The 70138-nt window shown below is 36.7% G+C and overlaps 6 protein-coding genes, 2 long non-coding RNA genes and 1 pseudogene across 9 annotated transcripts; 5 read left to right on the forward strand and 4 right to left on the reverse strand.

Moving 5' to 3' along the window:
• The first annotated feature begins 941 nt into the window (after nt 1-941).
• Nucleotides 942-7520, forward strand: LOC110750636 (putative methionine--tRNA ligase). The gene is made up of 18 exons (XM_021950994.2): nt 942-1102; nt 1657-1814; nt 1909-2053; nt 2153-2306; nt 2468-2623; nt 2970-3200; nt 3294-3437; nt 3517-3607; nt 3804-3910; nt 4038-4152; nt 4704-4822; nt 4942-5007; nt 5139-5267; nt 5380-5523; nt 5644-5764; nt 6067-6281; nt 6392-6493; nt 7167-7520. The coding sequence occupies exons 2-18, from the start codon at nt 1679-1681 to the stop codon at nt 7395-7397; spliced, it is 2406 nt and encodes an 801-aa protein (XP_021806686.2). The 5' UTR covers nt 942-1102; nt 1657-1678; the 3' UTR covers nt 7398-7520.
• Nucleotides 7521-7668: 148 nt separating this feature from the next.
• On the reverse strand, nt 7669-11052 carry LOC148296850 (receptor like protein 27-like). The gene has a single exon (XM_088248423.1). It carries the CDS (start codon nt 10900-10902, stop codon nt 8059-8061), a length of 2844 nt encoding a protein of 947 aa, XP_088104549.1. The 5' UTR covers nt 10903-11052; the 3' UTR covers nt 7669-8058.
• A 1781-nt stretch (nt 11053-12833) lies between these two features.
• On the reverse strand, nt 12834-15662 carry LOC110750664 (receptor-like protein 6; annotated as a pseudogene).
• A 5959-nt stretch (nt 15663-21621) lies between these two features.
• On the reverse strand, nt 21622-29496 carry LOC110750640 (putative DEAD-box ATP-dependent RNA helicase 29). 2 transcript variants are annotated; one of them, XM_088249215.1, is made up of 11 exons: nt 28926-29496; nt 27574-28735; nt 27385-27442; nt 26518-26622; nt 26103-26148; nt 25169-25236; nt 24579-24631; nt 23940-24021; nt 23798-23854; nt 22703-22829; nt 21622-22078 (listed from the first exon to the last, which is right to left on the reverse strand). In XM_088249215.1, the coding sequence occupies exons 1-11, from the start codon at nt 29284-29286 to the stop codon at nt 21834-21836; spliced, it is 2364 nt and encodes a 787-aa protein (XP_088105341.1). In that variant the 5' UTR covers nt 29287-29496; the 3' UTR covers nt 21622-21833. The 2 variants fall into 2 exon arrangements, with proteins under 2 accessions (XP_088105341.1, XP_088105340.1); XM_088249214.1 differs by having other exon boundaries at nt 25169-25242; nt 28926-29494.
• A 165-nt stretch (nt 29497-29661) lies between these two features.
• Nucleotides 29662-35761, forward strand: SBI1 (Leucine carboxyl methyltransferase). Its single transcript, XM_021951005.2, has 12 exons — nt 29662-29819; nt 30108-30196; nt 30310-30500; nt 30796-30877; nt 31165-31267; nt 31694-31814; nt 31975-32022; nt 33070-33153; nt 33548-33612; nt 34528-34579; nt 34968-35006; nt 35268-35761. The coding sequence occupies exons 1-12, from the start codon at nt 29740-29742 to the stop codon at nt 35367-35369; spliced, it is 1056 nt and encodes a 351-aa protein (XP_021806697.1). The 5' UTR covers nt 29662-29739; the 3' UTR covers nt 35370-35761.
• A 5489-nt stretch (nt 35762-41250) lies between these two features.
• LOC110750644 (bZIP domain class transcription factor (DUF630 and DUF632)) lies at nt 41251-46816 on the forward strand. The gene is made up of 4 exons (XM_021951003.2): nt 41251-42868; nt 43126-43310; nt 44398-44621; nt 45771-46816. The coding sequence occupies exons 1-4, from the start codon at nt 41443-41445 to the stop codon at nt 46558-46560; spliced, it is 2625 nt and encodes an 874-aa protein (XP_021806695.2). The 5' UTR covers nt 41251-41442; the 3' UTR covers nt 46561-46816.
• Nucleotides 46817-58433: 11617 nt separating this feature from the next.
• Nucleotides 58434-59083, forward strand: LOC148296851 (uncharacterized). Its single transcript, XR_015833570.1, has 3 exons — nt 58434-58504; nt 58627-58839; nt 58957-59083. It is a non-coding gene; the product is annotated as an uncharacterized LOC148296851 (long non-coding RNA).
• Nucleotides 59084-61837: 2754 nt separating this feature from the next.
• LOC110750663 (protein FAR-RED IMPAIRED RESPONSE 1-like) lies at nt 61838-64482 on the forward strand. The gene is made up of 3 exons (XM_088248649.1): nt 61838-63946; nt 64164-64235; nt 64357-64482. Exons 1-3 carry the CDS (start codon nt 61838-61840, stop codon nt 64480-64482), a joined length of 2307 nt encoding a protein of 768 aa, XP_088104775.1.
• Nucleotides 64483-64788: 306 nt separating this feature from the next.
• On the reverse strand, nt 64789-65974 carry LOC148296852 (uncharacterized). Its single transcript, XR_015834117.1, has 2 exons — nt 65643-65974; nt 64789-65125 (listed from the first exon to the last, which is right to left on the reverse strand). It is a non-coding gene; the product is annotated as an uncharacterized LOC148296852 (long non-coding RNA).
• Between the last annotated feature and the right edge of the window lie 4164 nt (nt 65975-70138).

Consider the following 70138-nt stretch of genomic DNA (forward strand, 5'->3'; position numbering starts at 1 on the left):
CTATTATATTACTTATCAGATCGGGTTTGGAAATTGGGATAATAAATACCATCCTCAACTTGTTCTCGACCAAGGATATTTAAAAATTGGGGAGCCCCATATTCGCCCTCGATTTTCCCCCGAAATCTTCCCCTATTAGGGTCAGGGACCAGATGATGACCCGGGCCGATGGGAATTTATGTCATCCTTACTTGGTGCTCTATTGTGGTGTAACCACAGAGAAGAGCTTTCAAATTTTTATTCTTTTTTCTTGAGATAAAATGATTGCAAGTTTCGGATTGGACTAGCAAAATGTCCAAATTTCTCTCCATTTAAAAACTCATTATCAAACACCATCGACAACCACAATTTCAAGTTTTGGTTTTAATTATCTCCCTTAATTAGAGTTGGACTTTCTTTTTTCGGAAAATATGCTTTATCTATATATATAAAGCAAAAGGCAGAGAATGATGAAATATTCAAAATACCAGAAAATGCCCTTGGTTAATTCAAACATTAAGAATTGAAATTATTAATTAAATGAGGATAATATGGTAAATTCACATTTTTTTTCATATTAAAAAAAATAACAAAATCAGATAATAGGTACTACTTTTATGGAACATAACTACCCATATTGTCTTTTCTTAATTTTTTTTAACAAAAAAAATAAATTCAATTGACACATGCGTGAGAGGCTAGTTAAAAGAATAGAAGCACATAAAGAGTATACGGCGGATTTGAAGAAATCATCCGAAAACCAACGTGAGGGCCGGGAAGAATTGACGAAACTAATTCGGTTGACTGCAGGTTTAAATATTTTTTTGAAAATCAGTTAGTAAACCTCCCGTTTAGCGGTTGGTTCCCTATTCAGAACCGGTTTTACATAATTTTATTTATATTAACACGTGTCATCTTGATAGTTGAACTTATTCTAAGCTACCGTGTAACCTACTACATGAGATCACACAAACCCGGTCGATATATTTACCTTAGTCGCGCCGCCTCACTCGTCCTTCGTTTCTGGCTCTCTCTTTCCCTTCTCAGTCGAACCCACACGACCAATCTCTCTCTTCTCTTCAGCTGATTCTTCGTGCGCCGCTGCCGCTGACCCCGTTCTCAGGTAAGCTCGTCGACCCTTTTTCAGTTTTCAGTGTTCATCTTTGTTCGGGTCTTTATCTGCCTTCTGGGTTTTCGGGGTTTCTGGATTGAAGGGGTTTGCTGGATTTATATGTTTATGTAATCTGCATACTTGTAATATAATATTTCTTGGGAAATCTGCATGCGTGAAATCTCTGTTTTTGGATTTGTGTAATCTGCATGTTTGTAAACTCTGTTTCTGTTGTGTTTTGGGCAAGTCCTAATTTGTTTCTTATCAGATTTCTTAGTGTTCAAACAGAGCATGCTGCATTTATTACACGTTTCGCTGAATAATCAAACAGAAATCACTTTTATGAATTGTGAGAGAATTTTGGCATACTGAAAAGTTATAACAATTCCAAATAAAGGCTACGAATTTGTGAGAGAATGTTGAAATAAAAGCTAAGAATTTGGGATTTTGAGTCTGCCCATGAGGTAAACACTATTTGAATACTAACGAATCTGATATGAAAATAGTAGAAAGAGATGTCTTTTTATCTTGAGTTGCAGTTTTCTAAGCTCCTGTTTCTGGTTCAGCCACTAAAGGAGAGAGCCGTACATGGGAGACCTCACAATTACCTCCAATGAGGACCAAAAGGCCGCCAAGCTACCCATCCCTGGAAAGCGAAACATCCTGATCACCAGTGCCTTGCCATACGTCAACAATGTCCCTCACCTTGGCAATATTATTGGCTGTATACATCATTCCCTTATTTTGTTTCCTTCTAATTTCTGGGAACCAAACAGATTCTTTTAATTTATTTATGTATTCTTTTGTTTTGTTGGCAGGCGTGTTGAGTGCCGATGTCTTTGCCCGCTACTGCCATCTTCGAGGCTACAATGCGGTTTACATATGTGGAACTGATGAGTACGGCACTGCGACAGAGACAAAAGCTATGGAAGAGAAGTGTAGCCCCCAAGAGATATGTGACAAGTAAGTTTTCCAGTGAAATTTATATAATTTGGTAAACTTAAGTTCTATTTGTTGTCTTTGATTTATTGAAATTTATTTCAAATTGTTGTGTTCTTGTAGATATCATGCAATTCATAGGGAGGTTTATCAGTGGTTTAACATAAGCTTTGAGAAATTTGGGCGCACATCGACACCACAACAAACAGAAGTGTGCCAAGCGATTTTCAAGAAGCTATTGGAGAATGATTGGCTTTCAGAGAACACAATGCAGCAGGTAGCATTCAATGGCTTGTAATTGTGCCCATTCTTTCCTATTTTCTTGGTTGAGTCAGTGATTATTTGCTTGCATTTTATGTTCATGCATTGCGATTTAGTTATGTTTTTTAGAATGTATTTGTATAAGTTATTTTAACTTGAATTAATACTGTAATTCAGCTTTACTGTGACACATGCAAACGGTTCTTAGCCGATAGGCTTGTGGAGGGGACATGCCCAACTCAAGGCTGTGACTACGCTTCTGCACGAGGAGATCAATGTGAGAACTGTGGAAAGCTTTTGAATCCGACGGAACTAAAAGATCCTAAATGCAAGGTGCATATGTTTTTTTTCATATCCTTTATTAGTATAAATTTCTGTATGTGTTGTATGCTATGTGCATATGTAAAATCAATTGAAAGGAAAGCATGACACGTCTGTACATAAGGTTTCCCAAATAAGAATGAGTACTACATTCCTCATTTGATCAAAATACTCAGGTCCTGTTCTCGTTGTTAACCTTTTCTGCAGCTTTGATAACTTTCTTCTTGTCCTCTGCATAATGAGTTAATAAATATGAATGTGAGAGTAACTTTCTTTTTTCCTCACGTGTAAAATTAAATGGACAGAAACGTGGTATTGTTACACGATTATGTTTCTCATTTTTGTCAATTGCAAGCAGGTCTGTAAGAGAACTCCACGGATTCGTGATACAAACCACATGTTTTTGGAACTCCCTTTGCTTAGGGATAAATTGGAAGAGTACATCAATAACACATCAGTGGCCGGGTCTTGGAGCCAGAATGCCATTCAAGCGACAAATGCATGGCTCAAAGAGGGGCTTAAACAACGATGTATTACCAGGGATCTGAAGTGGGGTGTTCCAGTTCCACATGATAACTTCAAGGACAAGGTTAATACATGTAATTTTAGTTATGCTAATTCTACTAATTTTTCTTACTATTTTTCAAAATTTGTTACATTGTCTCAACTCTGCTATTGATAGGTTTTCTATGTGTGGTTTGATGCTCCTATTGGATATGTCTCCATTACTAAATGCTACACTGATGATTGGGAGAAATGGTGGAAGAATCCTGAGAATGTGGAGTTGTATCAGTTTATGGGCAAAGATAATGTGCCATTCCATACAGTGAGTGTCCTATTCTGAGCATTTCTTACTTCGAAAAATCATATAATTGATTTCAATTGTGTACTTATTTATCTTCCAGGTGATGTTTCCGTCAACACTTCTTGGAACTGGTGAAAATTGGACTTTGATGAAGACTATCAGTGTTACTGAGTACTTAAACTACGAATCTGGTTGGTTGACTATCTAGTAATTCTTTAGTCACATTCTAGTTATGACCATTAATTGTGCATGATTTAAATTTGGATGGTTATGACCATTAATTAAATTATGAATGCATGATTTTAGAAGACCTTATTTATGAAAGCTCAAAGTTTTCGCCTTTGTGCAATATGTACTAGGTGATCTAAATTTTGATGGCTTTTACAGGAAAGTTTTCTAAGAGTAAAGGCATAGGGGTTTTTGGAAATGATGCAAAAGATACAAACATTCCTGTTGAAGTATGGAGATATTACTTGCTAACTAATAGGCCTGAGGTAATTTTGATGATTCCCATCTTCCTTTTTGACTTTTTTTTGTGATAGTTTGTAAATATCCTTCTTTCTCCGTATCTTTCGTTACTCGTTTTAATATATATATATATATATTTTTTTGGTGAACTAGGTATCAGACACATTATTTACGTGGGCCGACTTGCAAGCAAAACTGAACAGCGAATTGCTGAATAATTTGGGCAACTTTATAAATCGTGTTTTGAGTTTTGTTGCCAAACCTTCAGGTCGGACAGCCTTTGGTTTCTGAAAGTATTGACCAGGCAGCTGATTTGTCGTTTACAAGTTATTATCATGAGGAAGTTATTTTAGGAACAGTTATATTGTTGATTCTTGTTCTGCTTGTCAATTTTTGCTTCTGTCTGATGGTTATAGCTCTAGTGGTAAAGCCTCTACCTGCACACACACGGCCGGAGTTCAACTCTCCCCCTCCCCTTTCCCTGAATTAAAGAGAAAAAAGAAGATGCTTTTGGTTTTATATTTTTGCTTGAGGTGATCTGAAACCATATAACAAAATTATGTTGAAAATTCTTGATAGAGATAAACAACATTTCTTGATAATGCAACATTGCGATATCAAGGTTGGATATTTGTTCCTATATAGATCAGTTATGCATGTAATATCACAGAGGTAGTTGGATGATGATTAAATTGTATAAATGATTATTGCTCTATTTTCCTTGCGTCCTTACCTTTTTATGCATGTTTCCTGGTTTAACAAATAAGCATGGTATATGTGACACTTTGCAGCATGTAAACTAACAAAATCCATGTACAGGTCAAGGATATGGCTCTATTATTCCAGATGCTCCAAGTGCAGACTCAGATCTCTTGACAGAGAAACTAGCTGAAAAAGTTGGTAAATGTGTGGAGCAATATATAGAAGCAATGGAGAAGGTAATTGATATTTAGATGACAGTCTTGTTGCTAATAATAACTGGAAGCTTCTCCTCCGTACCTTTTTTTTTCACATGTCTCTTGCATTGGCATGACATTCTTATCTGCATTTTGTTTAGGTTAAACTAAAGCAAGGACTGAAAACAGCAATGAGCATTTCTAGTGAAGGGAATGCATATCTGCAAGTAAGCATGTTTTTAATCTCTGTTTGAGAGAATTGTTTATGGATAGGTTTCTGAAGGGTATGTGTTGGAAATGGCTGTGAAACTGATTATTCAACTGCTGCTAAGTTGCACCATCTACAATAACCATGCAGGAAAGCCAGTTCTGGAAGCTTTACAAGGAGGACCAACCTCGTTGCGCTGTTGTTATGAGAACTTCAGTCGGACTAGTGCATCTTCTTGCTTGTTTGTTGGAACCTTTTATGCCATCATTTTCTCTCGAAGTAATAAATTCTGTTCACAGATGATTGTGTTACTCTGAAATATTTTTGTGATCATGTGATATTACTATAATCATCCATGCTGAGATCTTTTTTTTCTTTAACTGCATTCAAGGTATTTAAGCAGCTTAATTTACCTCCTGAGACGCACATATCACTTTGTGATGATAAAGGAGATATTGATAGGGCAAGACGGCCTTGGGAGATTGTACCTGTTGGTCACAAGATTGGGAAACCAGAGCCATTGTTTAAGGAATTGGTATGTCTTTGACGTGCTTTGTCTTTCAATGTTGGACTCTCTGGCCTGCCATGATATGATTGCTGCATCACTTGCCTATTTGTAGATTCTAATTTAGTGAAAGTTTGCACTTGCACACAGAAAGATGAAGAAGTGGAATCCTTAAGGAAGAAGTTTGCTGGAAGTCAAGCAGACAGGAAGGAGAGGGAAGAAGCTGAAGCAGTGAAGGTGGCTGCACAACTCAAGAAAATGAAAGTTTCAGGTTAGAATTTCTTTACCTCTAGTTGATCTGGTCCACCACCGTTTGGTATTAGCAAAGTTAACTAATAAGTAATACTTCCCATACTTCTTTGTTGGATATTATACTTATTCTTACTTTAATACGTAGCTTCTCCTTGTAACCAAAGAAAAAGGTACATAGCTTCTCCTAAAATGTGGATAATCTCATAAGCTAAACTCATGTTTTCTGGGCACTTGTACTTGAAAAGAATCCTATACCCTTTATTATTTATTGCTAACATAAATATATCTATTCTGAATCCTGATAATCCATTTTTGTATCAGACAACAGCGGAAAGAAAAAGCAACAGGCCACAAAATCAGCAGCTGAAGCAGAGATTTCCATTTCTAGACTTGATATTCGTGTTGGCCTCATTACGAAAGCTCAGAAGCACCCTGATGCTGATTCGCTTTACGTAGAAGAGATTGATGTTGGTGAAGGACAGACTAGAACAGTTGTGAGTGGACTTGTCAAGTATATACCCATTGAAGAAATGCAGGTTTGTGTTTGCATCTACAGATTTTTTAATAGTAAAATTCAAATTAATTTCCATTACTTTTGGGCACCTGCTAATCCATTTGTTTATTCATATTAATTGTTCTGTGGCAGAACCGGAAGGTCTGTGTTCTTTGTAATCTGAAGCCAGCAACTATGCGGGGTATTAAATCACAAGCAATGGTTCTTGCTGCTTCGACCAGTGACCATGCCACGGTAAGCAGCCATGTATACCTTTAATTAGTGTTTGCATCTTATATGCTCTTGCTAATCAGGCTCTTTGAGTAAAATAAAAGAGTGTTAATATCGATTTGATGATAACTAATTTTAACTTTTGGTCTCTGTTGTGAGGATATTTTTGACGTATCTTTATGTAAAAATTGCTGCTATAAAAGAGTTGATTTCCTGTCTAGGCATCTAAGGGGTCTGCGTTTGTTTTTACTATGTTGTTTTTCTGTTTTTTGTATGTCTGTTTGTGGCCATCTTGTCCACCCTTTCTTTTATTGTCTTATGCAATAAAATTTTGTCTCATTTTTTTTAAAAAGTTGATTTCTGACAGGCATATGATTATCAGTGTTGGCCGTATCTGCACAAGGTCATGTGATAATATGGTGATAATATGTTTCTGCTTAAGTCCTGTAGTGGTTTTGACAGTCAGAGTAATTTAGCAATATCAAACTTGAGTCGCAATGATTGCTGGTTGTTTCTGATTAGTCACTAATTTAGAAGAACTATGCCTTTGTAACTCACGTTTCTTGAAATCTTAGCCTTTGTGGAAACTATTGCAAACGCTATCCATTCTCAGAACCTTTGTCAAGCATGTAGAAAGTTTATCTGTGTGGTACTAATGTAATTACTGACGAGATCTTCAATGTTGGGTGCCTCTCAGGTTGAATTGGTTGATCCACCAAAAGCTGCTCAAGTTGGCGAGAGAGTTACATTTCCAGGGTTCGTCGGTGAACCTGATGAGGTGTTGAACCCCAAGAAGAAAGTGTGGGAGACCTTGCAAGTGGATCTGCACACTAACACTGACCTAGTGGCCTGCTACAGAGATATTCCCCTCACAACATCAGCTGGTGTTTGCACTGTATCCTCAATTTGTGGCGGGTCAATTAGATAGAAGATAATTTATTCTCTAGAGGTTGAAAAGGAACTGAAACGAAACAGCCAATTTTGGATTTTTTTTGCTGTAAAATGGTTATTTGAAAAACAATGACCAATTTTTGCTCGCGGATTGAGACCACTTTTGCTCCTCTTGTCATTTGGGTGAAAAAGGGAAAATGTCGTCTACTTCTACATGCTTCATGTGTAAAACGAAAGTTTTTATCATTTATAGTCAAAATTTAGAAACTTTCAAATATGGGGAAAAATTCACTTAAATGTATCCAAATTGGGAATTTCACAGGCAAAATTTTGTAAACATCATTCTTTTAATTTGGACTGAAGTGGGTACAAAATAATTTATGCAACTGGATATTAGTGGATGATGAAAATAAAATATAGAAGAGAGAGAGAGAGAGAGTCTATATCTATTTCAGTGGTTTACACTATCTTTTCTCTCGTAAATGAGAGCTAGCATTAAATAAATAAATAATAGTACAACCGTGTGTTGTAAATGCAGAGAATCCAAATCCAGATATACATGCAAAATTCAAACATAACCTCAAGTTCAACAGGAAGACATAGAGCAAGCTAAGCTGTACATGGAAGGAGAAGGAAATCAAAACAAGAAAACAACACCAAATGCATGACCTCATAAGAAACTTTCTGCATCCCCCACTCTACCTTTTCCATATCTTTAGTCTGATCTTTGCAACAATCTTAACAAACAACTCAGGCCTTCTTGAGATCACGAAATCCGCAAGAACCACTCCCACCACCATCCCACTTCCATATCCAGCCAAACAAAATCTCCAATCAAGTTCCAATGTTCCAGCTGAGCCTGAATCATTTTCTTCTACCACTGAGGATGGCTGTTGAGGGGCCTCAGGATCTCCGCATTTCCTTGGCAATGGATCTCCACACAACCCGGGGTTTCCCTCATATGAAGTACTATTGAATGAAGTAAGTTGGGTTCCTTGTGGAATACGACCTGTGAGGTTGTTGTGAGACACATCTAAGTTTCCAAGAAAATTAAGCTGCGTCAGTTGTTGGGGGATCTGTCCAGAGAGCTTGTTTCGTGAAAGGTCCAGCGATTCAAGATTCGTTAACTTGCCCAGCAATGACGGGATGGAACCAGTGAGAATGTTGTTGGAAATGTTGAGGGAGTGAAGCTCCGTAAGGTTCCCAATGAACTCTGGAATCTGTCCTTCAAATTTGTTGCTTGAGATATCAAAGGATGCAAAGTCTTCTAGGATCTTTGAATAGTATAGATCCAAACCTTTAGTTGCTATTGTGATAGAGTAATCTACACTGTAACTTACTGGGAAATTGTTGGCGTTATAAGTTACGACTGTGTGCATGTAGTCTGAGTTGTTTACAGTACTGTCTGGAAACACAGATGGAATTTCGCCTGTGAAATTATTGTAAGACAAGTCAAGAATGCGCAACTTGGGGAAATCTAGATTCTTTCTAGAATTTCCTATGACGCCGTTGAATGCATTCTGGCGCATCGCCAAAAGTTTTAACTCAGGAAGAGTCCCCAACCAAATGGGAAAATCATCACTGAATTGGTTGTTTGACAGAACAAGATATTCGAGCATCAGACAATTGGCCAATGATCTTGGCAATCTCCCCTGCAATTGGTTATGGCTAACATCAATCATCCTCAAACTGCTTCTGTTGCTGTATGATTGTGGAACAATACCATGAAAGGAGTTTCTTCCAAGAAGCAAAAGGATTAGACCATCACTGAAGTTTCCAAGACACTGAGGAAGCGTGCCACTCAAGTTATTTTTCGACAAGTCGAGGTACCGAAGAGAACTCATATGGCAAAGCAACGGCGAGATTTCTCCACTAAAGTTGTTCTCAGGAACTCTGTATTCTAGCATGGATGGTGGAGGGATCGGTACCAGTCCATGAAACATGTTGGACGAGAGCCTTAAGCATAGCAAGTTAACCCAGGGTAGAAAAAATGGAAGTTGGTCAGAAACGAAGTTTTCAGAAATGTCCATGTATACCAAAGTCTCGGTGCTTATGTTCCACATCCATTTTGGTACTTGGCCATGGAGTTTGTTTCTAGACAGGTCTAACCGCTCCAAATTTGTTTGATATCTCAGGAAAGATGGGAACTCTCTTATGTTGCATGCACTCAAACTTAGAACGGTGAACTGTTGAATAGTTGTATTCGTACTTTTGGATTCGGTGACGAATTCCAAATTGTTCCCATTCAATTGGAGTTCATAGAGATTTTGTAGCTTTTGAAACATCTCTAACTTTACTACACCGCTCAGGTGATTTCCATGTAGATAAAGGAGCTCAAGATTCATGAGATTGGAGAATGAGGTAGGAATTGAACCATTCAAACTGTTAAAAGCAAGGTCTAGGTAAATTAGTTTGGTAAAGTTACCTAGCCAAGATGGGATTGGACCAGTTAATGGATTAGAACTGATCCTACACACAGTCAATTTGGTAAGGTTTGCCAAGGAATCAGGAATTGAACCTACAAATTTGTTTGCTGAAACATCTAGATAAGTGAGTTGTCTAAGATTACCAAGTGCGGATGGAACCAACCCTTCCGAAAAATTGCATTGAGCCACATCCAACACTTGCAATAAATTAAGCTTTTCAATCGAAGAAGGTATTATTCCGTAAAAACCAGTAAAGGAAACTTTTAGTAAGACAAGAGGACTACTTCGATTAAATTCAGGAAAATATCCAGTAAGATCTTGGTTGTATCTAACACTAAGACTTTTTAAGTTTGGTAGGTTGAAAATTCTCACTGGGAACTCACCAACTAGGTCACATTCCTTGAGAGCAAGGAATGTCAAAAATGTTAAATTTGCCAAGGATTCAGGTACCGTTGAAGATATGCTAACGAAACTGAGCTGAAGAGTTTCTAGATTAGTTAAGTTTTGAACTAGACTTCTCATATCAGATGGTTGAAGTTTCAACAATCCCTCACTAGAAGATGTTTCAAGATTGCAACAAAGATTAAGGGATGTCAACTTGGATAACTGGGAAACTTCAGATGGGACTTGACCAGAAAAGACAGAGGCAGAGAGGTCAAGCTGAGTGAGGCTTGGAAAATTTTTGATGCTACCAGGAATTTGAGAGTAATTGAAGTTATTGTCAGAGAGGTTTAACCTTTGAAGATGAACTAGGCGGAACAGGCTACTATTGGAGTGGATAGAGCCGTAGAGATAACTGCTGCTAAGATCAAGGCCAATAACATGTCCCGTCTTCTCATCACACTCCACACCGTCCCACGAGCAGCAGCTGCTGTTTCCTCCTCCACCAAGTTTCCATGCTGAAACCTTTGGATAAGCACCGTCATAACTTGAAGCAGATTTGTCAATAATAAAGCTCTTCTTGAACTGCAGCAAGGCAGAGCTCTCCTCCTCACGGCAAGAAAGCTGCTGCAAAGAGTATACAAATTTAGCAACCACAAGATGAAACAGCAGCAGAACTACTAGTTTCGAGAGCATGCGAATCGACACGTTGAATAAGCACAGGGACAGCCCCATAATGTTCTGATATTTTTTCTGTGCACTCTAAGCTAAATGACCATCTGTGTGGAAGTGAAGGTTAGAGAGAGAGCTATTTATGGACTGGCAGGATCAAATTCTTGAGCAATAATATGACAAGATTGAATATAAACAAGTATAATCGAGTTAACATATCCACTTGGCATTATATGGCACCATCAAGAGATAATATTATTGACCTTTGAATCAATATAATAAAGAAGTGTTTTCAGACTCTCGACCAAATAAAAGAAACTTCCGTTTTCAATATAAATGCAACGAGTACTTGTCACAGGAAATTATTTCATCCTTCCCATTAAGAACAATTGTTGTCAATTCGGAATAAAAGAAAAACAATTCATGTCAACTACATAGATTGGCTTTGTGATATGTTCAATTAGAAACGGCCAACAAACTTCAAGTCAACTTGTCATTAACTTTGGTGCTGCAAAATTGACAAATTCTTAATATGGGATAAGGTCTACGTGGGTGCAAAGGCTGGTCTGTGTAAAAAGACTAGAAGATAAGGTTATATAAGATCATCCCCAACCCTTTTTCCTATTCAATTTTTGGAATATTATTCAGTCAGAAGTCAAATTTTGGGAAGAACATGGTATAATGAACATATCTACGTGGGTGCGTGGATACGCTGAACAGAACATTGTATTGCTGGAATGAACATATCTACTTTGAGCCTTGTTCATTAGACATTTACACCATATATATATTCAAGACTTTTGCTACACTATACACAACAATCCCTCAGATTACAAGGAAATCTAGGAGTACAAGACGAGTTTACAAATATCAGTATGCAGGATGACTAGTCAAACTAATTAGATCATGATCATCAAACAGGTCTGTCAAAACCGCAAGCAAAGTATATACAAACAGAGAAAAATACGTATACGTATGCGTGACGTTTGGAGATAATTAGATTAGATAAAACTAACTGAATCATGAAAACTTTCTCAGACTTTATGCAGTCAAATGAGACTTTAAGCTTCAATGTACTCTCTACCTCCAGTGGTGCAGCATATACAATTGCATCATCCGCCAGCTCATGGAGCCTTCAAGACTAGTAACCCTAATAAATGAGTCATCTTCAACTCTATACTCAATTATTGGTTCTACTTTTACATTGTTAGTTCCCAATTTGGAGACGACGGAGTATTCCACTATAATCAAATGAGAGAATACAATAGTGTTTAACACTCAAAAACCCAAGCCCCAAATATACCCAAGCTCACGCCCCAAATATACCCAAGCTCACACACTCAAGAATATAAAGGGAATACAAATTGAGTACAAATTTAGAAAGGAAAAATAACCAATGGCAGCAACAAATGTTTTGCTGCCCAACTCTTATTTTTCCTCTCTCACTTTTCTCTCTCAGACTTTGGTGCGGCTCTTCTCTCTCTTGCATCTTGCTGCTGCCATGCTTCTCTATTTATAGAGAAGCCAACGGGTGAAGGCCAACTACTTCAGTTATGAGGCCAACTACTGAAGTCAAACCTACTAATTAGCCAACGTCCAACAATTAATGTGCCCATGCAATTTGTCTGCCAATCAACCAAGACAAACAGCCGAAAGCAACCAATCAACCAAATACCAAGGCAAACAGCCAACTACAGCAATAACTAGCAGAAAGTGAATTTCACCTTTTTGACTATTGGTTTGAGCCAATAATCAACAGTTTCCCCATTGAAGAAACATTTGGAATTTAAATTTTATAGTCGCATTATAGGAAAACACAGAGTAAGGGTACATACACACATAGAAGGAGAAGGAAAATAAACAACATAACCAGAAAAAGAAAAAAAAAAAAAAAAAAAAAAAAAAAGAGCACCAAATGCATAACCCAATAAACTCAGTTTCTTATCCCCTATTCTCCCTTCTGGCCCTTCTTCTCCTTTTCATGGTTAGTCTGATCATTCCAACAATCTCAATAAACCACTCAGGCCATCTTGTGATCACCACATCTGAAAGAACCACTCCAACTAGCAACCCACTTCCAAGTCCTGCCAAACCAAATTTCCAATCAAGTTCAAAGCCCGACTCATTTTCGTGTTCGTTTGAAGAAGGTGGCAGCAGTTGAGAATTTCCACATGTATTTGGCAATGGATATCCACATAATCCCAGGTTTCCCTCATATGAAGCGATGACGAATGTAGAAAGTTGGCCTCCACTCGGTATGGGACCTGTGAGACTGTTGTGAGATACATCGAATTCTGATAGAAATGTAAGTTGATTCAGTTGTGGAGGGATCTCTCCTGAGAGCTGGTTCTGTGACAGGTCCAGTGATTCAAGCAGGGTTAAGTTGGCCAAGAATGTTGGGATACCACCCGAGAGAATGTTATTGGAAACATTGAGCAAGCGAAGCCCCTTTAAGTTCCCAATGAACTCAGGAATCTTCCCTTCAAATTTGTTGCTTGAGAGATCAACAGCAGCAAAGTCTTCTTGAATGAACTTATAGTATCTTTCCACACCCTTATTTGTTATCATGACTGAGAAATGATAATTGTACAACATTGAACTCCCCGAACCATAATTCGAGTTTACCTTCATATATGCAGACTGGTTTAGAGTGATGCCTCTCAGGGAAATCCCGGAAAAGAGGTATGCAGATGGAAACTCGCCTGTGAAATTGTTGTGAGACAAATCTAGAATGCGCAACTCGGGGAAGCCAATATTCTTTTCTTGGTTTCGTATGCCACCATAGAACCCATTACGGCTCATTGCCAAAAGTTTTAACTTTGGAAGAGTCCCCAACCAGAAGGGAAAAACATCAGTGAATTGATTGTTTGACAAAACAAGAAACTCAAGCATCACACAGTTCACCAGTGACCTTGGTAATTTCCCCTGCAATTTGTTCTTTCCAACATCAATCATCCTCAGATTGCTTAAGTTGGTGTATGTTTGAGGAAGAATACCCTCAAAGGAGTTGTTTCCGAGACACTGCGGAAGCATGCCACTCAATCTGTTAGTTGACAAATCAAGGACCTTCAGAGAGCTCAAACTACAGAACAATGGTGGAATTTCTCCAGTTAATTTGTTCCCTGAAACATCATAGAATGTGATCGATGGTGGAGGTACTGGTAGTGGTCCAAGTAGCATGTTAGAACCAAGATCAAACGCTAGTAAGTTAACCCAAGGAAGGACAACTGGAGGCTGTTCAAAGCCTGAAAGAAAGTTATCAGAAATCGAGATGACCTGCAAAGTTTCTGTGCTTGTGTTCCACATCCATTTGGGTACTTGGCCATGCAATCTGTTTTGAGAAAGGTCCAACCACTCCAAACTTCGTTGATATCTTAAGAAATGTGGAAACTCTGTTATGTTGCAGGCTGCCAATCCTAGAATCCTAAACTTCGGAACAGTTTGATTACTAATGATTCTGGATTCAGTGAGCAGCTCCAATTTGTTATTAGATAGCTGGAGGCGGGTGAGATTTTGTAACTTAAGAAACATGTGGAACTCCAGTCTACCACTTAGACTGTTTCCTTGTAGATAAAGGAGATTGAGATCAACAAGATTGGATAGTGACTCAGGAACTGAACCGTTCAATTTATTCCAAGCTCTATCTCAGTTAGTCTGCTGAGGTTGCCTAGCCATGATGGGATTGGACCAACTAATTGATTATAAGGAAGACTAAGAAAACTGAGTTCGGTGAGGTTTCCAAGGGAAGACGGAATGGAACCAGTTAAACTCATATTTCCAAGCTCCAGGAGAGTGAGTTTGGTTTGTTTACCAACCCAAGACAAGGAACCGCCACTAAAGTTATTATGAGAAAGTGAAAGAGATCTAAGTTGGGTAAGGTTTGCCAATGAAGCAGGGATTGGACCCTTGAATTTGCATCCACTCACATCTAGCTCGTTTAATGAACCGAGCTTTTCTATCGAAGAAGGCAGGTGTCCAGAAAAACTAGTGCTGGCAAGTAAAAGTGACATGAGAGGACTAGTTTGATTAAATTCAGGCAAATAACCAGTAAGATCAGGGTTGTATCTCACACTAAAAAATTTTGAGTTTGGTAAACTGAAAATTCTTACTGGGAATTCGCCAAACAGCCCACTATCTCTTAGGAGGAGAGATGTCAAGGATGATAAATTTGCCATGGAATTGGGAACTGTCGAAAAAATGTTTACGAAACTGAGATGAAGCTTTTCCAGGCTAGTTAAGTTTTGAACTAGACTTCTCATATTGGATGGATGGAGTTCCAACAATCCTTGACCGGAAAATCTATCAAGATTGAGAGACAGATCAAGGGATGACAATTTGGACAAGTGTGAAACTTCAGATGGGACTTGACCAGAAAAGACAGAGGCGGAGAGGTTGAGATAAGTGAGCCTTGGAAAATTCCTAATGCTACTAGGAACTTGAGAGTAGTTGAAGTGATTATCAGCAAGGTTTAGTCTCTGAAGGTGAACAAGACGGAAGAGGCTGCTGTTAGAGTTGATGGAGCCGTAGAGAAAACTGCTACTAAGCTCAAGGCCAACCACATGACCCGTCTGCACATCACATTCGACGCTGTCCCATGAGCAGCAGCTGCTATTTGCTCCTTTAGCTGGTTTCCACGATAAAAGCTTTGGATAAGCACCAGCGTAAAGCGAAGCAGATGCGTCCAGAAAAAAACTTTGCTTGAATTGCAGCAAAGCAGAGCTTTCCTCATCATGGCATGATGGCTGCCGCTGCTGCAAAGAGTTCAAAGAGTGAGCAATAACCACAAGATGAAACAACAACAGAACTACTAGTTTTGAAAGCATCTTGCCAATGGACACGTTATGGTACCATATGGTGTTTTTTTTTTAAACTTTCTTTTGCACTCTTAGGTAGAGAAGCGGGAAATGCAAAGTGAGAGACCTTTTTATCGACTGACTGGTCATGAGAAGCAAAAATTGCATCAAAAATTCAAAGATATTGACTTCCTCAAGTCAACTAATAAGTTAAGTTTATTAAAAGTCAAGTCGTCTGACAGGGGTGAGATAGATCACAAGTTCAAAGATATGTCTTGAAAAATATGTCTTCACTCGATCGATCTCATCCATCCATCTGATCTTTGATGCTCCGAAACATACGTTTGCACCAACAAAGACATGCAACCTTAATTATTGCAAGAATTTCATCTTTGCCATTTGCAAATGCAAGAACCATCTGTTAGATTTTTAGAAGGGTGGATTTTTATGTTTTTTTATCTTTAAAAATCCATCTCTTTAATTAAAAAATTTCTATGTGGACCATGTGCTTCGGTTTTGGTCTATGTTTGGTCTATGCTTGTATTGGTCTATGAAGTGGGTTTTTCAAGCTGCAAGTTGATTTGTGAATTGAATTCTGAGAGGCTCGTGGGCTAATGATGGTTATTAGGGTATATTTTCAGAAATTATTGTTGGGTTCATTTTTATACATGATTTATGATATCATTTACCCAATGTTTTGAGTTAGTTCTTGACATTTTATAGCATTTTTCTTCTTTTTTGTGTTTTATGTTTACCTTGGTTGGCATAAATGTGTGCTAAAAGTGCATTATTGAATATAAATTCTGATTTTGCTCATTTTCGTAGGTCAACTTTTTTACCTTGGATCACCATGCTCCGGTGCTCGGATGAGGTGAAGCTCTTCATGAAACTTGCTCCAATGGATGTTGACTACAACATATCTAAATGTGAGCTTCATTGAACTAGTATAGCCTAGCAAACCGATCCAACATTAATCCTAACTCTGGAATTGTGGTTTGGACCACCTTTACCTCCATTGGATGTCACCCGCCCTTTTCTACTTGTTACCACACCACTTAGTAACAATGTTTTACTTAGGTAAGCTGGGATCTCATTCTAAATAGTTGGATCCCTCTTAAGGTATCAAAATTCAAAGAAATGATGAAATGTGAACATTAGCCTACCTAGCTTTAGGAAAAGGTTAAGTATCCTATGGATTGGTGAGTTGGAAAGGGAGAGAGGGTAGCTAGGGGGAGGAAATCATTCGAAACATTCTATACACTTTGCATTTTTTTGAAACAAGAGAGAGAGGAGAGCAAGGAGCAGCCAAGCAAAGGAGGCTACCAAAGAGAAGAAGAAACCATTCCACCATTGAAGGCTTTTGTGCCTTCACCTTCATAAAATGTGTAACTTCTTTCTAGTTTTATTTCAAGTTGTATTTACTATGAACATGAGGAACTAAACTCCATAGCTAGGGCTTAGGTTGAAGCCCTAAACATGTTTACACTTTTGTTTCGATGCTATGTGTTTGTTTTCTTTGATTGATCACCTTAGGTTTTATGTATCTAGCTAAAGTTGAGAAGTTGTGTAAGATATCCAAGAACATAATTTCTAATTAGCAACAAATAATTGAATCTTTACTAAGTGAGCATCATGTGAATTGGTTTCTTGACAACAAATGATGAATTCCTCTTTACTAAAACAATCTATCATTGATGTATATTTTTCTCTGATAAATCACCTTTGAAAGCATGCTTCTTGAGATCGTTGGGATTATATGTACCCTCATGTTTTCCTAAGCAACTAATGGATTAAGTAAGAATCATCCATGTGAATTGATTTCTTAAATGCCTAATGTAAACACCATGCTATTAGGGTTTTTGTGATGTTCATATTGTCTTCAAACTTAATGGATTTTTCATATGATTAAATTGAAGTATTAAAGCACACCTAAATTGATTTTATGGGAAGAACGAGTATTGTAATAGTAAACACGCACTTTACTTATCTTAGAGAGAATCAATGCGTCTTGAGCCACTAAACTCGGTCTTGATTGCGAATATCTTCATCAATGTATCTAGAATTTATATCTTGAGTATCCATAAACATGATTTGGATTTTTTAGGGTGGATTCCAAAAACCCTTGTGTTTGTCGCCATTTAAATTACACTTTATTAATCACATTTGTTGATCTTGCTAAAATTAGAGTTCGGTTACATTTTAAGCATTAGAATTAGTTCACTTGAATCAAACTCCCCCCTACCCCCCCCTCCTCGTTTTGTACATATGTGTGTTGTTTGAAGTCTTGAGTGTTCTTTCCATTGAATTTTGCTCACTTTTGTATCTGTTTTTGACATTTGGCTTGCATGAGTTCTTCATTTTTTCCGTGCTGAATCTAACCATATAAAGAACGTAAAATTTGGATTAACGGTTTGAAAGTTAGAAGTCAAAAATGGGACAGAGGTCGAAATTGAAAAACATAGAAAGTTCATAAATTCCTCTCTGACCTAAAAGTGCTACAGTACCCGATGATAAAGAAGTGATACAATGGTGATACAGTAGCGATACAATGGGTTGGGTTAGGTTTGGGATTGGTCTAGGAGGCTGGTCAATCTGTGGTTGACCAGAGGATCTTTGTTGGCTGGTAGGTAAGAATAAATTCAATAAGGAAATAATATTCAAGTGGGCTATACTCGTTTTTCCTTTATTTTTTTAAAATAATAGTATAGCCGCACGGCTTTCCTTGTTTAACACGTGGCCCATAGGCACTGGGTGGTCTATATATAGTATAGCTGGACGGCTATACTAGATTTTTTGCGTTTTTTTTATAAGAAATAGTATAGCCGCGCGGCTAAACACGTTTTTCCTTTCTAAAAAAAACGTAGAGCCGCACGGCTTTACGTATTTGATATGTGGCACATAAGCACTCGGCGGGTCTTTATATATATATATATATTTAATTTTTTTGGATTTTTTAGGAAATAGCGGCTATACTCATTTGTTCCTCTTTTTAAAGAAATAGTATAGCCGCCAGGCGTTACTGTTTTGACACGATGCACCTGTGCGCTGGCCTGGTCATAGATGTGATCGAAAATGAAAGCATGATCGTTTGGGAGTGCTTTTGGAGCAACGAAAAGCGCTTCTAAATGGGTGAAAGCGCTTCTATCTTTTAAAAATGGTGTTTGGCAAAAATTGCAAAAAGCGCTTTGGGTGAGATCCAAAAGCACTTGGAGTGGTTTTGGAAGAAGCACTTGAGAGGTGCTTCTTCTCAAAAGCGCTGCAGGACAAAAACACGGGAAGCAATTGGCTCCCTTTAATGAAACTTTTAAAATGCCGAAAATACCCATATTTAATTTTTTTAAATGCCAAAATACCCTCTCTTTTTTTCTCTATCCGCGAAAGGCCCAACAGACACCAAAACACAGCTTCTATTCCATCTCTCTCACACACACTGCTAACTCTGGTCGGCAACGAAGCTTCATCCTCATCACTCTTCAGCAACACCCTTCTTCTTCTTCTGCCTTCTTCTTCTCAGACCTTTTTCCACCATTTCCAGTTCCCAAACTTCCAGACTAAGTTAGAACTTTGAAAAAATCCCCAAAGAAACCTCCCTATATAAATGAAGCCTTGAAAAACGTTGTGATCATATATGCCTGCATTTATTATCTTCGCAACAATAAACAGCTTCAGTTTAGCTTCTTTAGCCTTGAAATATACCAAAAACACATCAACCCGAGACAGAAAATAAGGAAAGAAAGTGAAAGGAGCAAGCAACCCAGAAAGACAGAACCCACTTGAGCTTTTCACATAGACAGAGAGACAAAAGACAGAGAAGCCGACCCTTTACAGGCGCATATCTCATGTTTATTTTTCTTGTTTGATTTTTTTGGTGTTTTCCCTTTTGCTTAAATTTATGGTTTGTTTGTCTATTTGTTGCCTCAGTCACTCCCTCGCTCACTACTTTCAAATTTCAGCACATATATACTTTCCATATATTTTGATTGAAATTGAATGAAAAGGAAAAAGACAGATGCATTAATGGAAAACATATATGGCTTTGTGAGAGATTAAAATACTGGGAAGGGTTGTCAATGCTATAAAGCGCTTATACTATGTCAACCAAACACTCAACAAAATATCAAAAGCGCTTTTATGTAGTGTAAAAGCACTTTTAAATGTGATATCCAAACGACAAACTGCTTCTTTGTAGAAGTGCTTATGTCATAAGTGCTACTAACATAAGCGCTACTGGCATAAGCGCTTCGGGAAGAAGCACTCCCAAACGAGCCCAAAATTTGATTCTCCAAGTTTGGATTCTGTTCCCTGGATATTTAGAATAGTAACATTACTCAGTAATACTAGATTAAAGTAAAATAAAATAAACAACACCCAAAACAAAATTAGAGAAATTGCAACTTACCACGACATTATTGGAGGAGTTGTCCATGATGCTCGTGGAATCCAGTGAGATAGAATTCGAGAACAAATTCCCAGCCACAGCTATCAAAACGTAGTATGAACAGATTAAGGTTAATGAAAGTAAACTTCTGGTCTTCATTACCCACTTGATGAAAAAACCAGAACCAAAATAATGATCAAAACATATATAAAGAGAAGAGGGAGAGAGGACTACTTTCTCCAAAGGACTGATTGTTCCCAGTCATAAGTGTTGTTACAGGGCACGACTCTGTCTTCCTGCATGACTCATATGGTTAAGTTTTTTTCTGAGTAAAGCATTGGACTGAGTCCAGAAGCTTGCTGGGTGGAGTGAACAATCCGCCATTGATGTCCAAAGCAAGAGAATTCCTTTAACTGAGAACCAACACACCCGGATTCAATGTTTCTGTCAGCACCCAAGAATCAAAAAAACCAAGTTCATCATTCAAAAACCTTTAGAGAACAAAATATAAAAATTAATGTCTACAATTGTAAATAATACCTGTAAATGAAGAACCTCTTATATGATTGGGAATTCTGAATGAACACTAGAGAAAAAACTGAATTACCCCTGATTTTTCCCCCCACTGTAGTGAAGTCCTTCGGATTGGCGCTGCCTAAGATTGTAATAATCAACAATAAGCCGACACGCGGGATGATAAAACGACTCCAAATGTGACTGCCTTTTTTTTCTTTTAAAATGAAAGAGTTGAACTTACTTTAATTTTGTCGTAGATTGAAATGTTTAGTTTAATATCACCGAAAAAAAATGTTTAGTTTACATCTTCTTAATTTATTTATTTATTTATAGTTTTTATTCCTGTAGAGGGTTAGAGTTTCTCTATGTAATGTATGATGAAATGTGAATAATATTATTGGTCATGTAGTGCTTGTCTGGATATTGAGGAAGTAGATGCATAGTCTAAGCATGGAAGTGAATCTTGTTAGGGCTCAAGGGCCAATTCTGCAGATTGACCTCATTAATCATGACATGTTGTCATTGCCTTATGAGAGTATGATAAGCAAAAATCACCGTTCTCTTGTCGCAACTAACACGCAGTGAAATCTCTCCTCACCAATTTTGGAAGATGTCTCAGGTTCGAATGTTTCCTTCCCATAAAGAAAGAAAGAACAAGTGGTAAAATTGTTGCAAATAGAATGTAGATTTTTTATATTTGGATTCCCACTAACCCTCTTGTTTTTTTTTTTTTCTATATTTTATATTTTTTTAGGTTTAATGTAAGATTAAGAGGTGCTATGGTTTTTTCAAATCCTTTTTCGGTGATTGACTTTAGAGCTTGTGACTTTTGCAGACTTCATATAGTCAAGTGACTTATTTTGATAATTTTGAATATGCTATGAAGAAAATTGTATTTTTACTAGCAGAGATGAACTTTGTTGCTGAGCTCGAGAAACCATAGCAGACTGGTGATGCAAAGGCTAGTTTGGATTCTCCAAATGTGTTTTGATGGTTGGAGACTCCTCAAAGTGGTGATTAAATATGTATATGATGGGATGTTTAACTTCAACCTCTGCTTGCCTTTAAAACTAAAAATCAGAAAGAGGTACAAAAAAATACTGAAAAGCAAATTAATGAGAACTTTCATCCATCCTTTCAGAGAAGTGCAAAATTGGCTTCATCTATAAGTACAGTGATTGATAACAATACTCTTCCCCTATTTTCTTTTCTTTTTCCGGTTTTTTTTTTCTCTTCTTGGTGCTCTACAAAACAGCTTGCCAAAGGAGCAAGGGGAAAACTCACAAGACTCATATTAGGCAATTCTTTTACCTCTTTCCCTTTCCTCTTTGTCCACCTTTTCCACCTTTTCCACCTTTTCCACTTTTACCAAATTTGTTACCCTTAGAAGACTTGCTCTTCATATACGAGATTCTGTCGGCCTTTTTCTGTCGATCCTTCCGAACCTGTTCTAAGTCCTTGATTTCAGAACGCACATGAGCATTAGGCACAGAGTTCTGCTTCCTGTTTCCCCAAGAGTTCTTCCCCTTGTTCCCCTGCCACCTACGGTTACCTGCAAAAGACATGCATGCCCAGTAATATATATTAGGTACCTATAATCAAACTTCTTAGCTTTGTTACAATGGACCTTCACCATTGCATCATGTAGAATGATGCCCACAAATTTTATATTTCAACATTATCACCAAATTAGCAAGTGTGCGCAGTGCATATTGACTTCCCTGCTAACTATACGTCGCATATATGGCTTTATCTCATCCAACAGCTAGCACACTACATATTTTTGAAGGCAGGAAACACAAGACAGAAAAAGAAGCCAGCTCTAATGAACTGAACAAAGATTCTCATTGGATCACACAAAACACCAAAAAAATAAAAAGAAAACGGGTTCATAGGAAAAGATTCTTTTATATAGGAATAAACAAAAAAGGCTTGGTGCAGGAGAAGATTGTGGATAAATAACCAATTGATATCTTCCACAAGAAATACTAAAAAAGAAACCTTTTTGTTTTTTAGAAAGAAACTTTTTCTAGCAGCCTGAATCCTTACACCCAGTCACCACTCTATGTTTGATAATGTAATACCCAAAAAAAATGTAAAAATAAAAATATATATATCAATCAAATTTAAGAGAAAGAAGGAAAAAAAACATAAACTTCCAAACAGAAAGCATTACCTGCAGCTTCCTCAGCATTCCCTTCGTTAATTCCTTTGAGCGATACTTTATTGTGAGAACGTTCTTTCCACCTCTTGTATATCCCAGTTTTCTCAAGTTTTGCTTTTGCACCACTCTCTGTCTTTATCTGTACACCATAAAAATATAGCATAAAAGTTTTGAGCTATCCAACTAAAAAAAGGAAAAAAAAACAATAATTGTTGCAAGCGCACCTTGAAGATACTATTAAAAGAAAACAATAAAGAGTTCATAATTGAAACACCTCTGAGGTTTAGCATAATTATGATTAGACATTGTGTGCTTGGAAATTACACAAACAGTGTTTTGACAGAAACAACACATATGTAAAGCAGTGTTTTGAAACCATTACACGTTTCAAATGAAACATAGCATTGTTCACAAAATTAAGAGCCACCACCCAATACTCATGCTCGCCATCAGGGTCGGATTCTTTTCATACCTAGGTTTCCTAAGCAATAGCAGCACCTAAGATGAGAAGGCAATGGTACCAACAGAGGTGTTTGGATATTGAAAAGAACTTTCTTATACAACCTATTGCATCAAAGTTTCTTAGTCTGACAATCATAAAATGTTAGTTAATAATTGCTACTAATGAGGTTCAAATAATAATAAATGCAATGCAAAAAATACATACATGTTAACGATGACCATAATATCATGCATGTTTAGATATACAGTATACATATGTTGCTTTCTATAAACATCTAAGTGGGCCATTGACTAGTTTTTGGAACATTTCCAGGATGTGTCCACCATATATCTCAAAATGGATCCACATACACCCAACTCTAGTAATTCTTTTTCTCTCAAGAAGAAAACTTAATTGAACCCAAAAGCCAGTGCCACAGCCGATAATTTATTTACCAATTAAAAATATCCACTTCAGTTATATGTATTCTTTTCAAAATAGCAAGTTCAACATTCAGTACAAGAGCAAAAAGACAAATGTTCTAGATATAACTATAAGAACAACATTATGTTCAGAAACTAAATGGAAATTAATACTAGGAATGATCCAATAAGTGTTAAAAGAGAACACATGTCAAATTAATTACGGATGTTGAGATAGCATACCTTGCCACTAGCTGTCACACGGTCACCATTATTTAACTTTATGTACTTTTTCCCCCTCTGCCAGCCATTAGTTTCATGAGATTAACAGAAAAATAGTTAAAAGAAAATGACAATGAAAAATTAATATTACTGTTCAAAGTACCTTATCCCAATGAAATACAGATTTCTGTTTCTTCATGCCCACATTATCATCTGCAACCAGATCTAGAACAGCAGCTTCCAACCTATGAAGACAGATGGGGTCAACTGGTGCCCAGAGCACAAGAGATTGCATACATCTAATCTTCACAAAAATAATCAGATAATTTGAGCAGCACAAGTTAATGAAACTTGGGTTGAAAGTCAGGACTCATCAGACTTGGGGGAAGGAGGAAGGGTGGGGGGGGAAGCTGAAAGATATTCCTGTTCTCCCCACTCCAATCATATGTGAGCACACTCACTCACTCACTCACTCACTCATGAGAGAGAGAGAGAGAGAGAGAGATGCAAAGAGAGATTGGCTATTGCATACTGCCAGAAAAACTTGGTAACATGACATGGAATTGTCAACGCACTTCCAGACAAATATAGAGAGATTGGCTATTGCATACTGCCAGAAAAACTTGGTAACATGACATGGAATTGTCAACACACTTCCAGACAAATACACATCAAGAACTACCTAAATGCCCCACAATAAGATTTCATTTATTTACAGCAGCAATTAAAGGCCAATACCATAAACCAGGTTAAAAGTTAGTTAAATCAATTTCCATAGAGCTAAAGTAGAATCAAGTATTACCTATTTGAGTCAAAATCATCCTTTCCTCTTACTGAGAGTCCTGCTTCTGTATGCTGGACAACAATAGCAGGATAGTCCAATGGTCAGCCAGGTTCCAATTTTTGTAATCCAAATCCACAACACAACTTAAAACACACAACTATTTGATGCAACAAATTATTGGCAATTCAAAATCAGGGTGATGAATTTTGTTTTGTTTGTTTTTTTTATGGAGTTATATCAAGATGTTGGCGGACCTGTCTTTGCACTGTGTTTCTGATTATTATTAATAAAATTTTGTTTCTCATAAGAAGATTATATATGAAGGTGAGGATTTTTTTTATAAGAAACAAACTTTTATTAAAGCTCAAGAAAACAGAAGATGTAGGTGGACAAAACATCCACTGTGTAACGATACAGATACAAAATCTAACCATCATCAACAAAACCTCAAAAGCAATAACAGAAAAAAACAAAAAACAAAACAAAACAAAACAAAAAAAACATACGGGAAACAGATACCTAATCTGACCATATTAGAGAAAAACAGTATAATATTGCAATATAGCACCGTAACTAACTTGAGAAATTATAAAAGTAGTATGACCTACATGATTTGTTGGTACCGAACTTATAAAGTACTCCTCATCCTTAAAGCTCCTTGCCTTTCTTTTAGAGCCTGATACTAATATCCAAGAGAAAACAACGAAGTATTAATAAACCATTCCATAAACAAGCATATAATGTGTTATGGGGAGACAGAAAAGGAAAAGGAGCCAAATCACTCCCTAACGTGTTTGAAAAATGAAGGTGAAATGACATTTCAATGAGTATGTGCCTCTCTAGATCCACTTCCCAAATACCAGGTTTCAGTACCATTGAATACTACCACTTTAAACAACTTATAACCAAGGAGCACAATGGGGACAAACCATACAACAACAAAATCTCCTGGCATTATTCTATTAGATTACTTTGCAAATTTACCAGTTAAAATGAGTATAAACTAGTTCAGGAATCAGGATGAGAAATTTCTTGCTATTAGTTCAGGGATTAGAATAATTGCTCATGCAAGGCAAATACGTTCAGCACTATTGCTTAGTTCTAACACTAAAAGTTAGCATAAATATGTGATATATCAGGCCACATCTTAAATGCATCTCTGCAATAGAACCGACGACTCTTTTCTGTTTGAACAGAAGCTTGTTCATTTTTTTCAAAACGTGCCCGTCAGCTTACCCAAGAGTTATATCCTACCACAATCAGCATGCAGGCAGGAGGCTGCTCAAAGTTTCATTTCTAGAACTTCTTTTACCCATTCAAGAATTCCGTTTACGGCTTGGGGTCTAATAAACTGTCCTAACCAGGAAATAAAAATCTATAAAAAAAGAAAAAGAAAATCAAAAGAGAAAAAAATCGTTTGAGCAGAGTGGAAATCCGGATGAGGACTGTCAGCTTTGGATGACACGTATATATATCTTTATTATCTATATATAACACCACACACACACAAATATATATATCAAACTCTGAACTAAGGAATACCTTTCTTCTCCTTTGCCTTTGAAGGAGTAATCTCATATTCAACTCCCTGAAAGTACCCAAAATTCAGTTTAGCACAATTTAAGATAAGGGAAGACATGATATGATTATTGATGCAAACCCATGTACATAACCTTTGCTTTAGAAATATACAGAAGTGGTCATTTTCAAATTGAACTCAGTATTAAAGACAATCAGTACTACTAAATATCCATCTCTATTTCATTTTCACCCTCATTTTGTAAGAAAACAGTAACCCAAGGCCAAATTTTGGTTTCCAAATTTATTTCCATAGAATAAGACACTTCTTGCTGCAGTCTCAGAAGTACTGCACATTATAGAACTTGTTCGGTGGTTATTAAAAAAAGTAGCATTTAAAAATCAGTAAAACCATATACTACCACACTAAAATATTTACCTTTTCCGCATGATTATCAGAACGTTGCTGATGAAATAAATTAATGACCTCTTCATGAATAGCTCTTTTTTCCCTCATTACATCAACCCATTGACGAGAAGAACCCTGCACATAAGCCATATACTTAATCTAACACCAAATAAGGCCACATCTGAACATCAAGAACAGAAGCCACAAAGAATAGCAATTATACAAGTAAAACATACACATTTAGGTAGGAACTAGTTGATGTCATCTTGCACATAACATAAGTCATTTCATCCAAACATATTCAAGGTGCCCAATTACGTACAATGGCATCACCTTCCAAATAATAATAAACTTCAAACTAAGCTCAGTGTTTGTTCTTGTTATCTTAAAAGCGCCCAATTACACACAGTGGCATCGCCTTCCAAAGTTTAGAAAAAAAAAAAGGAATGTCTACAAAACAAGGCCACATCTGAACATCAAGAACAGAAGCCACAAAGAATAGCAATTATACAAGTAAGACATACACATTTAGGTAGGAACTAGTTGATGTCATCTTGCACATAACATAAGTCATATCATCCAAACATATTCAAGGTGCCCAATTACGTACAATGGCATCACCTTCCAAATAATAATAAACTTCAAACTAAGCTCAGTGTTTGTTCTTGTTATCTTAAAAGCGCCCAATTACACACAGTGGCATCGCCTTCCAAAGTTTAGAAAAAAAAAAAAGGAATGTCTACAAAACAACCCCTCCAACTATAGAGCAGACCAGCATGTATAGGCATTGTATTAAACTTGGTTAAAAAGAAGATTAAGAAAATTGTCACTTAGATCAACACCATGAAGCTTCCAATTAAATGAAATCTACTACTAAGACATAAAGTGGAGAGTTACCTTCAGATTCTTTGATTTAGCAGCTTCACCTTCAGTTTCTAGAATGGTCTGCTTGGGTCTAGCATAAATCAGACATTGAATGGTTAAAGTTAGCAGCTTCAAATCCTCAGAAGAAGAAACATAATAGAAGGGCATCTCGAAATATTATTAGAAATATACAGTAAAAGACCAATGCTAGTAGTGTAAAACCTGAACGTCTTCAACCGCTCAGAAAATGCCAATGCCTTCAACTCTCCACCATCCAGTACATTTTTAAAAATTGGATGCAACCCTTCACGAGGTAAATCTTTTGCTCTTCTAACAGACTCCTTTGAAGGTGAGGGTTTTGTCTTTGAATACAAGCGGAATGCATTGGCACATGTTTTCAGCAATAAAGTGAGTTCTGAAGAAGAATCAATTATCTCTCTAACCCTATCCGAAACAAGATCAATAACTGTTTGGGGGAAACGCCCGTAAACAGTTTCTCCATTTGCAACTGCTTGATCAATCTTGGACAGCATTCCATCCATATCCTGTAAAACCTCCTCTTCGGTAGGTGCAGCCCTAATTGGTTTTGAAAGAAACAGATGAAGATCTAAAAGGTTGGGCATATCTTCAGATGTCACAAGAGAGAACGCAGTACCAGTTCGACCAGCCCTTGCAGCTCGGCCTACTCGATGGACAAAAAGTTTAGGCTTTGGGGGAAAGTCCCAATTGATGACATTGTCAAGCAACGGAATGTCAATTCCCCTAGCTGCAACATCGGTGACAATTAACAGCATAGTCTTTCTTGCCCTAAACCTTGATACATGAATTTTGCGAGCATCGTGATCCATGTCACCATAACATACAGAAGGCTCGATGCCCTCTTCTCTAAACAAGATATTCAGGAACTCCACATGATGTTTTGTAGATACAAAAATCAATGTCTGCTCACCAGATTTAATGTGCTCCCTTATCAAATAAAGTATTGCTGCATGCTTTTCTTCCTGTCGCACGGTGAAAAACATAACCTTCAAGTCAGGGCTAATCTTAGTATCCAAATCAAGCCGCACAAGCCGAGGGTCTTGCAGACCAGCCTTGGCAAACTCTGCAAGAGCACTGGGTAATGTTGCACTAAAAAGCAGGGTCTGACGGTTCTCACTCAGCTGCCCAAGGATTTTATGCAGCTGCTCCGCAAAACCCATGCCAAAGAGGCAATCCGCTTCATCAAAAACAACATACTCCACAGTCCTAAGTGACATGTCATCAACTTCAGCTAAGTGGTGCATCAGCCTACCGGGTGTTGCTATTATAATATCAGGGTTTTGGGCTAATTCTTCAAACTGAGTTTCCATGCTATCACCACCAACTAGTAAACTAATTCGAACATCTGCAACAAATACAGAAAATGATTTTGGTTTAGGACCTTTTGCAACCAACACTTTAAAAAATTGACTATATTTAAAAACCCAATATTTTTCATCAACAGGGAACTTCAAATTCTTCCACTTTCTTCCAATTTCTTTCGTCAAATGAAATGAACACAAAAATATCAAACTTTGAAACAAAATGGCACATACCCATGAAATGGCCAAGCTCTTTGGTAAACTTGTGAGTCTGTAAGGCCAAGTCTCTGGTGGGGGAGAGAATGAGCGCCCTAACACCACCCTGGGGCACGTGCTCCTTCAACCGCTCGAGCATGGGGATCAAAAACGCGGCCGTCTTGCCTGAACCAGTTCTAGCCATGGCAACGACGTCGTTTCCACCAAGAATAAGGGGCATGGTCTTGCGCTGAATGGGAGTGGGGACTCTATAGCCCTTGCGCTTGACTCCTCTGAAGACATTGGGGCTTAGATTCAGAGACTCGAACCCTCCAGACTTGGCTTTCTTCTTCTGTATCTCCCTTCGCTTCAGGTCCGCTTTCGAGCTCACGTATACCATCGGGTTCGGATTTTCTGCTGCTTTTTGTGGTTTTAGGGTTTCTGGGTTTCTTCTTTTCTGAATTGAAGAAAACAGTAGCACACAAACTGTTCAATTGAAGAAGGGGCTGGAGGTTGGAGGCCGCGTCGATATGTGCTGTGCTCTGCACTAGGTCGGCAAAGGCGGCGTCGTTTTGGGGAACAGAGATGAAGAGGAAAAGGGGCGCGAAGTGGTAAAGGGTTTAGTGTTAAACCTGATGAAGAAATCAGCTGCGGCTAGGTCCATTCTATAATATCCTAACAGCCACTTGGAGCTCGCCATGTGTAAGAGATATTTTTTATTTTTATTTTTTTTTTTTTTTTTGGGGTCAAACTTCTTTTTCTGAAGTTAGGTTGCGTTGCATTGTCGAAGAAAATATACAGAGAAAGGCAAAAGACAGAAGCAGGAAAAAGAAAAACTTGAAATCTCGTAACGATGGCGAAGCCAGTGTCTGATTCACACAGCAACAGAGAAGCAGTTCAAGCAACAAACGACGACGCCTCGGCCAGCAAACTGTGCGCGCCCTTAAACTTTCCATTTTCAGCTCATTTTTAATTAAGCCTGATATATTTGTAGTTTTGCATAAATGCCTACAAATTTGCATTGTTTAACCGCAAATTACTATTTTTTTGTTCTGGTTGAATTGCATATGCGTTTTTTTTGACCCGTAGGTTCTGTTTGGTTGCCGAGAAAATGAAAGAAAGGAGAGAGGATATTTGAATTTTAGATGAAGTGTGACAATGTTGGTTGCTTAGTTTTGAATTTGATGCATAATGCTAACTTTGAACTGTATTGTTGAAAAGGTCCTGCGTGAAGAAAGGGTACATGAAAGACGATTATGTCCATTTGTTTGTAAGAAGACCTGTGAGAAGATCTCCGATTATTAACCGTGGTATGTTTTAGTTGCTCAATCAAAGATAAGAGTTGAAAGCTCATGATGTTGTTAACTTTTTTCACAAGTAATGAGTGTTAATCTATTTGCTTTATTGTTTTTGCATAATCGAGGTTACTTTGCTCGTTGGGCTGCTCTTCGCAAGCTCCTGAATCAGTTTCTTGATACTGAAAAAAATGGGGGTGAAAAGGGTAATTTGAAGAAGCAGGTTTTATCACTTGGAGCTGGCTTTGATACAACATATTTTCAGCTGCAGGATGAGGGGAGAGCACCCCATTTATATGTGGAGCTGGATTTTAAGGAGGTACGAATTGTGAAACATTCATTACTATCTCATTGGTTCTGTTGGCAGCACACTGACTTTTTTATGTGGATTCTGACCAACTTAGGTTAGAAGTTAGAACTTTAAGGAGTGAATAGTGTGTTGATGAACTCATGCTAACCCAACCTGTCCTGTCAGACCAAGTGTTGTTTTTCTGCTTTGAATTAATTAGCATTTTAACTTATCTAATATGGACAAATATTGTCTTCCATAATTTTGCGTGTACTTGCATCTATACTGGACAAGAAAGTAAAGACATGTGATCTTTGTTTGTCAGGTAACTAGTAAGAAGACCACACTTATTGAAACCTGCAATCATTTGAGGGACAAAATTGGTGCAACAGCTTCAATCTCTCAAGGTACCTACTCTAGTGTTGCTGATGTTATAAATCTATGGTTGAATCCCTTCTATTGACTACATGTGTCTTTGGAGTGTCTTCTTTGATGTGTTATGTCACTATATGAATAGCGCAGAGCTGCAATCTTCACTGATGTGCTTGTAAAAATTCCTTGGATGATTCCCCTTTGTCTTGTGGTTGAAAACTTTGATTCAGATCTTTAAGATTGTCAAGTTACTTATCTTATATGCACAAGTGAAATATACAAACTGTTCTTGGTACCCCATTATAGAATTTCTACTTTGCAGAAAAAGGAGAAGTGCTCAGTGACCACTATAAGCTACTCCCCATTGATTTGCGCAACATACAACAATTAGACGATGTTATAGCTTTGGCTGGTATGGATCGCAGGTATGTGCTTACAGTCAATTTTCTTCCTTTGTTGTTTATTTAGATCTCATTGCCGTACTTTGAACACTTAGTTTTGGGTCATTGGTGTCTTCTTTTATGGCTTTCCAGATACTTCCATTTTAAATAATAGCTATGGACTATGGTAGCTTCCTTAAAAGATTGTGATGCTTTTATTATTAGTCATATTGTATCATCCATACTAGTTCAGTACCCATTTTGGTGTTCACATGCCAAAAATACTTTACTACACTTTTAAGATAACTTAATTTTATCGACAACATTGTTAGTTGTTGCAGTTCAAATAAATAGAATACCAGTGGATTCTTATTAATAAATAATAAAAGACTGCCCTTATTGATGGAAATTTGTCATTGATAATTGTCTTGAGATAGTGATTAAATTGATTTATTCTAATATTGTTATCAGCCTTCCAACTTTTATAATTGCAGAATGCGTTTTGATATACTTGGATCCAGATTCAAGTCGTGCCATAGTTGGCTGGACATCAAAAGCATTTTCAACGGCAATATTTTTCTTATATGAGCAGGTTACAGGCCTCTTCAAACTTAAGAAGCCTTTTTGGTGTTTGTGTGTGACAATTTTCACTCTGATCTTCCTTTCTTCTTTGATTTGTGACACTGACGAGTACTTTAAAGTGGTGGTTTTATATGTGTTTCTTACATATATGGTTGGTTGTGGTTCAACAGATTCATCCAGATGATGCTTTTGGGCAGCAGATGATTAGAAACTTGGAGGTCTGCTTTACTTCTTTTTACTTTCTTCCGAACATTTTTTTATTAAATAATTCCGTACTTACTTTTAAAATGCAGCAGTCAATTCAATTGAGCCCTTACAGATCTTCCCCTTCTTATTATTTTCAGTTTTCAATTCATTAGTCGTAGATAAAGATGTAATATATATAAAAATATTTAAAGGACCAGGCTTCGGAGATGCGAAGATCATCTTATCGAATTATTGTAAAATGTGCCTAAACCTATATTTTCAAAATTCAAGTTTTGTGATAATCATGAGAAAATTTTGTTCCATTTCTCAGCCTTTGCCTGAGAACAAGGAAGAACCTTGCAATAACTTTTCCGAGCTCTATAGGAACTCATGATAGATAATGTAGGTTTGAGTGGAGTATTTGGATTATTCAGTGAATTCACTTATTACATTGTTGCCTGTCCTAAAAAATCTGCACTCCTGTTTAGCTCTGAGTGGAGTGTTTTGGGTTATTTGCTTTTGAGTGGAGTGTTTGGGTTATTTTCTTTGACTGGAACTGATTGGGTTATTCCTAAGATTGTTCGGGATGTTTTACTGGGCACCAGGACCACAGTATTATTTAGAAGGCGATGTCGTTGTGTCTTATATGGGGACGAAAGGAATAATAGGACATTTGAGGACAGTTAAAAGTTGGTTTCCTATAACCAAAAAAGAAAAGTTGGTTCCTCTCTTTTTCCAGCTGGTGGTGACTATTGTTTTTCTACTAGTTCCTCTCTAGATTATAGACACTAGTCTGTTTGTGTGGTGTTCCTTTTGTGTACTGGATGTAGAGTGAGAGTGCATTCACTACAGTATCTTGTTATAGAAAAATATAAATAGATAAATTAAGTAAAGTACATACTTATTCTTTCAATAATGTAACACAAGCCTACCTTGTTGGTCAGGAATAATTGTCACTGCTTCTTGTGCATGCTTTTATCCCCTTAGTCCTTTAGGTGAAACTATGTTGCACAACACCATCTCATGTTTTCTGGAATAAAGATTTGATATGCATATGGTGTGGTTAATGTTTGTTTCAGAGTCGAGGCTGTGCACTCTTGGGCATACATGATACACCGACATTACAGGCAAAGGAAAAACTTTTTCTTGACCAAGGATGGCAGGTAGAAGTTATAAATTATAATTAGTATCTTTTAGCAATAAACTTTGTACTCTCTTGGGTATCGTTACATAACAGAATGTACAACAGCCAAATGATGATAAAGAAGTCATCTACCCCTAACAAAAGCCTAGAAGGCAGGACATAGATGCGTATGTACACATAAAAATATGACAATTTTATAATGCTCTGGAAATTTTGTTGGCTGAAAACGTTCAATTTGTAGGCCCTAGTTTATTGAAACTTTTGTACCTTTCTAAATGAAGTTTTTTGTTTCATGTTTCGGGTTTCTTTTATTTGCGTCCTTTTGAATGTTGTTTTTATTTCACTGAATTAATCTTCATCCTATATTAATTTTATTTTAATAATGTTGTGATTTTGAATGTGTGGGGTTTCAGAGGGCTGTTGCCTGGGACATGCTAAAAGTGTATAGTAATTTTGTTGAAGCTCAAGAAAGACGCAGGTATGTCCAATGTATATCTTGCAAAACTATTAGTCGTTTAGTCATATTTTGCAATAACATGCTCACTTTTTCTTTTTTTCTTCTTTTGTGGGAGGGGGGAGGGGGAACCCAAAATACACCCAATAAACAGAATACAGATAGACATACAGATCCTACAAGAAAAGACAAAATTCACTTTTTCAATTACCAATACATGTTTATTGTCATTCCTTCCTATCACATAACTTTTACCAGAAAACTTGGCTTGGTATTTATCTTATTCTTCTCCTTATTTTAATGTCTTTAAGTACGACAAATATGTGAAGCTCTTTGTCTTTCAGAATTGTTTGATAGTCATTTTATCCTGCTTGAGTCTTGGAGTTCAGTTTCAATTAAAATTGTTAACCACCTGCTTGAAACAGCTTTATATAGTCCAAGTTAACCATGCAGTTTTAATACAATATGTCATACAGTAGATTGGACTCAAATTTCAACTGGACTATCTTAACTTGCCAATTTATCTGCTTAGACATGCCAGATCCTAGTGTATAGTATGTCATTAAATATCCTGTTCTATCCTTTTGGGAGGAGATGATAATTTTAACATATTGAGAGTATTCCTACGAACAAAAACTCATGTTTGGTTTCAGATAAAGGTTAGAAAAGGGGTGGATGGCTGCCTTTTTTTATTCTTACTTTACAGAACATGAAAACCCACTGGACCTTTCTCTGGAAGCCTTTTTCCCTGATTTTAGTCTTTTTTTTGTTGTTGTTTTAAAATTCCCTTGGGTTTGTATGGTTGTATTAAGATACTTTGGTTGTGATAATGTGGTACCACCTCTGCCCATGCTTTTGCTCTTTTTATCAACTTTTAGTCAGCTAACTTGTAATTGATATTCTTGGGAAGATTCTCATATGTAATGTCTTCTTGTTTAGGATTGAACGATTGGAATTGTTTGATGAATTTGAAGAATGGTATATGATGCAGGCAAGTCAACTTCTCATTTCTGTTGTAAAAGAACACAGTATGCTAAATATTTTTGGTAAAAGTAATTTGACATGGGTTAGTTAAATTGGTCTCCTACCTGAGTGTGTTTGTGCCTTGTGTGCTTGCACATGTAGGCACATGAGTCATGGGACCACAGTGAGTCTAGTGACGTAAGGTGTGTAGGGCCAGAAGCAACCATGGCTCCTGTTTCTGGGAGGCTGGATGATGTCACCCATACTACCATACTGGAAAATGCTGATATATGCTTAGGAATCATCTCCATCTCTCTCCTTTATTTGGGAGGCGGTGAAGGATTTATTATCAAATGTTCATCAATATATTCCATCAATTTTTCTCTGAACTTTTGTCCCGAACTGCTGATTTTCAGGAGCACTACTGTGTGGCTTATGCAATCAATGATGCCATGGTATGTCCACATATGACTGAAAGCCTGGAATATGCATCTGCAATTCATCACATATACGCTTTTTACAGTTTTTTTTTTTTTTTTTCATAATTATATTGTCATGTGATAGGGAGCCAAATAACTGGATTAATCTTTTTTGAATATGAACAAAACTTAGAACCCAAATTCACATATGACCTACTTGATGGCGTACAAAAACTTAGCTTTTGGTAAACACTTTTGAGTTTTAACCTTCCACTTTTATTTCTTCGCATCATTCAGGGTCTGTTTGAGGATTTTGGTTTTCCTAACAACCAGCAGAAGCAGCAGCAGCACATGCAGAACGTGCCCAACCCCTCATCCTCATCATCCTCATCATATTAGACCAATCAACTATGTTGTTGCCAAGTTTGGTTAAACAATGTATCAGATAAGCTCATCTGACTGTGCATGCCAACCCTACTGCCGGGGGTGTTTTGTCAGGTAAACAAAGGGTCTCTCAACTCTGCTTAGTCTTGGCCCTCGTTTCCAAAAAGATGATAATATCACCATCTATCTCTATCTGTGTATTGTTTTGACTCAAAGAAATGGATCTTCTTTTTTCTTTTGGGTCTGAAAAGAAAATGGATCCTTGCTTCCTTTTCGTGCTAGCTGTTTGGCAAAGAAAAACTTGGTGGGTCCACCAAAGCACCAAAAGTATGTAATCTTATTGGCTTTGTGGGGCCAACGCCATGTGGTGAGCAAATATACGTATTGTGCATGGTTTGGTTCTTTCCTATTCTTTTCGTTTATCTTCTTTTGCTCGCCCTTTTACCTATTGTTTTCTTCTTTCTTGGATGGCCATCATTCATTTGATTTGGGTCACATTTTCCTGTGGAAGTTTCTGTAATTATTATTATTTTTAAATCTGGTTTTGAAACTTTTAGCAAAAAACAATTTCTGGAACGTGATGTTTGGGTCAGGACTTGGTTGATTTGACCAGGAGTCCAGACTCAGAAAATTTACTGTTTCCGACTTCCAGTAGTAAATGGAAAGTTATTATATTTATTTATGTCCCAAAAGTTTTACATAAAAAGGGAAAAAAGACAGAATATAGCCCCAATGCATGATTTTCGAAACAAAGTTGAACAAAATAATCTGGACCATTTCCTTATCTATGCGTGTTGGCCTTGCCCATGAGTTATGCTAATTTGCTAGGGTTAGCTAAACCCTAATTTGCTGTGATGTTCCTCCTACTCTTTTTTGATACAAGTGGTATCGTTAAGAGTAGAAAATCAAACAAACGCCTTCCATTGCAGGTTAACTACCTAAGCTATAAACCCTTCGTGCAGATTTTCCTAATACCAGTTTTAGCTTTATGCACTTGATGCCATATATTTTATTTGGAAGTGCAATTACCAGATACACCTTCCTAATCCCCTATATTAGGAAATGTACCCTATAATGTAACCTATAAATACCCGAACGAACCCAATTGTTTACAGTATCTTGGCATTGTCAATTTAAACCTTCTCACATTTATTTTATTCTTATTTATTAAAAGAATATGTATAGTCTCCTTCTATTGAGGGACACCCTTTAGAGGGTAGATCATCCTTGCAAAAGATTAGAGAAATTGGAATCCATTTTGACGTCCAATTGTGTCTTATAAAATCAATGAACACGGTGCTTTAAGGAAGTACCAAAATTTCAATAATTCAATTGCGTGGTCAAAAAACATCGGATTCAAGTGATTTTTTGTCAAGGTGATCTTTGAATGAATATTTACAAAATAGACGGTTTGGATTAGTAAAATACAATACAGAGTGGGCTCTACAATGGTATCCCACAAATAAGCTTATTTGAGGAATCCCTCAATAGAAGTTGTGTATATATATAATTTTATATGAGGGACACCCTTTAGGGTCCCCTATGAAATTTTTTTCAACGATTCAAAACATCTATTTTTCACATCTTTATTCATAGATCACCCTTGCAAAAATTCATGCAAATTGAAAATCTTTAAGGCATCTAATTGAGACCAACAAAATCAATGAACACGGTGCTTCAAAAAAGTACTAAAATTTCAATAATTCAATTGAGTGGTCAAATGATATCGGATTTAAGTGATTTTTTGTAGAGATGATCTTTAAATGAATATCTACAAAATAGATGGTTTGGATTAGTAAAATACAATGCGAAGTGAGCCCTATAAAGGTGTCCCTCAAATAAGTTTATTTGAAGAATATCTCAACAGAAGCTTTCTGTATATAAATTCATAAATTATACTTTCTATCCTACAGGAGTAAGTCGGAGGAGTAACCCCATTTTTCTTGGTTCATTTTCATTTTGGCCCCACTGCCTTAAAAAGTTGGGAAAAAATAAAAGCGGGTGAATTTGAATTTGATAAGCTAGTGTGATGTGGAAAAGTAGAGTTACATGGGAATACAGAAAGATCCCACTTCTTTAGCAAATTGCATCGTTTATTTGGATTGGTGCCCCTTCTATCACTCCTTTCCATTCTACTTTTCTGCCTCAACCTTAGGGGATATTTATATATTGTCACACCCAAAATTAGGGCAAAGTCTTTTTATGTCGTTTTTTTTTTCTTTTTGCTAATAAAGGGGCAATTATTTATTGTTATTTTGTTGCAGCTTGCAATCTTTGAAGTCATGGTTTTGGCCTTTGTTTATAGTTTGGGGGTTCTGTCTGTCACCAACTGTTTTAAAAAAGTCTGAGAAGATCTGTTACGATTTCGTACTTGGTTTCTATTTATAACTTAAAAAAGCATGCAGCTAGACTGCTTGGCGTGTGGATCAAATGTTGAAGCCTTGAAGCTAAGGGGCTTGGAGTGTTCACAGGTTTTTGTTTTTAGTCATAAGAATAGTTTCAGCACAAGAAGTTCAACTTTTCTTTATTCTCATGTGATGTCATGTCATGCCTTCTTTTGTTCATATAAAAATGAAATTTCATTAATTTAAACTGAGATGCAACAGAGAAGGTGAATAAACAAACATACATGGAAAGCTAACATGATCATAAACAAACAAAAATACAAGAGAAATACATGAGTCCGATAAATTCGAACATCCATCGCTGTTAATAATGGTCTAGATTCGTAAGGAACTTGTAGCTCAAGTAGTTAAAAGCACTTGCACACGAGATCTTAAGTTTGACTCATTTCTTACACGAGTAATGGTCTAGATTCACAGTCTGTAATTTGGCAGGAGGCGCTGTAAATTTCTTGGTAGGTCCTTAATGGGTACAACTTAATTGAAAGGAGTTTCGAACTTAGGACAAAGTGTATGCTGTCACAGAAATTGTATAACTATTAGGAGGCTCCACATTCCAGTTTGTTCAAAAAATATTTAGTGCCAAAGCCAAATTAGAATAAACTTTTCAGATTTTCAACAAATAAATAAAAATAATAAAGATGAAGAATATCTTGAAAGGAACATCCCTGCAATGTTAAGAAGAATCAGATACTCACTCACCTCAAAACCCAGAATAGGAGTATTCCAGTGACTGGTTTCGAGCTTTCAACATGGCCTAAGCTTACCTTTTCCTCTTTCTTTCTTTTTTTCTTCTTGAATTTATAATAATAATTATTGTACTGATACAATGTGGGGCAGAAAAACCTTTCACACCGTTAAGTTTCAAATTTAACAGCAAGGGATCTAAAGCCAAACACACTTTTCTCATCAAAAATTGTTCTCAAAGAAAAAAAAGGTGATGGTTGGGTCCAGTGAGGCCATGGGGATACAAAGTTAGGAGAAAAAACAGTCACTTTAACCATTTTCAATCCCTCTATCTCTTTTCCTTTCACACAGTCAAGTCTCCCTCTCATCTCTATATCCTTCACTTTTGTCAAAAAGGCTCCACTTATTGGGGAATATCTATGTACACATATGCTTCTCTGCCATTTTGATGCTTTGCAATTTGCAATATTTCTTTGAAAAGAGTATGATACAATGAGTGCATGACCACCATAGTGAATGTGAGGCCCCACAAAAAAAAATTATAAAAAAAATGAGTAAAACCCAAGAATTGGAAAATGATGGCCAAAACTAGAACATGATGATTGTAATTTCAAGTGCACCTAACCAATTAATTGGTTCAATAATTTACAATGAGTGGTAGCTTCTCCCTTCAAGATTCATCATCCTCTCTATAGTTGCCAAGAACTTTGTAATTTTTGTCCCATTGTTCATGCTTATAATTGCTAGTTAGTAAGAAAAAGGAAAAACTAAGATTAAAATATGATTGTGATGGTTTGGGCATTTCTATCCTCATGTAATATTTGGATTCGACTTGTCACCACTTTGAAATTGGGATGGAGAACAAGTCAAACTTGTAAATCCAGCTGAAAAATTTAGACATCTTTTCAAGAATTCATGGAAAAGACCTATTTCAGATAGTTGCTTTGGAATAATATAAATTAGTTTATATTTACTAAAAGACAGAGAATGGTAAAACATTTAAAATACTAAAAAAATATCATTGGTTAATGCAAACCTTAGATTGGACTTATCACCATTGATTTTGAAGTTGGGGTTGGAGAGAAGCTCTCATATGCAATGGAATATCACTTTTTGCTATCCCCGATTAATAATGCAATGACACATAAGATAACTTTTTCACGTGTTATTGTGTTATTGTTCTGAGATAGCAAAACAGTGTTATCCCTTTTACAAGTAAGTTTTTTAAATTAGGATGGAGTACAAGTCAAACTTGTAAATCCAGCCGAAAAATTTAGACATCTTTTTAAGAATTTATGGACAAGACCTATTTCAAATATTTGCAATGGAATAATGTAGATGAATTCATATTTAGCAAGACAAACTTGATATTCGTTTATATAAAGGGTGTTGTATAATTTTTTAAAAGTTTTTATATTTAACGAATATAAGTAAGTTAGGTTTGTTGATCAGGGGCAGTGTATTCATCCATTTCACATGACCCTTTACAGTAAATTAGAGTAACAATATAAACTATTGCTAGTATTTAAAAACAAATTTCAAACTCTCATAAGAGAAAATGGAAAATAGCTTTAAGTCAAGCATATATTAAAGGTTGAAGGAACTTTGTCATTTAGTGAAGGAAAAATGCAAGAACACAGAAATCAATTAGCAACGAAATTCCAACACCAAGCCAACCAGGCACAGCCTACTAGTGACTCAGTTGGACCTTAAAATCAACTAAATGGGCCCACACAATTTTGGCGAAGATCCACCCTGTCTTCACCTTCACCTTCCAAACCCCAAGCCCCGAGGACTCCACAAAAGCACCAAAAGCCAACCTTCTGCAAACACTAATTAAATTAATCAACATTAACTAAACAAACATTACCATAATTAATTACTAGTTACTCTGCACGCACTTTTGCGTATGTGAGAGGCTTTTTTTAAAAAATAAATAAATTTATTTTAGAATTTAAAAAGATAATGGGTAGTTATATTACATAAAAATAGGATTCATTATTTGATTTTTTTTAATATTAAAAAGTGTGAATTTACCATATTATCCTCATTTAATTAATAATTTCAATTCTTAATGTTTGCATTAACCAATGACATTTTTTGGTATTTTGAATGTTTTACCATTCTCTGCCTTTTACTTTATATATATAGATAATTAAAAATCAACTACCCTATCTTTACATTGTAATTAAACTTTTAATTTTGATCATATAAGCAAATAAAAAATCCATCTAATAAATAATCAAGGTCGTCCCATTTCGGATAATTCTGATTTGGCCTTTTGTTTTTAGTAAATTTTTACAAATGCAAAATATGGAAAAAAAAAAAAATGGTCACATGTTACTCTCAATTTTCCTTGATGTAAAGGGCAGAGAAAGATTATAGTAAAAGTATTAGGGATTTTAGTTCCTCCTACCGGAAGGAAAGTAGGCTACTCGATTAATTTGACTCAACTTACTCTTTTGTAATAGAAAAAAACCCACTTACTCCTACTATATTAAAGAAAATTTGTCACTAACAACAGGAAAGAATTCATGATTAAATTAATTATATTGATTGAAAGGATTATACAATTTGCAATTGGAATTGCATGACTAATCCGACAAAGAAACATTTTTGAATAGATTTATTTGCCAACCTTTTGTTATAAATATTTTATTACTAACCCCTACTTTCTGTTTTGTAAAAATAGAAAACTCACTTTACTCTTTTACTTAAAATAAAATAAATAAAAAACCCACTAAGTTGTCCCCAATAGGCAACAAACAACAGTCCAAAGCTTAACAACTATAACTTCTTCTGCTTTCACAGTCTCAGCATCGCTCTCTCTCACTCTCTCTCTCTCTCTCTCTCTAATTCACACCCGCAAACACACAGAGAGCTCAAACCAGTGGTTTCCACCACTTGGGTTTTGCTTCTCTTCTCATTCTTGATATCTCAAGTATTTAAATTTAAAATTTTTATTTTTATTATTATTATTATCAACATTGTCGTAAATTATGGGGTGCACGGCGTCGAAATTGGACAACGAGGACACGGTGAGGCGGTGCAAGGAGCGGCGCCGCCTCATGAAAGACGCCGTCTACGCTCGCCACCACTTGGCCGCCGCCCACGCCGACTACTGCCGCTCCCTCCGCCTCACCGGCGCCGCCCTCGTCTCCTTCTCCGCCTTCGAGCCCCTCGACATCTCCCACCAAACCCCCGCCGTCTTCCTCCACCACCATCCCTCTCCCCCTCCAACCAATCCCCTCCCTCCACGTGTCCCCCCGTCCCCCATGCCCTCCTCCCTCCACCCTCCACCTCCGCCACCCCCTCTCTCTCCCACCACCAACAGCTCCAACCTCCCACACATTCTCTCCGCTTCTTCCCGCTCCTCCTCCACCGCCACGCGCCAACAGCGCCGGCGCCGTCCGTCGGGGCCGAAGCTCCCTCACATACTGTCGGAATCGAGCCTTGCTTCTTCCCCGCGAAGCCCGAAATCGAATTTCAATAACCCCTTTGGGTTTCCATCGGCTTTTCAAGCGGACTCGACATACTCGAGCACGCCCTCTCAGGCCTCGTCCATGTGGAACTGGGAAAATTTCTACCCTCCTTCGCCTCCAGACTCTGAGTTCTTCGAGCGCAAAAAAGCACAATCCCAATCCCACCAATCTAATCACCAACAACAATCCCCTGACCCAGAAGATTTCGACGACGACAATACAGAGACAGAGGCCGAAGAAGCCGAGCCCGAGACCGAAACCGAGAGATCGGAGTACGATTTCTTCCTCAACCATCCAAACCCGAAAGCCGAGAACACCCATCACCAGAAAAGGCACGAGTATGCTCAATCTGAGCAGTATGCTCGGTCCGAGAAGTATGCTCCTTCCGGGAAGTATGCTCAATCTGAGCAGTATGCTCGGTCTGAGAAGTATGCTCCGTCCGAGAAGTATGCTCAATCGGAGAAGTATGCTCAGTCGGAGAAGTATGCTCAGTCTGAGAAGTATGCTCAATCTGAGAGAGAGGAGGTGCAGTGCAGTGAGTGGGGCGACCATGACCACGACCATTACAGCACGACGAGCTCGTCGTCGGACGATGAAGGGGATGACGAGAGGGAGTCGAGATCCGAGATGGGTACCCGGTCGAATTTCGAGTCGGCATCGGTTCGGGCGGAATCGGTGGCCGGTACAGGTACTTTTCCGGCGGCTCAGGCAATGCCCAGGTTTGCGCCGAGTACGAGCAAGTCGGAGAGGTCGGAGGGCGGGAGTACTTATAGGAGCAGTGAGATCTCGAATATGAAGATGGTGGTGAGGCACAAAGATTTGAAGGAGATTGTAGAGGCCATTAAGGAGAATTTCGACAAGGCTGCCATGGCTGGAGACCAGGTTTCGGAGATGCTCGAGACCAGCAGGGCCCAGCTTGATCGGAGCTTCAGGCAGCTCAAGAGTATGTGCTGTTTATTATTTTTGGATTGTGGGTGTTTTGTTGCTGAGAAAATTTGTGTGAAGAAAAAGAAATCAAATCTTTTGGGATGGGATCATAATTCAAACGATTTACACCGAGCTGGAAACTGGGTTCTGTTCCTTAAATTCTATTTTTATCGAATTACATTGAAATTTTTGAATCTTTGGGGTTGATTAAATTTGGGTTTTGAATTTCGTTCAAATAGTAATTAACTCTGATTCTGTTCTTGTATTTTACAGAGACAGTGTATCACTCCAATAGTGTGCTGAGCACCTTGAGCTCCAGTTGGACTTCAAAACCACCGCTGGCGGTGAAGTACCGGCTCGATGCTGGTTCGCTGGTCGACACCGGCGGTTCGAAGAGCCTCTGCTCCACTTTCGAACGCCTTTTGGCTTGGGAGAAGAAGCTCTATGAGGAAGTCAAGGTACAATTTTTTTTCAAAAAAACTTCGAACAATTTGTAATTTTTATTATTTTATTTGGTTTTTTTCATGAAAAATAATTATTTTTGTAGTTAAGTAAATCTGGTTTTTTGGTTTTTTGGGGAAAGAAGTTAAATAAATCTAGTTAGGCTTTTAAGTTTAGGACAAAAAAGGGTACCCATCAGTGACAGTGTTGTGTTGATGCTCTGATGATCAACCGCAGTTTTTGACTTGAACGTCAAAAGCGCGAAATGACGAAACTGCCCATGGTCGGTGCTGTGCATAAATAAACTGGCCTTTTTCCTGGTGCATCTTTTTGGATATAGTTGTGATTTGGATGGTTGTCTTTGCCCCCAATGGTGGCATCGGTCGCTGTAATGAAGGCCTTTTTCAATGCTGGTCAAAATGACTCATATACCCTTGACAGCCTGTGAAATTGGACCGACCTTATCTTTGTTGTAGGCTCCTGGACTTTCTATGGTAAAGTGGATGCATTTTGTAGAACCTAGAAGCAAAATCTACTCCATTATTATTGGTTGGAAAATTTTGACATCTTAACAGATAAAGCTTCATATTCTTAGGAATGTTTGTATAAATATTTTTATTGCCTTTGCAATCTCATAAATTTTACCATTTCTTTTTTGGTTTTTGCCTCTTTCCACTTGCAACATAAATGCCAAAGATAAAACACCTTTTTGCTAAAAAAAAAGGGTTTTCATGGGAGAAAATATGCATCCTCTGTCATTCTCTTGTTCAAAATTTATTGAACTTCTGTTTATATGGATGTACTTTTTCTTTTTGGTACATTTAAATTTGGTGCACTTTTAACTATTTATGCCTACTGTGGAAAGATAGTAATTTATCTGTGGAAACATTTGAATACAGCAATAGAAGGGAATAATGTGTCCTAGTTGTGCTACTGTGGAAACATAGTAATTTCTAGAGTGGCATCAATGATTGGCTTGAGGGTCATTTGCCCAATTTTGGGTGGATTGAGAAAATAAGTTTTTGCTGTTGTATTTATATGGAGACCATATGGTTTCAAATTTGGCAAGTGCTGATGCAGGCAACAAATTGTTATGAATTTTAGGCTAGGGAAGGTGTCAAGATTGAGCATGAGAAGAAGTTGTCCGCACTGCAACATCAGGAGTACAAGGGGGAGGACGAAACCAAGGTAGACAAGACCAAGGCTTCGATAAAGAGGCTGCAATCACTAATTATTGTCACATCTCAGGCCGTCTCAACGACCTCCACCGCCATCATTGATCTTAGAGACTCCGATCTTGTGCCTCAGCTTGTTGAACTGTGCCATGGGTAATTCTCATCTCTTTTGATTAATTACTGTTGAAAAGATGATAGTAAGATTATTTATTCTTCTGCACACTATCAGCTTTGGCATAAAAATAGAGATTGAACATGACATATCAACAATACTTCTTAGTTGGTGTAGACATATATCTGAGAATTATTGGTGGGTGTACTTAATTTAGGATATTAGATATTCTCCCACGTGAAAAATGTGAGTGTAGATCACTGGCCTCGACTTGGTAGTTGAAAGCATTATGAGTCATTGCCCTGCCGTGCCACTTGCGTCTTCCCCTCTGGAACTGCATGTGCCTTGTTGTCCTGGACTGTCACCTCTTAAAACTAGACGTGGCCCCAAAACTTCTTCTCCGGTGGTTATGTTTGTTCTTATCTGCAGACCCTTTTGATAACAGTTATTGTAGGTGGAGTTGGGTAGATTGGACTTAACTATGATATGGTCATATGACCCACCACTGTATGTTTCCGGATCCATTTGTAGCTGTGATTATTAACTAAGTCAAGAACATTATTATTTTTTTGAATCTTTAATTGCAAGTTAATTGGGGTCATTATGATAAATCGACAATGTAAGCATCATCATGTTTGTCGGATCAATCTTGAGTGGCATAGTTCTGGTCAGAAAATAATGATCTATTTGTGTTAGTATCTTGCTAAGGTAAATTACCAAAAGGTCCAGCACATGTTTGCTTTTCTGGCTGAGTGGACATGCTTGTCTCTGTGCAATTTCAGGTTTTGTTTTAAAGCTTACAGGCTAAAATGAGTGAATGAGATGGAGGGTAGGTAAACTTTTATGTGTTAGGTGTTTTACAAAAGCTCAAACTTGTATGTAGATTTTTCTTTGCAGTAATGATATTGATTGGAAAGTGGGAGGGGCATGCAGTCCTGGTACAACAGTACAAATGTGGACAAGCTAGGGTGCACTTCAGTATTATCTTCCATCAGATAAACTTTTGATGGGAGTATTGGCACCATTTTTGGGTAAATTGTCGCCATCAGATATATGGAACTGTAGAATAAGTAGTTGAATTCTTCCAATGACCCTGTTTTGTCAAAATAATGGCTAGATCCTATAATCATGTGAGTAAGGGTTTCTTAACCGTGACCTAATTCAAAATGTCTTACTTATACTGAATGCAGGTTCATGTACATGTGGAGATCAATGCACCAGTACCATGAAGTCCAAAACGACATTGTACAACAGGTTAGGGGACTTGTGAACCGGTCAGCCAAGGGTGACTCGACCTCGGAACTGCACCGACAGGCAACTCGTGACCTTGAAGCTGCGGTCTCTGCCTGGCAAACCAGTTTCTGCCGCTTAATAAAGTTCAAACGGGACTTTATCCGGTCTGTTCATGGTTGGTTCAAGCTCACCCTTCAACCTGTAAACAATGACATGACATTCAATGTGCACAGTGAATCTTCTGATGTATATTCCTTCTGTGATGAGTGGAAGCTTGCACTTGAGCGTGTCCCTGACACAGTGGCTTCTGAGGCTATCAAGAGCTTTATAAATGTTGTCCATGTAATCTCTGTAAAACAGAGTGAGGAGCTCAAGATAAAAAAACGCACTGAAACTGCATCGAAGGAGCTTGAGAAGAAGGCTTCTTCTCTCCGGAACATTGAAAAGAAGTTCTACCACTCCTACTCCATGGTTGGTATAGGGCTTCCTGACTCGGGGCCTGAAAACAGGCAGGTTTTGGATGCTCGAGACCCGCTTGCTGAGAAGAAATCTGAACTTACAACCTGCCAGAGGCGGGTCGAAGATGAGATGATGAGGCACTCAAAGGCAGTGGAGGTGACAAGAGCCATGACACTAAACAATCTTCAAACAGGCTTACCGGGGGTTTTTCAGGCACTGACCAGTTTTTCTGGCTTATTTACAGAGGCACTTGAGACAGTTTGTACTCGTTCGTACGCTATCAAATAGATGGATACGTAATTTTGGTGTCTGTTTTTGTGGTAAGTTGGAATTTATTAGAGCTGGGATTTTTTGGCAGTGGGCTCAGATTGTTGGTAGTATTCTTTTGGGGGGCTACAACATGTAAATATATGGAATTTTGTGATTTTGCAATCCTTGTTTTTTTTTGGGAGGAAGGAAAATGCCTGTACAGGAAAATGCTTAGATTGTTGTAACCCGAGCTTCGCTGTTTTCAGCATACCAATAAATATACATGCTTAGCCTATTTTGTCCTCCTTTCGTATAGCTCGCCATTACCCTTTTTTGAGTAACATACAATTTAAGAAACAACCATGACATGGAGTAATTTTCCGGTGTGACGGTGTGGTGTTACAAATATACTCGTATTGTAATCCATGCATTTACTCATTATAACTATACTTTAATCTATGATATAACACTACGTGATGGTGTGAGCATTCAAAACGCTTCTCCATGACATGAATACATTTTCATAAGTTCCACCTAAACACGAATCAGGCATTAGTTATAAAATAAAAATAAAAAATTCAGATGAGATTCAGATGGCAATTTGGAGTCCGTTGCCAAATTAGGATCTGTTGACTAAGCCGGCAGCAAATCATGGTTTCATCAAGTAAAATTAATATTATATTATGTAATGATCTAGGGTCTGTTGCCTCATGCCTCTAATGTATTTGCTTGAAGTCAGAAATCGTACACAGCAAAGTTGATTAAATAATTTTCTTTAGCTATTTTGCTATTTAAAAAAAAGTAGCTTGTGAAAATAATTTAATATTTTATTAGATGAGAAAGAAAATAATGTCAATTGAACTCGATAATGAAAATAACATGAGAATAACCCAAGTTATACTAGTATTGAAAAAAAAAAAAAAAAAGGGTTAGCAGACAAGGGTTTCGAATCTATCTCCCCATAATTTATATTAGATTAAAGTAGAATATCACTTTTATAAAAATAAAAAAAATAAACATTAAAGTAAATTTTGGGTATACAAAATCATGTTTTTATTGATGTTGGGGTTATTTTGTGATATGGGCCTTCGCATGTTCAACCTAGTTCTTTGAGGATTTGCTGATGATGGAGATCGCCAAGGAGTAGGATTACATTGCATGTGCATGGTCTGCCTAGTTTTTCATTATTTCCTTTCATTTCTGTACTCAAGATAAGTTTTTTTTCTTCTTTTTTTTTTTGAAAAGATATTGATAAATAAGGGATTACAGATGATCTTCAACAAAAACATCAGAGATAGACTTAATGTTTAGAGAAAATTTAAACTCACAAGATAAGTACCCGGCCCTTTTTTCTCTCTCTTTCCCTATCCTAACCCCCCCTTCTTTTTTTTTTCATTTTAAATCGTTGGATCCATCTCCTTTTTCTTTTCTTTTTTCCAATCAATGGCAGATAAACATTATTCAAGCACTAATACAAAACCAGGTAGGAATTGGCAAGCATTTATAATTTCCCTAATTAACGTGGTTAAATGGGCAGAAGATTATGAACTTAAAACTTAAGCAACACGCTAAGTTTCCAAATACCAATCTCATTTTTTGATTGGACTGATTGGAACCGCCACCACTATCCCTTTCACTATAAATAAGTAGCCAATAACATCTATTATTCGTACACTCACTTAATTCTATTGCCTTTTGCCTTCCTTCTCTTCCAAGTAATTTTAACTCTCTCTTGCCCTACTAGCTTCTAATTAGAAACCCTCGTTCCCTATTTGCTTCTAGTTTGAAACCCTAGCTTCTAATTGGAAACCTGCCTTCTTCTTCACGCAGTCTAAAGATCATCATCACCATGAGCCCTGCTGCAAGTCTTGTCCAGCAGAAAATCAGGCTGTTCGTCAAAAAATTAGGCAAAGGTTTCCATTCCAAGAAAGCATACAAAAAGTTGGAGCATGCCTCTGAGAGCTCCAAGAATAAGCGTAAGGATGGAGATCAAGTTCAAGTTCCAGAAGGTTATGTGGCTGTGTACGTGGGGGAAGAGCGAAGAAAGTATAAAGTTTCTTTGAAGTGTCTCTCTTGTCCAGCTTTCCAAGAACTGATCATCGAGTCGCTGCCGGATGTGTTGGATGTCAAGATTGAAGGGCCTATTATGCTTTCATCATGCCCAACCGAGCGCTTTGATGTGTTGATTAGATTGCATGCATGGAATATTGCATACATGGAAGTTTAGTTCTTGTTTCATATGGATTGAAGTTTATTTTAACTTCCCGGAAGTCATACGTTTGGTTTGAGAATTGTAAATCTCATTATTTTTCAATGGATGGTTGTTCTTCTTTGTTGATACACAAGCTTTTGAAATTTCAGAAAAATTTAAAGTAGTGAACTTGGAATGTTCTTTATTCGATATGTAAAAAACATGAAGGAGAATTCTATGTGCAAGCCGACCAAAAAAAAAAAAAAAGAATTCTATGTGCAATTTTAATTTATATATCTATCTCGTAAAATAACCCGTTTGCATAGCCACGTAAAAAAATTAATACCTTTTTTTTCTCTCTCTTTTGAACTTTATACGAAGGCAATTAGGATCTAGACTAGTAACCCTAACAAATACATAGTAAAGGCCATCCATTACAAGGAATCGCATGTTCAACCTAGTTCTTTGAGGATTTGTTGATGATGGAGATTGCCAAGGAATTATGACTTACAAAATAATTGTAAGTTATTGTTTCTTGACCAAAAAAAAGCTATTATGTTTTTTTCAAAAGAAACGATGATATATTGATAAAATAAGGGATTACATCTGATCTTCAACCAAAAATCAGAGATGGACTTATTGTTTACAAAAAATGTGAACTCATAAGATAAGTCCGACCCCATATTTCTCTCTCTCTCTCTCTCTCTCTCTCCCTAACCTATTTTTCAGTTTAAATCGTTGGATACATCTCCTTGTTTTCAATTAATGGCTGATAATGAAAATAATTTAATATTTTATTAGATGAGAAAAAAAATAACGTCAATTGAACTCGATAATGAAAATAACATGAGAATAACCCAAATTCTAGTTGTTATACTAGTATCAGAAAGAAAAAAAAAAGTTGGCAGATATGGACTTAGCCAAGTTGACTAGAGCGGTCATACTCCCCACTCTGCACTCGAGTTCGAATCTCTCTCCCCATAATTTATATTAGATTAAAGTAGAATATCGTTTTTATAAAAATAAAAAAATTAACATAAAAGTAAATTTTGGGTATACAAAATCATGTTTTTATTGATGTTGGGGTTATTTTGTGACATGGGCCTTCACCTGTTCAACCTAGTTCTTTGAGGATTTGCGGATGATGGAGATCGCCAAGGAGTAGGATTACATTGCATATGTGCATGGTCTGCTTTAATCTTTGTCTATTTTTTCATTCTTTCCTTACATCTGATCTTCAAACTCATAAGATAAGTCCGACCCTTTTTTCTCTCTCTTTTTCCCTATCCTAACCCTTTTTTTTTCATTATCGTTGGATCCATCTCTCTCTCTCTTTTTTTTTTTCAATCAACGGCTGATAAACATTATTCAAGCACTAATACAAAACCAGGTAGCTATTGGCAAACATTTATAATTTCCCTAATTAACGTGGTTAAGTGGGGCAACATGCCAAGTTTCCAAATACTAATCTCATTTTTCGATTGGACTAATTGGAACCGCCACCACAATCACTTTCACTATAAATAAGTAGCCACTAACATCTATTATTTTTACACTCACTTAATTCTATTGCCTTTTGATTTCCTTCTCTTCCAAGTAATTTGAACTCTCTGTTTCCCTACTAGCTAGCTTCTAATTAGAAACCCTAGTTACCTACTACCTTCGGTTTAGAAACCCTCGTTCCCTACTAGCTTCTAGTTAGAAACCCTCTTCTCCTTCTTCACGCAGTCTAAGAGATCATCACCACCATGAGCCCTGCTGCAAGTCTTGTCCAGCAGAAAATCAGGATGTTCGTCAAGAAATTAGGCAAAGGTTTCCATTCCGAGAAAGCATACACAAAGTTGGAGCATACCTCTGAGAGCTCCAAGAATAAGCATAAGCATGGAGATATTCAAGTAGCTCCAAAAGGTTATGTGTTTGTGTATGTGGGGGAAGAGCGAAAGCGGTATACAGTTTCTTTGAAGTGTCTCTATTGTCCAGCTTTCGAAGAAGCCATGGTCGAGTCGCAGCCGGATGTGTTCGATGTCAAGATTGAAGGGCCTATTGAGCTTTTATCATGTACAACCGAGGACTTTCATAAGTTGATGTCGAAGATCAAGAAGGAGGATCATTAGATTGCATGCATGCAGCATGGACTGCTTTGTTGTTTGTTCACTCTTTAAGTTCCTTTCATTTCTTGTGACCATATGGATTGAAGTTTTTAACATTCGGGAAGTCCATGAGAATTGTAAATCTTATTATTTTTCAAATGGATGGTTGTTTTTTGTTTTTTCTTTCATTATTTAATTACTTGCATGTTTGTGCCTGCCGTTTCTTATTATGACAAAGATGCTTCAAAGAAATTTTTGTTGATACAAACGAAATTTTATTTTAATCTAATTTAAATTCTGGGGAGGGGGGATTTGAACTCGATTGCAGAGTGGAGAGAGCACATCTCGGCTAAACCCATGTTTGCGCTCACTAGCAGACCTATACACATGAGCAAGGAGGTGCAACTACACCTCCCCTTGCCGGAAAAATCTTTTGGGGTGACCGGAATTTTCCCTTTTACTGGTGCCCACCATGTGTTCGATTAAATGTCTGAAAGAGACTTTATAATATTCAATTTGATTTCTGCTTCACATAAACTTGTTGTCTTCCAAAATTCTCTTAATGGTGTATCTCTATTTAATAAATATCCACAAGCTTTAATCCCCCTTATATGGCATCTATCCTTTCTTAGTTTCTCAACTTATAATTTAATTTTGTTTTAAGCAGATTTCACATTTATTTATTCAAAGTTTCTCTCTTCTCTGCCGACTAATGTAGATGGGTTCATGGACTCCTTGCACTTGGATTTCCCTCACATACTTTTAGCCTTTTAAATGTTGACCCTTCCCTGAAAAATTTCTGGGTCTGCCAGTTTGCGCTTCAAAGAAATTTTTGTGACACTTGTAAAAATATGTGCAATTAATTATTTTATATTTTGAGGTTATGAATCTCAACTCTAGTTTTGACTTCAGAATAAATTAAAAACCCCCAAATTATTATATTTTTCTTTTTTAAATTTCCCCCAAAATTAGAAGCTTATAAGCATCTATGTTAAACATGGATAAATTAATATACATTAAAGAATTTTTGGTGGTTATGATCCATGTTGCATGTAGCCCCTTTTCTAGGATATTATTGGCACCTTGAAACTTCTATATGTCTCTTTGTTAGCTTTATCTGTCTTGGGTCCAAATCAATATAAATATCTGATAGGACAATGGCAAATATATAACACCCCCCCCCCCCCCCCCCCCCCCCCCCCCCCCTTAGTTATGGAAATGGACGAAAAACATCTTCTTCTTTTTTAAAGACAATGTTTGCCATGTGATCAGATGAAAACCAAACATGAAAATTTTAGTGATTTGGTGGCTCATGTGAGTAATAAGGCTTCAAAGAAATGAATAATTATTATCTACATGGATTACGGAGCATACTAATTGTCTTACGTGATTATGTTATGCGTTGAAATTTGTCAACAGATAATTGAAATCCTCTTTTGTTTAAAGTAAATTAAAGTGGTTTCTATGATTGGAAATGCCAGATAGGAGGCAAACGAGTTGGGATTGCCGGAAACATTGGCTTAGAAGTTGCCAAAAGACTTGAGCCCTTTTTATTCTGATATCTGTGAACTTGCTGCTAACAGTGACGCCCTTGTCATTTGTTGTGCTTAGAGTTTTTGATTGATGATTTAAAATCTATGTGGGATGAGATTAGAGGAGTGTATGATGCCTTTACACTCAGAGGTGTATTACTGTGGACAATTAATGATTTTCCTGCCTATGAAAATTTATCTGGTTGTGTCGTTAAATGATATAAAGCTTGTCCAATATGCGGCGATGATACACCTAGTCACAGGTTGAAAAATGGCCACAAAATTTGTTACATTGGGCATAGAAAATGGTTACCAATCAATCATCCATATAGGAGGCAACGTGCAGCTTTTAATGGGAAACCTGAATATGGCATGCCTCCCGAGCCATTAACCGGAGAAGAAGTGCTACATATGGTTGAAGATATTAATTACATATGGGGCTCGAAAAATGGGGGAAGTGTTGGTGAGAATGATGGTGACAGAGTTTGTTGAAAGAAGAAATCAAAATTCTTTGATCTCGAGTATTGAAAATACCTCCCTGTGAGGCATGCCCTAGATGTTATGCACATTAAGAAGAATGTTTGCGATAGTATCATTGGTACATTGCTAGAGATCCCTGGAAAAAATAAAGATGGGATTGCTGCTCAGTCAGACTTATTGAACATGGGGGTCAAAACTGATTTGCAACCCGAGTATGGAGAAAGACTTACTCGCTTGCCTCCAGGGCCTTGGAATTTGTCAAGAGCAGAGAAGAGAGCAGTTTGCAATTCTTTCTATGGTATGAAGGTCCCTAAAGGTTATTCTTCAAATATAAAAAATCTTGTATCTTTAAGAGATTCAAGACTTCTTGGCCTTAAATCTCATGATTGTCATACATTGATGCAACAATTGCTCCCTGTGGCAATTCGTTTTGTTTTGGAGAAGCCTGCAAGGTATGCAATAACTCGGTTGTGCTTCTTCTTCAATGCTATATGTGCAAAGACGGTAGATGTTTCCAAGCTAGATAAGTTGGAAGAAGATGTAGTAGTTACTTTGTGTTTGCTTGAGAAGTACTTTCCCCCTTCATTCTTTGATATCATGGTTCATCTATAGTAGTACATCTTGTCAGAGAAGTTCGTCTATGTGGGCCAGTATATTTTAGATGGATGTATCCATTTGAAAGATATATGAAAGTGCTAAAGGGGTATGTTCAGAATCGTACTCGTCCCAAAGGTTGCATTGCTGAGCGGTATATAGCTGAAGAAGCTGTAGAGTTTTGTACCAAGCATTTATCTTATGTTAGTACAATTGGAGTGCCTTCAAGCCAGAAGATGGGAGTTTCAAAGCCATTATCAGGTTGCATAGTTAGCTTAGTTGATATGGACTTGTTGAACCAGGCACATCTATATGTCTTGGAGAATACGGAGGAAGTCCTACCTTATATCAAGTACGTATGAGTTTAATTTTTCATATGTAGTCATTTTAAATATTATTACTCCTTATGTTTATCTTATATACAAGGGACCGTAATGCGTGATTTTTTCGTGTCAATTGTAGGGAACATATGATCCACATCAAGACCGCTTATCCAAAATTTAGAAAGAGAACAAAGTAGCTACAAGATAAGCACAATAGCACTTTCATTCAATGGCTACGCTTTAAGGTATATATGTTATTGAATGACTTATTGAACTTTTAATTTTCTTTCTTTCTATATGTTAGATTGAATTAAGATATATGACTAATTTGCAGGTTCAAAGTGAACTTAATGGGGAAGACAATAATAGCGTATTAGAAAATTTGAGGTGGCTAGCAGCTGGTCCAAACATGGCAGTGCCATCATATAGGAGCTATCTTATTAATGGTATTAAATTTAACACCAAGGCACAAGATGATGCGCGAACTTTCCAAAATAGTGGAGTTTATTTACTTGCACATACTATGCAAGTTGCTAGTGCCAAGGATAAAAACCCTATTGTCTCCAATATGGGTTGTTATGGGGTTATTCAAGAAATTTGGGACCTTGACTACCAAAAGTTTAGAATCCCAGTCTTGAGGTGTAATTGGATAGATAACACTTCGGGCCTTGTAGTCGATGAACTTGGATTTACCCTTGTAGATTTGAGTAAAATTGGACACAGGAATGACCAATTTGTTATGGCTTCTCAAGTCAAACAAGTATTTTATGTTGACGACCTAATGCATCGTGGTTGGTCGGTAGTGTTATCAATGCCTAATAGAGAATATAATGATGTTATTGGTGATGATGTGCTAGGTGATATTAGAATTGAGTGTGAGCCATTTACTAGACGGATACCAAATGTTGACACATTTGATGACCTAGTGGGTGAGTTTGGGAGTGAGAATATTAGAGATGGGTGTGAAGATATATGGATTGATTGATTGTTGTAATGTATGACATTAGTTATTCAGTTAATTGTATCACATTAATTAATAGCTCTGTATATCATTTTAATTCCGATCACATTTTCATTTTGCAGGCTTTGGGCACGACAAATCAAAAATTAAAAATAATGGGTTAAAGCTGAAAATAAGACAGTCAAGTTAAAAAAATTGCAAAAAGAGACGTCTAAAATATAACTAACGTCGGCTTTTCACAAACGACGTGGAACACCAGCGCAAAAATGAAATAAAAACCGCCATTTGAAAAAGAAAACACGACGGTAAAGAAAATAATTCATGACGTACAATAAAGAATAACACGACGGAAGAGAGCTCAAACCGACGAATTTAAGAATACCATCGATTGATGATTACCATCGTAAAAACAATGTTGCACGTCAGTTATAATAAAACAATTGACGTCTCAGAGAATACACACGTCAAAAAAGGTTATAAAAGGGACTTAATAAAGACTAGCGACATCATGGAATAAACAAATCACCGACGTAGTAAGTTATATAACAACGTCGAATAATTGGATTCCTGGGACATAGTAAAATACTAACCACGACCTTCATTTTACAATAACCGACGTCAAATCCATAATTCAAGGCGTTTCCTTACTTCTTAACGACGGTTAGGCTAAAAGCAATGACGTCTAAGAGATTACACACGTCTAAGTGGCTCACAAAAGAGACTTTTAAAATGCCAACCACGTCTAGGCCTATAAAAACCGACGTTGTAAATAATTAACCACGTCCCAAGATGTGACTCCTAAGCCATAGTACATGTATTAAACATGACAGATATCTTAATTAACCGACGTGCAATATTAAATCCACGTCGTTTATTTCTCTGTCCAAGCCGTCAAAATCATTTTCAACGTCCGTGGTGACCTAAAGGGTCGTGGTTATTGGTTTGTTACGTCAGTCCAAGTAAATATGTGCCATGTTAAAGTTTTCAAACTTCACTTTTTTTGACAAAAGTGACGTCTAATTTACCATGTTATATGTTTTAGATGTCAGTTTTTTTATTTGGTGAACGTAGTATATGTTAACCACGACGGTTTCTACATTTTACACGTCGGTTTTATTTCAATTACAGACGTTGATAATCATTTTTACGTCCGCTTTGTAGTTGTTCTTGACATTTAACATTATTTAAACATCTGTGTTTTACTAAAACCGTCGTCTAATATAGTCTAAGTTGTCTTTTGAAGCTATTTATTTATGAATTAGACGTCGGTTTTTTTTGTTTTGTGACGTTTAATATATTAACGACGTCGGTTATTTTCCGTAGTATATGTTAATCATGACGGTTTCTACGTTTTACACGTCGGTTGTCTTTCAATTAGAGACGTTGATAATCATTTTTACGTCCGCTTTGTAGTTGTTCTTGACATTTAACATTATTTAAACATCTATGTTTTAATAAAACCGTCGTTTAATATAGTCGAAGTTGTCTTTTTAAGCTATTTATTTATGAATTAGACGACGGTTTTTTTGTTTTGTGACGTTTAATATATTAACGACGTCAGTTATTTTTCGTCGTTATTTTATGTATTAAAAGATGGCAGTCGATTTCACGTCGCTTTTAAAACATGCTAGACGACGGTGGATTCCCATCATCTATTTCAATTTCTGTAGTAGTGTCTATTTCCTCATGTGAGTCACATGAGGAGAGAGATAGGAAGAGATAAGGGGGACGTGAGGTGCAAAATTATTTGTAGGATTTTCTTAGACACTTTTGTTATGAAATACAATCAGTTTGACAATCACACTTATTTTGCAACACTGGAAATGAATATTTTGTGTCATTTCAATTTTTGCTTACTTGAAAATTAAAATTAAGTCATATATAAAGATGAGTTGAAAAAATGTATTATGTCTATATTCGACACGGTTCATTAGTTTTCTAAATCTACATTTTGATATTATTTTCTATATTGAGTGAAAATATTGGAGGAAATTAAATTGATGAATTTTGAGGAAGTTTTGCTTTCGTCCATAGTTGGATTTATTTTGTGGCCATATTATTTGGATAAATTTAATGTATCTAGTATCTCTTTAAAGTTTCTCTTCTTACGGAGGGGAGTGCTGTGACTTTTCTTATGGTCATTTTAAGGGGCCTGACAATTCTTATATGCCATATCCTAAGGACAAGACAATTCCTACACTAAGGAGGATGCTATAAGGGGGAGGACTAGAAGGAAGCTTCAGAGAGGAAAATGAAGAAATTAACCCTAGTGTATCATATCTTTATTTCCTGGCCTACAAAATAAGAACACACAGTTGATACACAACCTTTTGTAATTTCAGAAAAACTTAGTGAACTCGGAATGCTTTTATTGGATATGTAAAAAGCATGAAGCATTCTATGTGGAACTTTAATTTATGTCAGTTCCTCGTGAAATTGTTTCCATAACCACGCATGAAGAGATTAATCTTTTTTTTTCTTTTCCAAACTTTAAGCAAAGTAAGCTGATGGGCTGCAGATTAGGATCTAGACTAATTAACCCTACCAAATACAAAGGTTATCCATTACAGGGAATCTCAAATTCTGTATGAAGAAAAGAATTCAAATTTGGTACCTTCATCTTAATAAGATCTCACAGAAAGCGATATACTATATATCATATATTGTATGTTTTGCTTTTGATCTTTGCTGGACGTGATGTTTTGATTATAGTTACATGACTAATTGATTTGATAATAGTTACAGGACTAATTGATTCACAATTTTGCCTTTTTATTTTTTTATTTTTTAATGTATTTGAAGGTAACCCTAAGAAATGAACGATCTACATCATGAAACCAATTGTGAAATAGGGCCAAACTAGTGGTTTCTTTCGTATGAAATTTTGGTGATCTTACCTACGGGTATAAGTTTGAAAATTTTCCTCTAAGATATTTAGTGTGTAGGTTTCAGGGGAGGAACCACTCCTGGCCTCGGCCCCCCAAATTTTTTTACCTCCCTCCTCTAGTATATTATAGGGCTAACATCAAAAGACACCCTTTAGGTTTAGGGTCATTTTTAATATGGGCTCCTGAGTATCAATTTCATCAATTTACACCATAATGTTTTCAAACTTGTCCAATTTTATCATTCCGTTAAGTTCATTGTATGGTCAATCGTTAAATGCTGATGTGGTGCATGTGGGGGCCATTTTTTTATTTAATTGAAATAGAATATTATTTAAAAACTATAATTAAATTTAATAAATAATTATTAAATATTAGAAAACCTAAAAAATCCAACAACAAAAAACCATGCTCTCTCACTTTCCCTCTCTCCGGGAAAAACTCAATCGCTCAAACTCCATTGCCGCTGCCCAGCTCCTCCTCACGCCCAAATCCATCGTTCTCTCTCTTTCACCAAGCCCCCAGCGTGACGGCTGCGGCAATTCCGATGAGGCCGGTTCTGGAGCTGAGCTCGAGGATTTGCAGAGGCCTGCGACGCGAGTCCAAGGCTGTGAGAGTGGGGCCGAGTGGGCCGGTGCTAGGGTTCGGTGGTGGTCGTCGTGGAGAGTGAGGAGTGTGGTGGCGGCCAGCTAGCCCTCCTAATCTGTTTCCATGGCCACTTCAGACTCAGTGTAAGAGAGAAGGGTGGATTTGGGCAGTGGCCATGGCGAATCTAGGCATGGTGGAGGAGCTGGGCAATGTCGCGGGGAGGGGGGGGGGGGGGGGGGGGGGAGGAGCTGGGCAATGGGCTTGGTGAAGGAGAGAGAGAGAGAGAGGAGGTCAGATTCAGATGAATTTGATAACCCTGGTTGCCCATCTGCTTATCAGGTCTCTTACCTGCTTTTTTATTTATTTTTTATTTTATTTATAATTTTAATAATCTGTTGATCTTGATTGATATGGGATTCTAGAGGTTAATTATTGATTTTATTTTTTCTGGGTTTTTGTAGGAATTTGTGAAGACAGCAATTGCTTACAAGAACAAGGTTAATAGCTCAACTTCATTGCCGCAACCTTTGAAGCTTGATGGTGAAATGGAGATGAAGAGAAAGAAAAATGTCAGAAGTTTCTCAATTGCAAGAAACATATACAACGGAAGCCTAGGAAGTGGTTTGCAACCAATCAAGGAATCTGAACTTGAAGCTGGGGCAGAATTCCTTGAGGTTTCTGATAGATTACCAACTGTTTGATATTTTGTTCCAAAGTTTTGCTATTTTCCTTTGGGTCATTGTGATTTCATGCTAATATGTGTGTTTTGTCTTATCTGCAATCAAACACAGCGTTGTGCTTACAGCATGAGAATAGGCAAGCAAATAGGCGCAACGATGAGAAATGCAGGGTCCTACATAGAGAGATTGAACAGAGAAAGGTTGGCAAGGAATGTGATGGGGAAAATGTCAGCTGGGCAATGTCGCCGGGGTGGGGGTGGGGGGCGGGGGGAGAGAGAAAGAGAGAGAACGATGGATTTGGGGGCGAGGAGCTGGGCAGTGGCAATGGAGTTTGAGCGATTGAGTTTTTCCCAGAGAGAGTGAGAGAGCGATGGTTTTTTGTTGTTGGATTTTTTCGATTTTTTAAAACTTAATAATTATTTATTAAATTTAATTCTAGTTTTTAAATAATATTCTATTTCAATTAAACAAAAAAGTGGCCCCCACAGGCATCACGTCAGCATTTAACGATTGACCGCACGGTCAACTTAACGAAAGGATAAAATTGAACAAGTTTGAAAACATTGGGGTGTAAATTGATGAAATTGATACCCCGAGACCTGTATTGAGAATGACCCCAAACCTAAAAGGGTGTCTTTCGATGTTAGCCCTATATTATATATAATATATAATATATAATATTATATACACTTAATAATCGCCAACTTGTAATTTAAGTTAATGGCCTCTCTAAAATAAATTAGATATGATTAAGTTCGAAATATTTAACTCTAACATGTAAGTTTTAAATCATATGTATTTGAAATACTTTATTTCCTATTTCAGCCCCTCCAATCTTACAACTCTACGCCACTAGTAGGTTTTAAGTTGTATCATGACTGTTGATAAGATAAATATATAAAAAAAAGTTGTACACACTTTTTCTTCTTTTTTTTTTCTTCTTTTTTTTCAGAATGATTTCACTAGATAGGAATTCACTGTATTATTTCTGCATGCTTGTACAATCGAGTTGTTTGATGAGTTTTTCTGATGATGAAGATCGACCGCCAAGGATTATAATTAATTTAGATAACAATGTTCAATTCTCTATTCTTAATTATTATTACTTAATGACAATGTTCAATTCTCTGTTCTGAATTGTTTTTTCTTGATAGACAACCTTGTGAATTATATTAAAAATAAAAAGTAGCTGACTTTTAATCCAAGTCCAGACATGAGGCTCCTTGAAGGGATAACGAGAGAGTGTGGCTTACCTTGTTGTGTTAGAACGCATATAGATGATAAGAGAGAACAAAAATAATAGTTACAAATAATAGTTACCTTGTTATGGTAAAATTCACGTTTTAAAAAAAAGCAAAACATACAATACTTGAATTGAACATGTACGTATGTAATTTTCATGTTTAATACACATATTTTTCAAAATTTTCAATAATACACACAAAATTATCACATATTATTGAATACAAATAATATATACTAGCCGCTTTGCACACGCTTCCGCGCCTGCGAGGGGCTTTTTTTTAAAAAAAGAATTTAATTTATTTTAGAATTAAAAAAGATAATGGGTAGTTGTGTTCCATAAAAATAGGATCCATTATCGGATTTTTCTTTTAATTTTAATTTTTTAAATATGAAAAAGTCTGAATTTACCATATTATAATAATTTCAATTCTTAATTTTTGCATTAACCAAGGGCATTTTCTGGCATTTTGAATGTTTCACCATTCTCTGCCTTTTGCTTTATATATATAGTGGCTGAACTTTTAAGTTGTAATTTGCTAAAATTTCGCAAAATAAAACATGTATACGTATACCAAATTAATATCTATAAAGTATAAACTAATAAAACTAGGAGGGTCCTTTTTTAATAATTTTTTTAATGCCAAATTTTTTTTTGTCTGAACCACGAGGTGGTTCTGGATGGGCCCCAATTATGGGTGGCACCTTTAAGCCTTAATTACAACCTAGACTAATCCCCGCTCACACCGGGTTGGCCCGTAAGGGGTAAAGTGCTGGCCAAAGTGGTGACTCCATACGAGAGCAGGGATCGAACCTCTGACCTCTCTTAAGGAATGAGAGTGCCGAACCACTCACACCAACCACCTTGGTTAATGCCAAAATTTTAATGAATAAAACACGTATGTATTTTATTCATATAGCCGCGCGGCTATACCAAATTAATATCTATAAAGTATAAACTAAGAGTAATGCTATTTAGACACACAAAATTGACCACCTTAGCTAACCACCTTATGTGGCAGCTGAGGTGTCTTGCCATGTCAATTAATGAATGTTGACATGTGTATTCTATTTTTTATTTATTCTTTTTTCAATAATCCTTAAAAAACAAAACAAATTAAAAATTAAAAAACAAATGAAAAAACCCTAGTGTCCCTGGTTAGTTCCTCACGTCTGTTAAACTTCTTCCTCTCGTCTCCATAGCACTCCCTTCCTCCATTGTTGCTGCACTTTGGTAGGAGTATCGCTAGAACGTCCTCCATTGTTGTTGTATCCTCAAATACCGTATTCTCTACTCTGCTTCTCTCATTGCCTCCCTTCCTCCACCAAATTTATCCATCCCCATCCTCCACTGTTGTTAGTGAGAGTTAGAGTTTTCTCAATAAGAATGAAATTTGCAGTCCTAGGCGATTGGGTGGGTTGAAGAATGGAGAGGTTCACTTGTCTATTCTTCTCCAACGGATAGAGAGGTTGAAGATTGAGGTACATACCCAATTTTTAGTGTAATTTTGTTGTAAAAATTGTTGTACAGGTTCTTAGTTTGTGTTTCTTGAATCTGCAATTTGTTTGTTGTAAAAATTGATTAGTGTAATTAGTTGGGTCTAGCTAGCGTGTGGTTCGTGGGTACTGGGTGGCTATAATATAATGTCAACTGAATGTGTATTACTGCATATGTATTACAGGAAGTTTATATTAATATTTGGAATTATTTAGGGTGGAAGAATCTTCAAGAAGCCATTCAAATTTGGAGATGAGTGAAGAAAATGATGAGGTTGAGATTGGTGAGATTGGACTGGAAAATACAATGAGCCTAGAAGAAACAACACAAGAACCTAAGGTAAATATGATTTTTAACACAGCTGATGAGGTGCTTGATTATTATAAAAAATATGCAAATCGAGTAGGTTTTCCAATGAAGAAGAGATCATCGAAGAAAGGAGATTGTGGGGAGTTGAAATATGTGACTTTATCATGTTCTCGATCAGGGATCCCACAAAGTACTGCAAGCAATGTCCTAAAGCCATATCCAAGCATAAAATGCAATTGCAAGGCTCTACTTAGGGCAGGTATATGCTTGGATGGAAGGTGGAAAGTGAACTCGGTCAAACTTGTTCATAATCATGGATTGAATCCAGACGATGCTCGATATTTTCGAATGAATCGTGCAATAAGTTCGTATATGAAAAGGAAGATTGAAGTGAATGATAGAGCTGGAATAAGAGTAAATAAGAATTATAATTCAATGGTAGTTGAAGCCGGAGGGCATGAGAATATGTCATTCATGGAAAAGGATTGTAGAAATTACATTAACAAAGTTAGAAGATTACAGCTTGGGGAAGGAGATGCAACTGCAATTCAAAAGTATTTCTTGAAGATGCAAGCTCAAAATGCAAATTTTTTTTATGCAATTGATCTAGATGAAAGTGGTCGGTTACGAAATGTGTTTTGGGCAGATTCCAGGAGTAGGGCAGCATATGAGGAATTTGGTGATGCCATTACATTTGACACGACCTACTTGACGAATAAGTATGACATGCCATTTGCTCCATTTGTAGGTGTCAATCATCACGGGCATTCAATTTTGCTTGGATGTGGACTGATTTCAAGTGAAGATACTGAGACATTTGTTTGGCTTTTTAAAGTGTGGCTGGCATGCATGTCTGGGCATGCTCCATGTGGGATAATTACTGATCAAGACAGGGCCATGAAAAATGCTATTGAGATTGTCTTTCCTAACACTAGGCATCGTTGGTGCTTATGGCATATAATGAAGAAGCTTCATGAAAAGCTTAAGAGTTATGAACACTATGAATCTATTAAATTTACCTTGGAGAACATTGTGTATGATTCATTGACCAATATTGAGTTTGAAGATCGTTGGAAAGAGATGATTGAGAAGTATGAGTTACAGAGTAATGATTGGTTACGAGGCTTATATGATGAAAGACGTCGTTGGGTGCCAAGCTTTGTGAAAGGAAGTTTTTGGGCGGGCATGTCTACCACACAACGAAGTGAGAGTATGAATGCATTTTTTGATGACCACGTAAATTCTAAGACTACCCTGAAGCAATTTGTGGAACAATATGAAAATGCATTGATGACTAAGGTAGAAAAAGAGAACCAAGCAGATTATAAGTCTTCCTCTGCAGATATCCAATGTAGCACCCACTACTTTATGGAGAAACAAGCTCAAGGTGTGTACACTATTGCAAAATTCAAGGAGTTCCAAGATGAATTAACAGGTAAAATGTATTGTGAGGTAGTTGATACCAAGGAAGATGGTGTGTTTTTAAAGTATCAAATATCTGAAGATATGATAATTGCGGGAAAAAAAAAGAGTGTAAACTTTACAGTCATATTCCATGAATTTGACAGTGAAGTTAAGTGCAATTGTTCCAAGTTTGAGTTTAAGGGAATATTATGCAGACATGCCATTTATGTCTTGATTAAGCATAAGATGGATTTAATTCCAGATAAATACATCTTGCGAAGATGGAGGAAAGATGTGACAAGACGTCACACAAAGATTAAAATTAGCTATAATGAGTCAAATGCCACACTTGAAGCACATCAGTGTGATAAGATGCAGAAGACCTTTGATGAGATTAAGGAGTTGGCAACTGATTCTGAAGAAAAGTGTGTGATTGTGATGGCTTGGATGCAGAAACTAAAGGAGCAATTGTCTAACCAGGACAACGTTTGTGGGAGTACTCAACCAACTCCTGAGTCACCAACTGGTAGGAGCTTTGACAATTGTGTTAATGAAATTTCAAATTCGAAGAAGATACTTACCCCGTTAGCAGTCAGAAGCAAAGGTCGACCACCATTTAAAAGGAAGCAATCTAAAATGGAACAAATTGTTAGAAAGAGAAAACAAGGAGAAAAGAAGAGCACATCTCAAGAAAAAAATACTAATAAAAGAAAAGGAATGAAGGTATGCAAATAAAATAGCTATTACTTATTTTGTTATGTTAAGTGAGTAAATATTCATGGAGTACATGTGATTCCCATTCTTTATCTTGGCTTTGCTACATATGTATTTTTTAAATGAGATACTTGGTTTTTTTGTACTTCAGGATTCTCAAAATGCACGAGATAGTCATGTTGGTATGGATGATGATCAATACCCTACATTTCCCATTCGAAATGTGAGTTGTGAAAAGATTCATCTGATGTTGTTCTATTACTGTTGTATTTAATTGTTTGATTTTTAAATTAGTGATGTATTTGAAATTCTTTGGTTATTGGATTTGTTTATATTTTGTGTAGGATAATATGGCTTTGTTCATGGGGTTTGGTCAAGGAGATCGTCCACATCACTTGAATGGAGAGTGTATAATAGAAAGCACACGACACCCTACTGTTTACCTACAACCTCACGAACACATGATATAAGGAAGTGCTCAAGTCTGATTTTGGTGTCCAGAAGTAATGGAGTTGATCTTGTACTCAACCACAAAATTAGTTTTTTTTTTCTTTTTCCTTTTCATTCATATATATCACTGTCGTAGCAATTTAATCTACATGGTACTGTTAATTATGTCCATTCGTGGATTGGAAATATCATTATTAATTTCTATAGTTATTCTTCCAGTATCAGTGTTGTCTAATTACTTCCAGCGTTTCTGTTAAGAGTTACTTGGGCCTCCCTGCATTGTTGCCTAAGAGTAGGATGGTTATCATTCAAAGAAACGCCAATAGTGATCCAAAGAACCAAAACATATAATAATTCAATGAATTTCCTTACAAAAATATATGAGTATAACCACTTATTCATCAGTGAGCATTTACAATCAAGACAGAGAAACCTATCTGCAATTGTAGGAAGAAAAAAATTAAACAAAACTTGGGGTTGCAGAATTTAGACTTGTAAAATCACTCAATTCCCTTGTCATTGTAGACCAAGTTGTGCAACGTTCAGATTACAGAATGTAAATATACTGCTTCTTGATCAATTATGAAAGAACCTATCATCCACTGGGAGGTAATTGGGCATAACAATTTCTGATAAGCAGAGAGCAAAGATTGACTTAAAAACCTGCAAGCCAAGAACCAAACCCTGTCTCAAATTAAAATCATATTGGAGATTACAGTCAGTATCACAAAAATGCCAGTTAATGTTTTAGTTTAGCTTCAAAAGAAAATTTATTCAAGGTGTATCATATATTGAATTATTCATATAGTCTGTGAACTGAATGTTTCAACCGTTTAGAATTCCTTCGAACTTAGAAAGGTGTGCTAGCCAAGAACAGAACATAGAATACATCCTGAGAAAGACAACGGAGACACCCATACAGAACAAAGAAATGCAAATTACAAAAGCTAAGCAGATAGAAACCATCGAACAAACTAGGTTGGAGATCTAATTAATTCAAATATTATCACATTCAGTTGACATTATAGCCACCCAGTACCCACGAACCACACGCTAGCTAGACCCAACTAATTACACTAATCAATTTTTACAACAAACAAATTGCAGATTCAAGAAACACAAACTAAGAACCTGTACAACAATTTTTACAACAAAATTACACTAAAAATTGGGTATGTACCTCAATCTTCAACCTCTCTGTCGGTTGGAGAAGAATAGACAAGTGAACCTCTCCATTCTTCAACCCACCCAATCGCCTAGGACTGCAAATTTCATTCTTATTGAGAAAACTCTAACTCTCACTAACAACAGTGGAGGATGGGGATGGATAAATTTGGCGGAGGAAGGGAGGCAATGAGAGAAGCAGAGTAGAGAATACGGTATTTGAGGATACAACAACAATGGAGGACGTTCTAGCGATACTCCTACCAAAGTGCAGCAACAATGGAGGAAGGGAGTGCTATGGAGACGAGAGGAAGAAGTTTAACAGACGTGAGGAACTAACCAGGGACACTAGGGTTTTTTCATTTGTTTTTTAATTTTTAATTTGTTTTGTTTTTTAAGAATTATTGAAAAAAGAATAAATAAAAAATAGAATACACATGTCAACATTCATTAATTGACATGGCAAGACACCTCAGCTGCCACAAGGTGGTCAATTTTGTGCGTCTAAATAGCATTACTCATAAAGTAATACCACTAGGAGGCTCCCTTTTTCATATTTTTTTTTATTAAATAGTATAGCCGAGCGGCTATAGTACGGTTTTATAAAAAAAAATAGTATAGTCGCGTGTCTATACTTGGTTTTTTCCAATTTTTTAAAAAAGAAATAGTCTAGCCGCAAGGCTACACTCGGTTTTTTCCAATTTATTTTAAAAGAAATAGTATAGCCACTTGGCGATACTCGGTTTTTCCAATTTTTTAAAATGAAATAGTCTAAACTCGGTTTTTTTCTAATTTTTTTAAAAATGGTATATCCGTCCGGCTTTACTCAGCTTTTTAAAATTTTGTTTTTTTAATAAATAGTATAGCCGATCGGCTATACAAGCTATTTTTTTTAGTTTTAAAAAAAAATGAAATAGTACAGCCGGTTGGCTATACTCGGTTTTTCCAATTTTTTAAAGGGTATACTAGTGATTTGCCCCCTAAATTTGTACCTAATTTTCAATTAACCCTGTATCCTTTTTTTTTAGAAAATTAAAGATATTAACTTTTTTATTTCGCCAATTTCCCCCCTCCGTCTAAATCCACAACATTTCATCCAATTTGCCGTTAAAAATGAGGGCAAAATGGTCATTTTGTACATTAAAAATAATTAAAAATTAAAAAAAAAGAAAAAAAAAGAAAGAGAGGCTCCTTTGGGTTGCGCTCTGTTTTTGGGCAAAGGAGGTCTCTTCCCCATTTAGCTTCAAGTACTTCAATGCCTTCCTTTCATCTGAAGTTTTCTTCATTGCCATCTCTCTCTCTCTCTCTCTCTCTCTCTCTCTCTCTCTCTCTTTCTCTCTGCAAACAAAAACTATCAAGAATGGTGCTTTCTCTTAGATTGCACAACCTTCTCTCACCCACCTTCAGACCCAAACCAGCATCAGTTTCGGGTGGGGATGGGGTGGTTGTATGGTGGCTTTGGGCTGCGATCTAGGGGTGGATCTCGCGCAGGGATGGGGTTGGGGGATGGGTCTCTGAGCCCCTTTGAAGTCCACACCTTGCTGTGGCGATCTAGGGGTGGATCTCGCGTAGGGATGGGGCTGGGGGATGGGTCTCTACTGCTGCCATTTCCAATTCTTGGGAACTTACAGGCTGGGCTTGAATCTCCTCCACCTCCGTATCTGCTTCCATACCTTTCTCAAACAAAGACTCATTCAATTTGGGGAATTTCTTTTTTTTTTTTTTGGGCTGGGTTTTAGGGTTTTAGCTGTGTTGTGATGGGGTAGATGTGTTGGAGGAGATGGAGCTGGGGAAGGGGGGCGATAAGGTTGCTGGTTCAGTGTCTTTATGTGCTTTTTCTTTTTTTTTCTTTTTTTTTTTTGGGGTCAATTTTCTTCTTTTTCTTCAATCCTTTATAAAAAAAAAAAATTTTAAAAAATAATTAACTGAAAATTGGATGAAATGTTGCCGATTTAGACGGCAGGGGGGAAATTGGAGAAAAAAAATAGTTCGGTTCCTTAATTTTCTAAAAAAAAGGATAGGGGGCTAAACAAAAGCAAGGTACAAGTTCAGGGGGTATTTCACGAGTAAACCATTAAAAGAAAGAGTATAGCCGCGTGGGAATACTCGGTTTTTAGAATTTTTTTTAAAGAAATAGTATAGCCGCTCGGCTATACACGGTTTTTTTCCCTACTTTTTTTAAAAAGGAAATAGTATAGCCGAGCGGCTATACTCGATTTTTTCCAATTTTTTTAAAAAGAAATACTATAGCCGCTCGGCTATACATGGTTTTTTTTCTACAAATTGATATCTTCATTGTATTCATCTATATACCTGATTATTGTTACATGATTAATTGATTTGATAATAGTTACAGGACTAATTGATTCTCAATTACTTATTTATTTTTATTTTTTTGTATTTGAAGGTAATCCTAAGAATGAACGATCTAGATAATGAAATAGGCCCAAACTAGTGGTTTCTTTCGTATGAAATTTTGGTGATCTTATATACCTATGGGTAGAAGTTTGAAAATTTTCCTCTAAGAAATTTAGGCCCTGTCTGGTAACGTTTTCAGAGAATGTTTTCAGAGAATATTTTCAGAGAATGAAAACAAGAAAACGAATTTGCATTTTCAGGATTCAAGAATGCGTCTGGTAGATTAATTAGAAAACATATTCAGAAAATAAAAACAGTGAAAACGTGTCTGGTGTACAATTTGAGAATAATAATATGTGAGTTATTTTTCAAGTATATTTTTGCTAATGTATGTTCTATAAAAAATAAAAAATTTCTAATGTTATAAAAACCTAGAATTATCTTTAATAATAAGTGAAAATGATAAATAAAAAGGTGGAATTTTCTTCTCCGAAACAGGTAGAACTACGAAAATAAAAAATATAAAAAACAAATAAGGGAGAACACATAAAAAAAGAATTTCCATATGTTTCTTGGTCAACCAAGAAAATCATGAATTGTTTCCTATTGGTTTATTGAAATATATATTCTATATTCTATATTCATTAATTAAAATTTTTTGGCTAGATAAAAACTCCTTCCCAGCCCCGTTTCTTTCTTTCTTCCCCTCCTTTCTCTTTTCTTCTTCCTTCCCTTTTTTTTTCACTATCTCTTCATGCCGCAGCACCCACTCCTTCCTTCCATGGCATGAATCCCATCAACCCACCTCTCTGTCTCTGTCTCTGTCTCCGTCTCTCTCTCTCTTCCCCCCTCCTGATCAGGTGGTGATGGCGGTAATGGTGCTTTGATTGGGCATGGGTGGTGGAGGTGCTGGGGTCGATTGCTTTTTACTAGGTGGCGATGATGTGTATTGGGTTCGATTGGGTGTTTGGTGGTGATTCCATTGGGATGGTGGTGGTGTTGGTGTCGACTGGGTTTGATAGGTGGTGGTGATGTGGGTACTGGGTCTGTGAGGTTTGGTAGTAGTGGTCGTGGTGGGTTTGATTATCGTTTCTGTTTTGCTGGGTAGAAAATGAAAACGATAATTTGGCGTTTTCAATTTTTGTACATGAGTTTGAATCTGTTTTCTGAAAGTTGTTTTTCATGTTTTCAAACTCTTGCCACCGAACGCATATTCGACTATATGCTGAAAACACTCTACCGAACGGGCCCTTAGTGTTAGGTTTTAAGTTGTATCATGACTGTTGATAACATAAATTAATATAAAAAAACTATTTTTAAAAAAAAAGATGTACATACTTTTTCTTCTTTTTTCGTACCTCTTGTTTTTTTTTTTTTCCTCAGAATGATATCACTAGATAGGAATTCACTGTATTATTTGTTTCTGCTTACTTGTACAACTGAGTTTTTCTGATGATGAAGATCGACCGCCAAGGATTCATACTAAAATTGGCCCTTACAATTTAAAAACTCTAGATAATAACCCATCAATAATACAATGTTTAAGTAAAATTCAATTTTAAATTAAGACACAATGTATCCTTGTATATTGATTTATTTACAAATCATGCCATTAGATCTTTATTTTGTTGCTGATTGTTTTTCAAAAACCTAATTAAGATGAATAATACCTCACTGCACATTTATGTTTCCACTCCCATAAATAATGGGCTACAATCAAATTACTTCAAATATTCCCTCCTAACCTCCTATAGCTAGAATAAATGAATTTTATTGTACCTAATATCCTCCAATTATATATTAATGTTACCTAATATCCTTCAATAATATAAATGTATATGTATAATATATATTCTAATAGGTACAATACCCATAGAAAAAATAAGTACATTAATTAGATGATACTATGTAAAAAAATAAAAATAAAAACCACATGTAAAAAAAAATATAGCTCGAATAAATGAATTGTTGGTGTACCTATTTTAGTAAGAAAATAGGTGCATTATTTCTATATAAAAAAAATACATAGCTTGGAGAAATGAATTTTTGTGTATTATGTAAAGAAAATAGGTACATTATTTCCATACAAAAATAGGTACATTATTTACATACAAATATAGGTATGTGTGACTTTGTTATAGAAAATTTTGTACA

The sequence above is a fragment of the Prunus avium genome, chromosome 2, assembly GCF_965620075.1.
Source record: "Prunus avium chromosome 2, drPruAviu1.hap1.1, whole genome shotgun sequence".
NCBI classification, from domain to species: domain Eukaryota; kingdom Viridiplantae; phylum Streptophyta; class Magnoliopsida; order Rosales; family Rosaceae; genus Prunus; species Prunus avium.

Coding starts and splice junctions, on each gene's coding strand:
- LOC110750636 (XM_021950994.2), top strand. CDS start 1,679: ATGGGAGACCTCACAATTACCTCCAATGAGGACCAAAAGGCCGCCAAG. Junction 2,054..2,152: donor CCCCAAGAGATATGTGACAA/GTAAGTTTTCCA, acceptor GTGTTCTTGTAG/ATATCATGCAATTCATAGGG. Junction 6,282..6,391: donor TACCCATTGAAGAAATGCAG/GTTTGTGTTTGC, acceptor GTTCTGTGGCAG/AACCGGAAGGTCTGTGTTCT.
- LOC148296850 (XM_088248423.1), bottom strand. CDS start 10,902: ATGGGGCTGTCCCTGTGCTTATTCAACGTGTCGATTCGCATGCTCTCG.
- LOC110750640 (XM_088249214.1), bottom strand. CDS start 29,286: ATGGTATACGTGAGCTCGAAAGCGGACCTGAAGCGAAGGGAGATACAG. Junction 27,443..27,573: donor GAGCGGTTGAAGACGTTCAG/GTTTTACACTAC, acceptor GATTTATGCTAG/ACCCAAGCAGACCATTCTAG. Junction 23,855..23,939: donor CTGTATTTCATTGGGATAAG/GTACTTTGAACA, acceptor AATGGCTGGCAG/AGGGGGAAAAAGTACATAAA.
- SBI1 (XM_021951005.2), top strand. CDS start 29,740: ATGGCGAAGCCAGTGTCTGATTCACACAGCAACAGAGAAGCAGTTCAA. Junction 31,268..31,693: donor TTGGCTGGTATGGATCGCAG/GTATGTGCTTAC, acceptor TATTGTTATCAG/CCTTCCAACTTTTATAATTG. Junction 35,007..35,267: donor ATGCAATCAATGATGCCATG/GTATGTCCACAT, acceptor CGCATCATTCAG/GGTCTGTTTGAGGATTTTGG.
- LOC110750644 (XM_021951003.2), top strand. CDS start 41,443: ATGGGGTGCACGGCGTCGAAATTGGACAACGAGGACACGGTGAGGCGG. Junction 42,869..43,125: donor GAGCTTCAGGCAGCTCAAGA/GTATGTGCTGTT, acceptor TGTATTTTACAG/AGACAGTGTATCACTCCAAT. Junction 43,311..44,397: donor AGCTCTATGAGGAAGTCAAG/GTACAATTTTTT, acceptor TATGAATTTTAG/GCTAGGGAAGGTGTCAAGAT.
- LOC110750663 (XM_088248649.1), top strand. CDS start 61,838: ATGAGTGAAGAAAATGATGAGGTTGAGATTGGTGAGATTGGACTGGAA. Junction 63,947..64,163: donor AATCTAAAATGGAACAAATT/GTTAGAAAGAGA, acceptor TTTGTACTTCAG/GATTCTCAAAATGCACGAGA. Junction 64,236..64,356: donor CTACATTTCCCATTCGAAAT/GTGAGTTGTGAA, acceptor TATTTTGTGTAG/GATAATATGGCTTTGTTCAT.